Source organism: Silene latifolia, chromosome 2, assembly GCF_048544455.1.
Source record: "Silene latifolia isolate original U9 population chromosome 2, ASM4854445v1, whole genome shotgun sequence".
Taxonomy (NCBI): Eukaryota; Viridiplantae; Streptophyta; class Magnoliopsida; order Caryophyllales; family Caryophyllaceae; genus Silene; species Silene latifolia.
Genome location: NC_133527.1, coordinates 53,923,355 through 53,995,443, shown reverse-complemented (window position 1 = coordinate 53,995,443; position 72,089 = coordinate 53,923,355). Strand labels below are relative to the sequence as shown.

The following is a 72,089-nucleotide window of genomic DNA, read 5'->3' as shown; positions in this document are numbered from 1 at the left end:
ACTCGGCCGCTTTGGGAGGTGCCAAACCCCGTTGCCACGACATGGGTGACTCCCGGTTATGTCAAGTGGTCACGTGCTCCGTCCTTGGAAGAGAGATCCAAATTCCATAAGGACGAGGTTGTCGACTTTAAGTACCGAGAGGTTGGCAAGGCCAACCGTGCCTTGTTTGAGGAGTATGTTGATGGAGCTACCCCCCGATGTGATGAGACCACCGAAGATGAGGAGTTCCGGCCCCAAGAATATGGTGGGCCGCGCATTGGCTCGTCTTGGGTCGTATATGGGGTCTTGTGCTAGACCGGAGGCCGTCGCTGTCTTAGATCCGTTGAGGATCCGTTCCGAAGAGGAAACCCATACTAGGCGGGTCAACAAGAAGAACAAGGGGAAGATGTACCCCGAAGGAAAAGGCAAGGGTAGAATGGAAGAGTGAAGACCTCCATTACCCGCTTTATTATTATGTTGTATTATTGTTGTGAGTTTTTATTATGTTGTACTAGCTAGTTGTTGTGTGTTTTATGCTAGTTTTACTATGTGAGGTGTGTTAGTGGACACCTTAGCTTTGACAAGTTGTAGACTCGTCGTGCTTTATTTGTTGTTGAAATTGTAATCCCTCCCATTATTAATTAAATAAGGGGATTTCTTGTGTCGAAAATTGTGAACGCTTGTTTCTTCCATCCATTTGGTAAAGAAAATTCGATTTGAATCGTCCTAAACAATTGCACTTGGGAAAGTGGTATTTTGTGGGAAGGGAGAAAGGCTCATTTTTTTGTATTTTTATGTGAAAGGGAATGGTTTTCCCTTTCTCTTTTTTGATGGGGATGTTTTGTTTTTGATTGTGGGAATGGTTGTATCCTTCTTGTGTAAGAAAGGATTGCCTACGTATCCACCTGAAGAGGTGAAATCAAACCATGATCGTAGTTCGGAATGTTTTGTGAATTTGAATTGGGTTTTGTGGTTGTATCCTTCAGGCATAAGAGGGACTGCCTACGTATTCACCTGAAGAGGTGGAATCAAACCATGCTCGTAGTTCAGGGGGTTTGTTTTTGTAGTGCAAATGGACGTTGCCTTTGACGGATCAAAGGACATTCGAAACAGGCAAGGTGCCGTAGCTTAGATTCGATAGAACATGCAATTTCAAATCAGAACATATTGAGGAACTTGACTTGAAAAGGGTTGAGGTCGATGCCATTTGCAAAACTAGGCTAGGTTCTTGACTGATAGGGTTCAAGGGTAGTGTTTCTTGAGTTGGTATAGATTGGTCGGGTTTGTAAAGTCCTCCCCATCTAGGTCACTCAGTCTCACTGCGTCCCCCGAAAGTATTTTCTTGACCAGGTATGGCCCGGCCCAGTTGGGTTTGAATTTTCCCCTCGGATCGACGGGTAATGGTGCTCGAACTGACTTGAGGACCAAGTCGCCCTCCTGGATGTTTCAGGGTTTGACCTTCTTGTTGAATGCCCGTTGTATACGTCGTTGGTATAGCTGGACGTTGTGCAAGGCGTTGAGTCGCCGTTCGTCTAGAAGAGTGAGTTGTTCGTACCTTCGACGGGTCCATTCCGCCTCAGGGACTTGACTCTCCAGTAGGATGCGTAGAGAAGGGACCTCTAACTCCACCGGTTGAACCGCCTCCATACCGTATGCTAGGTAGTAGAAGGGTGTGACGCCTGTCGGTGTTCGAATGGAGGTTCGGTACCCCCAGATTGCGAATGGGAGTTTGCTCGGCCAATCGCGGTAGTTGTCTTGCATTTTCTTGATAATGGTAACAAGAGTTTTGTTTGCTGCCTGCACCGCTCCGTTAGTTTGGGGACAATAGGGAGATGATCGATGTCGTTTGATCTTGTACTTGTCCAGCAAAGCTTGAGTTTCCGCCCGGAAGTGAGAGTCTTGATCGCTGATGATTTCATGGGGTACCCCATATCGGCAGATGATGTTGTTTTGAATGAACTTGGCCACTTGTTTGGTGGTCAAGACTGCATATGACTGCACTTCCACCCATTTGGTGAACTAGTCGATGGCGACGAGGACGAAGCAATGCCCCTTGGTGCCTATCGGTTTGACTTTCCCGATGATGTCGATGCCCCAGGTTGAGAAAGGCCAGGGTGACGTCATGGTGTATAAAAGGGATGGTGGTACGTGCTGTATATTGGCGAAGATTTGGCAATTGTGGCAATGTTTGACGTAGTTACGGCAATCGGCTTCCATGGTTGTCCAGTAGTAACCTAGCCGCATGATTTTCCGTGTAAGCATCATTGCACTCATATGAGGGCCACATTCTCCGTCGTGGACCTCTCCCATGACTTTTTTGGCTTTGTGATGGTCAATGCAAAGGAGGATAATTCCTTGGGGTGTTCTTTTGTAGAGTTGATTTTGGTTTATCACGAATTGTGAGGCAAGTAAACGGATGGCTCTTTGTCCTCTTTGATCAGAGTTGGGAGGAAATTCATTTTTGGTTTTGTAATCGAGGATGGCTTGGTACCAAGGTTCATCATGGCTTTCCTCGTCGTCGATAATGGCACAAATGTGAGCTGGCTCGCTCCTTCTCTCGACACATAGAGGCATCGATGTCATGTCATCAGGTATGTTGACGAGGGCGGCAAGTTTTGCCAGGGCATCAGCAAATTGATTTTCCTCTCGCGGCAAGTGGAAGTTGTCGACTTGGTCGAAGAACTCGGCCTCTTGACTGATCTTCGCTTGGTAGGGAGCTAAGCTGTCAGATCAGATTTTCCATGATCCGGATACCTGATTGATGATGAGTGAGGAATCGCCATGGACCCTCAATCTCTTGATGCCAAGTGTGATGGCTGCTTGTAGACCGATGAGGCATGCTTCATATTCAGCGGCATTGTTGGTGACGGCGAAGTCTATCTTGACCGAGATCGGAACATGTTCTCCCTCTGGTGATATTAGAAGGATTCCTACCCCAAAGCCTCTCAAATTAGATGCACCATCAAAGTATAAGTCCCATGCGTCGGAGTCGGCACAAAGGATGTCTTCGTCAGGAAGTGACCATGTGTCGGTCGTTGGATCCTCGTTGACGGGATTTTCTGCCAGGAAATCAGCGACTGCTCTTCCCTTGATAACCTTTAGGGATACAAACTTGAGATCAAATTCGGACAGCATGAGTGTCCATCTAGACAGCCTTCCGTTAGTACGGGTTTTTCGAAGATGTATTTGACTGGGTCCATCTTGGAGTAGATGTGGACCGAGTAGCTGAGCATGTAATGCCGCAGCTTCTTTGTTGACCATACTAGGGCAAGGCATGTCTTTTCCAGTTGGGTATACCTCGTCTCGTACTCAATGAACTTTTTGCTGATGTAGTAGATGGCTCGCTCCTCGTTGCCAACTGTTTGTGCTAGCATCGCTCCCATGGCTCTGTTGGTACATGATCGGATACTGAGGATAGAGGAATCCCGGTTGAGGTGGCATGAGGACGGGAGGTTTGGATTGATTTCCTTTATCCTGTCGAAGGCCTTTCGACGATCGTCGTCCCAATCGGTGTGATCGGAGGCGCGAAGCTTCTTGAATATTGGTTCACAGATCATAGTGAGCTTGGCAATGAACCGGCTTGATGTCCTAGACCGACCGAGAAATCCCCGAATCTCCTTCTCGTTCTTAGGCCGAGGCATTTGTTGAAGGGCTTTGATTTTGGTTGGATCAATCTCAATGCCTCTTTTCCTGACGACATGTCCCAAGAGTTTTCCGAAGGTGACCCCGAATGCACACTTCTGAGGATTTAGTCTCATGTTATATTTCCGCAGACGAGCGAAGAATTTCCGGAGGGCGCTGATGTGGCCGTCCCGTTCTTTTGATTTGACAATCATGTCATCGACATATACCTCTACCTCCATGTGCATCATATCATGTAGAAGAGTGGTAGCGGTTCTCTGATAGGTTGCTCCGGCGTTGATGAGGCCAAAAGGCATGACTGTGTAGCGATATGTACCCCACTGTGTAGTGAACGCAGTTTTGTGCATGTCTTCCTCAGCCATTTTAATCTGGTTGTATCCGGCATACCCGTCCATGAATGATAGGAGAGCATGTTCGGCAGTGCTGTCCACCAGTATGTCAACATGCGGCAAAGGGAAGTCGTCCTTTGGACTTGCCTTGTTCAGATCCCTGAAGTCGATGCAAACCCGAATTCTTCCGTCTTTCTTTGGTACCGACACAATGTTGGCCACTCGATCCGAGTATTCAGATACTTTGACGAACCCGGCTTTGAACTGTTTGTCCACCTCTTCTTTGATTTTTAAGGCCCACTCAGGACGCATCCGGCGTAGCTTCTGTTTCACAGGTTTATCCCCGGGTTTGATGGGTATCCGGTGCTCTACAATTTCTCTGTTAATCCCAGGCATGTCTCTTTAAGACCAGGCGAATACGTCCTTGTATTCGTGGAGGAGGTCAATGAACTGCTGTCTTTCTGAGGGGTCCAGGGTTGTCCCTATCCTAAGTTCTTGAGGTGTATTGTCGGTTCCTACGTTAATAGGCTCGGTTTCCTCAATGATGGGGGTTCTGGTTTCCCGTTTGTCAAGTTCTTTGGCTAAGTGAGGTGGGTAGTCACTCAAGTCAAATTCCTCAAAATCATTCAGAATCGCATTGCAGTTAAATTGAGACGAGTCATAAGCAAACTTAGCGTTCATTAAGTTGACACGAGCGAAAAGCTCGGAGAGGACAGACATCTCGTGGTCAGTCAGAGGCGACACGACAAAAGGAGTGGCCCCTGGAACAGGCTCCAGGTTGTCACCTTTCATGGGGGTGGGGGTGACCTTAGTAGACTCAGCCTTTGAATCAGCCACGACTTTGTGATAAAATAGTGGGAAAGGGACCTTGACTGGGACTTCCGGAGTGTTAGGAGCTATAACAGACTCTGACTCCGACTCAGACTCAGATCCTTCTTCACTTTCCTCCTTGAACATAGGGCCTTCTCCAGTTGTTATCTTGAGAATGCGGCCTTGGCGATCGGTCCATTTGATGGTTTTCCTCCAGCCCTGGGTGGCTTTCTCTGGGTCAGTATCGGAGATCAAGGCGGTTGGGTCAAACTGATTGTCTTTCAGGGCGATGTTGATGATGTCCTCATAGTCGAGGCGTTTGACGTTATCTTCCCCAAAGAGTAGTGTGACAGCTTGTCCGTCGAGGCATGGTGACGATTTGGACTCAGTTGATGCAGCTTCGATGTTGTCGGGGATAAAGTAGCAGTCCTGGAAGACTTCCACTCCCGGGTATCTAGCCCTGGCCACGGAGTCATAGACTGGCTCCGGAAAGCCGTGGTAGAGTTCAGACTCTCCCTCAGGGACGAAGTATCCGTTGAGGGTTAGGTGGTATGGACGGAGGATGACTCCGTGCTTCTTGCGTTTTCGGACTAAGAGGTTCATCTCCTGGATATCTTCATCAGTAGGTTCGTATCCCCGCCCAAAGAGAATGTTGGGGACCTTAGCATGTTTCAAGGGAGGCAATGGGTCCTTTAGTGGATTGAGCGGCAAACCCGGGAAGTAACCCTGACGCATCATGATACGGTTGATCGTGAGGTTGGTGAACGGGTCACTGTCAAAGGCTGTTGATTCATCAGTTACGGCGTTTACAACCTGGAAACCCCACATCTCATTGTCGTCCTCCTCAATGGCTTGGGAGGCTACCCCTCTTCTCATAATTGCTTTGATTGGGGAAGCAGGGATCGTGATCGTTTTCCCGTTGAAGGGGACCCTGATCTTTTGGTGGAGCGTTGATGTGACCGCCTTGACGGCGTGAATCCAGGGACGTCCCAGGAGCATGTTGAAGGACGCGTCGATGTCGACCACTTGAAAACTGGTTTGTCTTTCCAGTGGCCCAGTTGCGACGGTCAAAGTGACTATCCCAGCGACCTTGCGACGAGTGCCGTCGTAGGCGCGTACTCCTTGATTCGTTGGGATTAAATCATATTCCTTAATGCCCAGCCTGTGGGCAGTTTTGAGGGGAAAGACATTCACGGCGGAACCGTCATCCGCGAGGACCATCGGTATATTCTTCTGGAGGCATTGTACGGTGATGTACAGGGCCAGGTTATGATTGGCTCTGAACAGGGGAATATCCTCGTCGGAGAAAACGACCAGATTACTCAGGTCAGGGGCGTCTCTCGTCATGTGTGCCACTATTTCTTCTGGAGAAGAGGTGGAGGGCACGGTTAATTTCCCCAAGGCCTGCAGCAAGGCCTGTCGATGCTCAAAAGACGTTGCGATCAACTACCAAATTGAGATCTCGGCTTTTGCTTTCTGGAGCTGTTTCAGGATTGAGTTCTCGGGAGCCTTTGGTTGAGTGTCCACCTCTGGGACGATTTGGTCATTCGTTGTTGGAACGACCGTTGGGTTGCTCGGATTTTGATAGGGGCGTCCGGACCGGGTGAGATGTCTGATTTCCCTCGTCCGCTTTTCCTTCCCCGGGATGACATAGACATCCTCAACATCATCCCGCCATATGCCGTTAATTTCAGGGTCTCGAGGATACCTTGGAGGGGTATTCCTCGGTAGGTAATTCTTGTGGGGGATATTTTTGTGAGGGCGATTTTTGTGAGGGTAGTTATTTTGAGGGTAATTCTCGTGAAGGTGGTTATTTTGAAGGTGATTTTCGTGGGGCCTATGCCAGAATGGTCGCGGGAGCAATCCATCCTGGGGTGGGTAGTTTTGAATGCTTGGGGAATTCTCCCTCGGACGCGGTGTTAGGGGATTGAAGATGACTCGACGATAGGCGTCGTCGAGTCGGGTGATTCTCTCAGAGAGGCTGGCAATGGCCTCCTCAACTTGCTGAAACATAGTTAGCATAGCGGCAGCACTGAACACGAACACTCCGTCTGAAGAGTCCTTTTCCAGAGCATTCACCTCGTCGTCAATTGGCAAGATGAGATGAGAGCAGTCTAGGGTCGGCTCATCGTCAGAGATGGCGTGAATTCCTAGAGGATTCGTCTTGTTGTTTGGCTTAGTTGGTGGGGGTATAGGCAAATCTCCCTTCTCAATCATGTCTTGAATGAGGTGCTTGAGTTTGAAGCAATTTTCGGTATCATGCCCTTTCCCTCGATGATACTGGCAGTAGGCGTTGGGGTTCCAAAATCGGGATTTCTTGGCGTCGGTCTGATCCGGGGTGGGCCCGATCGGTTGTAGCTTCCCTTGGTCCATGAGCCTTTTTAAGGCACTTGCATAAGTTGACCCTATGTTGGTGAACACTCTCTGGGGGCGTTCAATTTTCTTGGCAGATGGTTCGACGAGGTTGACCTCATCAATATTGTTTGCCTGACCGTAAGGGCGAGATCCGGTTGAGGTGGATCCTTGATAACCCCTGCCGGTGGTCTTTGCTAAGACACCCTTTCGGAGGTCGTCCTCAATACGTGTCCCCAGAATCTGCAGATCTTGAAAAGTTTTGATATTTCGATACCCAACAGGTTGGCATAAACCGGGCGGAGGTTGTTGACAAATTTTTCCACCAGAGTTGACTCACTCGGCTTACTGACCAACTGAGTACTCACCCTCCTCCAACGGGTTAGGAACTCAGTGAATCCTTCCTTGTAGTTTTGGGTCAACACCTCGAGAGTGCGGGTGTTGGCCTGGATCTCGACATTGTCGGCATACTGTTTGGCAAACTCAAATGCGATCTCATCCCAGGTGGTAAGGTTTTTCGGGTCCAAGGAGTAGTACCATTGGCGAGGAATCGGCTCCAAAGAGGATGGGAAGATCCTGGTAAAAAGTTCCTGTTTGACCCCCTTAATGGCCATGTAGTCTTTGAAAGCACGGATGTGGTTGAGTGGGTCCTCCACTCCCTTGAACTTAGGCACATCAGTCAGGGTGAAGTTGTCAGGTAACTGGTCCCCAACAGGTTCGAACCTTCGGTTATTTTCAAGCTGTAACTGAAATGCATGGCCATGCTCGAATACGTATTCGTTTTATCAGTTAAGTTACTCTCTAGTCGGGGAAACCACTCTTGATACAGATCGATTGTAAAATACGACCTTTGCGGATCCGGATCTGCAAATTGTTTTACATTGAGTGGGAGAAATTTTAAAAGAATATGAGAATCGGTTATCGAACATACATTTGTACGGACAAGTGGGAGTTTGTTGGAGGTGGTGTCCTCCAGTTAGTGCGGATAACGTCATTGCACATACACTTGTACGGACAAGTGGGAGCTTGTTGGGGCTGGTGTCCTCTACAGTTAGTGCAAGGACATATAAATCTCTAAAAGGATCAAAGGGTATACTTTTGTATTATTATCAGTTGGTCCACGTTTATCAATAACGGTTGGCTTGCTAGATAAGTTTGACGTTATTGTCATACAGATGGCGGTGATCAACTGGTCCCTAAAAGTCACACCTATAGGATACGTTTGAGAGATGTGACGGTATGAAAATACAGTCATGTTGATGCTTAATATGACTAAGCAGTTAGTCGGAATTATTGACTAATAATTAGTCAAACGCGATGTTGAGATATTTTATTTAATACGGATTAAATAATAATGGCTAAGGCGAATTAAACAGTTAATTCGTAAATTAAATATAAACGATTATATTTGATTAATGTATATTGAATAAATTAATTATACAATATTGTCATTATCGGACATGTATTATTATATCGACTAATTCATGTTACTAGACGATATTTTAATAACCGATGACGATTTATGATAAAATCCCGTCATATACATTTTAGCAATTACGAGTCGGATCAAGAGTTAAATGAGGAGAAAGTGGAAAGCCCACTCCCTCCTCTTGAGACCCGCGGACCGAGGCAAACAAAAGGAGAGGCTCTCTCTCCTTTTGACCTAAGCATTTTCATTTTACAGAAAATTAGGTTTTGGAGGCATTCTCTCTGAAACCTAGATCTCACATCGAAAAACCTCACATAAACTCTCTCAATATTGCAAGGCAATTAGAGAGTACTTTCTAGCACAAGGGGCATAGTCTCAGACGGTCTTGGGTGCGACGATTAGGAGGAAATCTACTTTGATTTATGTTCTTAGGCCGAATTCTCAAGGACCCGAGGTTGATTCTTTATTCCTTATCGTTTCTCTTGTATTTATGTTTTATGACGATAATCACATGTTAAAGATACGTTATAGTCCTAAAATTTAAGGGTATTTTATGGATATTTCCCTACAAGTGGTATCAGAGCGAGGCCACGTATATTTTTCTTGTGATTTTCATAAAAACGTTTTGAAACGATTTTTATTGTCTCGAAAACCGTGCGGCCTCATGTGTTTCACGGCTGTTTCGTGTTTGTTTTCGATCTGTTTTATGCATATTGTTATTTTATACGGAAATTATAGCAATATGTTAAGGTTTTGTCAAATTGTTGTTTTGATTTTATACGAATTAGGTCAAAATCGCCATTGATTTTGCTTTGTCAAATCTTTTCACGAGGGTTTTTTAATTTTCAGAACTGTTTTGGTCTCGATCGAGTGGATTTCTAATCGATCGAGAGCTTTTCTGACTTGTTTTTGCTCGATCGAGTACATGTTATACTCGATCGATTGCTTTAAAACCCCATCATGCTCGATCGAGAAGTCCTCGTGCTCGATCGAACAGGTTTGCTAATATAAGTCCTCGATCGACCCCTAGTTTAGTCGATCGAGCACTTCCTGTTTGGCAATCCTCTCGATCGAATGACAGCCTCAGTCGATCGAGCCCTTTTTTTCCTCGATCGAGGACATTTCATCTTTGGCAGCGTTGAAATTTTATTCCTTTTGTTTTAAATTTTCTTTTGGCCATAATTTGTACTTTATACGGATATAGTACACTCGCTTGATAGTGAAACGGTTCACTCACGTACCATATAGTTATTTTAAAGCGAATTTAAAGTAACGGATTATCACGGATTAAAATTAAGTTGATATAAGCGGTTTTGTCACATAATTTTAATGTTAAAAGGTGGTTTGGATAAATTTAACATAATTACGGAATTATGTCACGAATGAATTTGTTTTTAGTTGATGCATTTTATTTATCGTTTTTTTGAATGTTTTGAATTCTTTTATTACGTATTTATTTATTTTTACAAACGGTTGTAACTTAGTGTGGCCTTAGTAGAACGTGTTACTGTAATGATGGAACACGGTCTTGGTTGTATTTTGAGATCTTGTATCTCCGTTTTGGTTTTTTCCTTGTAATTACAGTTTTTATTTAGAATGTAAATAGGTTTATATTTTGTAAATTTTAATTGTAATTTCGAGAAGACCAAAGATGGAGACCGGATGCTCACTCCCGCTGCATGGAAAAAAAGATGGAACATCAAGACAAGCTTCTCGGGTCCAACGGTGGATTCCAAAGTTGTATTATGTTCTGTTTACTAGGATAGGCCACACTAGGAATTTTTATTTACGTTTTGCATTCTTTTATTTATTTTATCGTAACGACAGATTGCATCATATTCCGCCTAAAACCAAACCACCTAATAATTGCATGAAAACTGACTCATATAGAGGTCACGCGTTAGTTTTCTTTGATATACAGATATCACATGTTTTTTAATTAAGCCATCACCTAAGTCAATTCATTCACGCAATGCTAGTTTTTCGTTCACTTAAAATGAATTAAAACTAAGTTGATGGGATCTTCCTCGTATAACCAAAAATTGAGAATAGTCTTTATAGGTCAAACTCCAATGAATCCCTTCTTCGTCGGTAGGCATAATATGACCCCTTCTACGTCGGGTAAGTTGGAACTGACTGACTTATTTTATCTCAACACTATGGTCACTCGTACGATCCTGTGATTATGGTGGACTATAGATAGGATTTACGGAAATCTATCGACCAAGAGTTCTTACGGAAGAACTAGCTAAACAGTTGGCTTATCAATTTACGGAAATTGAGTCTTGGGATCACTTTTATTATTCTTGAGGGAGATCAATTATGCAAGTGCAATGAGTCTACACGATTAAAATGAATTTTAAATAGACTTAAATCACCTCGATGAGTTGCTTATTTCGTTTTGTTTTTCCTTTCTTTTTCAGTGTAGATCACGAACACTTAAACTGCTAATAACAGATTGGCTGGCCGTGCTGACGACCCAATGCGAAGTGCCACATTGGACCGTGAGTCCTGGCTTCGGATCTTCATGAATCAGATGAATCAGTCTACTCGACTGAAGAATAATGGATCAAACTTCGCGGACTGGGAGGCGGCATTACGGAATGCTGCAGCTGCTGACGGGAAGCTCAAATATCTGACTGAGCCCATCCCGTCAAACCCAGGCCCCACGGCTGGAGCTAACGAGATCGCCAAGTATAACGATTTCGTCATGGAAGCGGGTGCGCTTAAAAACGTACTCATTTTTGCAATGGAATCCAATTTGCAGAAACGCTTCATAGCCCAAAGTGCAAACAAGATTTTCACTACGCTCACCAAGGAATTCTCGAAAGCACCGAGAATCGTGACCTATGAGCATACCACTCGCTTCTTTGATGCGAGACTCCAGAAGGGCCAACCGGTTAGCCCACACATTCTCAGCATGATTGAGAATGTCGAGAGACTGGAGGCGCTTGATTGTAAAATCAGCGAGAACATCGTGATTGACCGCATGCTTCATTCACTCCACGATGGTTTTGCGCTCTTTAAAGCGAATTACTATATGAATGATTTGAAGAAAAGTCCTCATGAACTACACTCCCTTCTCGTACAGACCGAGAAGGACATGAAGTTCAGTGGGAGCTTGAAACAGGATGTTCTCGTTGTGTCAAACAAGGGCAAGGGTAAGGGCAAAGCTCAAGCAGACCTAGCGGTAGGTAAACCGAGGTTTAAGAAGTCGGGATCAGGTAAGAGTGGGCCTGGTGAGGCAAGCAACTCATCAGGCGCGACAAAGAGCAAGACCGTAAACATGGAATGCCATCACTGCCACAAGACTAGGCATTGAGGCGTACATGTCCCTGTCTACCATGAGGACATAAAAGCGGGTCGCGTTAAACCCGTTGGTATGTCTTCTTCCTCTTCTACTTTTATTCATATGATTGAGATTAACCACGCAAGTTACGGAACTTGGGTACTAGATCCTGGTTGTGGTTCTCATCTGTGTAATCATGTGCGGGGGCTCCGAAACATCGAACCCCTCGTAAAGGGTGAGGTGGACTGCGTGTCGGGAATGGAGCACGAGTGGCTGCCGTCTCGAGGGGAACATACGTGATCCGCTTCCTAGCGGATTTGAGTTATTTTTATATAACCGCTATTATGTACCCAGTCTTTCTAAAAACATTATTTCGTTTCGCACTTGACAAACTTGGTTTTCATTTGTAATAGAGAATAATACTTGCATTTTCTCATTACACGATATGATTTATGGCAAGGCAGTCTCCATGAACGGAATTTATGTTTTAGATCGGACCACCGAAATATTACACGTAATGAATAAGAAGTTAAAGGTCGGTGACAAAGATCAAACGTATCTATGGCATCGTCGTATGGGACACATTAATGAGAAACGCGTAAAAAGCTCATCAAAAATGGAGCTATCTCGGCCTTTGATTTTCAATCATTTGGCACGTGTGAATCATGTCTCATTGGTAAGATGACTCGAATTTCCTTCAAAGGTGTTGGAATGCGCGGCTGGCGACCTATTAGGGCTCATACATACGGATGTGTGTGGACCTATGTCAATCACCGCACGAGAAGGCTATAGGTATTTCATCACTTTCACGGACGATTTAAGTAGATATGGCTATGTCTACTTAATGAAGCACAAAAGTGAATCCTTTGAGAAATTCAAAGAATACCAGAATCGGGTACATAAACTCGGGTAGAAAGATTAAAACACTGCGATCGACCGTGGTGGCGAGTATCTTTCTCACGAGTTTGATCAACACCTAAAAGATTGTGGGATTGCCTTACGCTTAACTCCACCGGAACACCTCGGTTTAATGGTGTGTCCGAACGGAGAAATCGAACACTACTTGATATGGTTCGATCCATGATGAGTCACACCGTGTTGCCTCACTCATTATGGGGTTATTCTCTTCGTCATTTGCTCTAATACTTAATCAAGTCCGTCTAAAGTCTGTTGACAAGACTCCATATGAACTATGGAAGGGAACGGTCCCTAACTTGTCCTTTATACGGGTTTGGGGCTGTGAGGCTTATGTCAAGTGGAGACACGAGGATAAGCTCGGCCCGCGATCGGTCAAGACATACTTTATAGGTTATCCTAAAGGAACACTTGGTCATTACTTTTATTCGCCAACCGAACAACGTGTATTTGTTGCGGCTAGTGCGACATTCTTAGAGAAGGAATTTCTCGAGAATGCAAAGAGTGATAGAACCTTCGAGCTGTCGGAGGTTCCAGAACCAAATACCGAGCAACCATTGGAGGAACCAATTCCTTCAATCCCGGCTGCGGTGAGTATTCCTGAGGAACCTAGGAGGTCGGGAAGAGTCTCTATTCCTCCGGACAGATACATTGGTATGGTCGAGGAACATGACATAGATGACATTCTACTCCTAAAGAGTAGTGAACCCGCAACCTATAAAGGTGCCATGACTAGTTCTGACTCAAAGCTATGGCTTGAGGCCATGCAATCCGAGATGGACTCCATGTATGAGAACAACGTATGGGATCTTGTTGACTTACCTGCTAAGGTTCATCCCCTTCAATGCAAATGGCTTTACAAGATAAAGCATTCTGTGGAAGGTCAACAAGATATCTATAAAGCACGACTAGTTGCTAAAGGTTTCACCCAAGTGCCAGGTTTGCACTACAATGAAATTTTTGCACCCGTAGTCATGCTGCGTTCCATTCGGATTATCTTAGCGATTGCTGCTTTTCATGACTATGAAATTTGGCAGATGGATGTGAAAACCGCCTTCTTAAACGGTTATTTGGAGGAAGATTTGTACAAGGTACAACCCGAAGGTTTCATCGATCCTGAACATCCTAAGAAAGTGTGCAAGCTTAAGCGTTCCATTTATGGACTTAAGCAAGCATCTCGGAGTTGGAATCATCGCTTCGACCAAGTGATAAAAGAAAATGGATTTACTCGATCGGTCGAGGAACCATGTCTATATATCAAGTCGAGTGGGAGCAAGATTGTCTTCCTAATATTGTATGTCGATGACATACTCCTGATTGGGAATGACATACCTCTCTTAACTTCGGTAAAAGTATGGTTGAAGAACCATTTCCAGATGAAAGTCTGGGTGAGGCACAAAGAATTTTGGGCATCCGTATCTATCGAGATAGATCACGTCGGATGTTATCTCTCAGTCAGGGGTCTTATATAGACAAGATACTAGAGAGATTCAGCATGACTAACTCCAAAAAGGGGTTTCTTTCTATGGCTCCAGGGGTGCATTTGAGCAAGTCTCAGGCACCAGAGACACCGGAAGAGAAAGAGCGCATGACACGGATTCCTTATGCCTTGGCTATAGGATCAATCATGTATGCCATGATATGCACACGTCCGGACGTGGCATATGCATTGAGTATGACAAGTCGATTCCAACAGCATCCAGGTGAATCACATTGGATGGCTGTCAAGAACATTCTTAAGTACCTACGGAGGACTAAAGATTGGGCATTGACTTATGGAGGCGATCAAAAGCTGCGCAAGAACGGATTCGTGAGATGCTAGCTTCCAAACGGATCGAGATGACTCGAAATCTCGGTCTGGATTCGTTTTTACTCTTAATGGCGCAGCAGATCGGTGGAAGAGTTCCAAGCAAAGTGTTACAGCAGATTCTACGACTGAGTCCGAGTACTATGCCGCGTCTGAAGCTGCAAAGGAAGCGATATGGATGCGTCAATTCTTACAAGGACTATCTGTAGTGCCTAGTTCGAATGACCCGATCACCATCTATTGCGACAATAGAGGTGCCATCTTCCAAGCTATGGAGCCTAAGTCTAGCAACAAGTCTAGACATGTACAATGGAAAGCTCATCTAATCCGAGATTACGTGGAGCAAAAGGAGGTAGTGATAGAAAAGATTGCTACAGATGATAACATAGCAGATCCTCTCACTAAACCATTTCGACAAGATAAGCATGAAGGGCATGTTAATTCCATGGGAATTAAACGTGTTCCTGAGTTGTAGTACTCTTTTATGGATTAGATTCATTCTCTTTTGTACTCTATACGACATCATCGTTTTGATATTTATATATTTTGTTTTTCATGTGGAATTGTACGACAATTTTTGAACACCGCAAAGTGAACTGAACAAACATTATATTTTGGTCCTTAATTGCCCACATGAGCTGATAACTCTGGCAGTTATTTTGTGACGTTGGTTGATGGTGGGTTCAACGAACCATAAGTCAAAAGGTTGACTGACCAATCACAGAGGCGATTTATACGGATATCTCGTAGGACACAATTGTGACATCGACGTGGAGTCCTAAATGTTTTATAACATTCGGTGACAGGTCGTGGATAGGACCTCCATGGTGATCCTAAGAGTCGATTCTTTTGACTATCGACTGTCTCTTGAGACTAAGGCAGATTTTGGGTGACTTTGGTTTCTTTCTCACGGTCATCCATAACAGGGGGCCAAGTAGATTTTTTCTGGGTCATTTCATGTTGTGCTTAAGATCGGAAGGAGTCGAGTTGAAGGAAATATTCAGCCTTTATCAGGTACTCGATATTTCTCAGGGCCACTCGAGGAGCTGTAACTGAAATGCATGGCCATGCTCGAATACGTATTCGTTTTATCAGTTAAGTTACTCTCTAGTCGGGGAAACCACTCTTGATACAGATCGATTGTAAAATACGACCTTTGCGGATCCGGATCTGCAAATTGTTTTACATTGAGTGGGAGAAATTTTAAAAGAATATGAGAATCGGTTATTGCACATACATTTGTACGGACAAGTGGGAGTTTGTTGGAGGTGGTGTCCTCCAGTTAGTGCGGATAACGTCATTGCACATACACTTGTACGGACAAGTGGGAGCTTGTTGGGGCTGGTGTCCTCTACAGTTAGTGCAAGGACATATAAATCTCTAAAAGGATCAAAGGGTATACTTTTGTATTATTATCAGTTGGTCCACGTTTATCAATAACGGTTCGCTTGCTAGATAAGTTTGACGTTATTGTCATACAGATGGCGGTGATCAACTGGTCCCTAAAAGTCACACCTATAGGATACGTTTGAGAGATGTGACGGTATGAAAATACAGTCATGTTGATGCCTAATATGACTAAGCAGTTAGTCGGAGTTATTGACTAATAATTAGTCAAACGCGATGTTGAGATATTTTATTTAATACGGATTAAATAATAATGGCTAAGGCGAATTAAACAGTTAATTCGTAAATTAAATATAAACGATTATATTTGATTAATGTATATTGAATAAATTAATTATACAATATTGTCATTATCGGACATGTATTATTATATCGACTAATTCATGTTACTAGACGATATTTTAATAACCGATAACCGATGACGATTTATGATAAAATCCCGTCATATACATTTTAGCAATTACGAGTCGGATCACGAGTTAAATGAGGAGAAAGTGGAAAGCCCACTCCCTCCTCTTGAGACCCGCGGACCGAGGCAAACAAAAGGAGAGGCTCTCTCTCTTTTTGACCTAAGCATTTTCATTTTACAGAAAATTAGGTTTTGGAGGCATTCTCTCTGAAACCTTGATCTCACATCGAAAAACCTCACATAAACTCTCTCAATATTGCAAGGCAATTAGAGAGTACTTTCTAGCACAAGGGGCATAGTCTCAGACGGTCTTGGGTGCAACGATTAGGAGGAAATCTACTTTGATTTCTGTTCTTAGGCCGAATTCTCAAGGACCCGAGGTTGATTCTTTATTCCTTATCGTTTCTCTTGTATTTATGTTTTATGACGATAATCACATGTTAAAGATACGTTATAGTCCTAAAATTTAAGGGTATTTTACGGATATTTCCCTACAGATAGAGATCTCCGCAAGTCGATCAGTTGAAAGGGTTGTCTTAAGTTTTTTTTCAAAAGACGGTTTGAGTTTGAGTCGGCTCGGAAAACAGTGTATTGTTTCCCAAGACGGTTTTGAAATTCAAAATTGTATGTTTTGAAAATCGAGTTTGAAATGCTTGAAAAGGTCTCGGGGACGGTGCATGGTCCTCGGGATCTCGAAAGTGTCTCGAGAAAAGGGTGTGTGCTTTTCTCGGGTTTTGAAAGAGCCATTGTCGGCGCGAAACGGGTTAAAATCCGTGTCTAGACGCGGCGATTATAACGGCGTAAAAAGGTGATTTGAAATGGTTATACAAAACCGGGTTTGAAAAATCGTCATTATGACGGCCTAGAAAGGCGATTTGAAACGGTTATACAAAACCGAGGTTGAAAATCATCATTACGATGGCCTAGAAAGGCGTGTTGAAATGGTTATACAAAACCGAGTTTGAAAATCGTCATTACGGCGGCCTAGAAAGGCGTGTTGAAATGGTTATACAAAACTGAGTTTGAAAATCGTCATTACGACGGCCTAGAAAGGCGTGCATCGGTTGGCGAAAGACCGAGGTTTGAAATGGTCATTATAACGGCGCAAAAAAAGGTGATTTTGAAAGTTTGCAAATGACACGGAAGGACTTATGATCAAGTAGCACATAAGCACTCACATTTTCATTATATTATGCATCATGCTGACACGGGATTTGGCTTAAAAGGGTGGGTTACACACTAAGCAATCAAACCCCGATTTGCGAGAGGGATACCAATCCAAACAAAATGTGTAAGGAGGGTGCCCTAGCCTCGTGCTCGAAAGTGATGAAAGCTCTTTGACGAAACGGAAATGTGTAACGTCATTGGTATGCTTGAATCAATCGGGATTCAAAACGCGGGGATGAGAAAACTCACGCCGACGGGACGAGCCAATTGGTCGAAAAGGGTTAGGTTGTGGGCCCGGACAAGGAACCCGACCGTGACCGTAATGTCAATTAATACATTCCAACCAAGACCTCGTTCGAGTCTCACCATCTAGGGATCACAAAGACGTAAGCGTCCTAGTTTTTCCCAGTGGAGTCGCCAATCTGTGGACATGGCCCACCTGCAGGTCCGGTTCGATCTGCGGACATACAGCGGTCTTTATGAAAGCCACGCTCGACGGCGTAAAAATGCCTTCGACCGGATCGTTTTAGATCGGCCGGTTTCGTCTCGGTAAGGGTCTCGAAACGATTAGAGATGTTCAGAGTCGCCACCAAGCATTTGTGGGATGCCTGGAACCCGTTCGAATTCCACTTTATACCTCGGTCAAATCGAAGCACAAAGCAGCGTTTGACATAGATACTAAAGATAAGGAAATCGTCCCTCTTTAGCATCCTATCTCTAGAATGACTCTCGTACGCCCTGGATAAGGTCGTCCACTATCCAAAGTTTCTCAGTAAGAGGTGAAGGTACGTATTGGGAAGCCCTTTAATCAGACACCCAATCCCGCCCGCGTTTAGCGGCCTCTACTGATCGATCTTGGTTGGTTGAATGCAAAAGTTGATAAAACGGTTTAAATGCATGAATGCGCATCCAATGATTTAAACCTAACATGTGAGAGCTTTCTAAGTCGGTTGATTTAATCCAAGTATCAAGTATAAGATGTCAAGTTAGATTAAAGATTGATTTGCATGCAAGACGGAAATTAAACATCCATTTACCGTATTAGGTTTAGGGTGCATAACATGATCCATTTGTCTTAGTAAGGCATTTTGCAAATATGGTTTGAATGGTCATCTGATCCGTCCTATATCCGGGTTAACTGGAGTCGGGATCGTCCTAGACTAATGATGGAAGGGAACAGGCCCTGTACCAGACGGCTATAAGAGGCGCGAGCCAGCCGGCGGTGTAAGGGGCCTCCCTCTGGTTTTGAAAATGAGAAAGAAAAGGCCTGCTTGAGGCGCGGGTTAGCCAACGGTTGTATGCCGTGTTCTGACTGTTTAGAAAACGTTATAAAACTTGTTGAAAATGGGTATTTGAACCCGGTTTGATTTGAAAGGGTCGTTTAGACCGCATTTGTCGATTTGAAGAACTAGACTCGAATAGTCATCATTGTTTGATAATATTCGGTGTCGGGTTCGGTTTGACAAGCTTGAAATGAATAGTTTTGAAAATGATTATGGACTAATTGTTTTAAGTCCATTTTGAATGTAATTAGTCGATACTCATCATCGTACCCGGGTTAAAATCCGGCATGGTATGTATAACTGATACGTGCATTTTATATAGTCTTATTAGCCTATTTTATGCACGTATTTCTATACTTTTATCGTGGTTTTATGCTACGAAACGCCCCGAATATGCTACTTTGGTTTGTTTTGTCTTATTTGCAGGAATGAGCTTAGAGATGTGGAATCAAGCCTAAAACATGTCCCTACGCATGCATTTAGGAGATGAGTTGAGTCGGAGCTTGGAAAGTACTATTTTGAGATGCGCATTGGAGTAAGGAAGTTAGGCGAGCCAAGAGAGTGCTTCAATTTGCTAGTTCCTACTTGTAAGAGCCATATCTCGAGTTCTACAAAAGTTATTAAGGTGATTCCAGTTGGAGGTGAAAGCTTATCCTCTTAGCTTTCCAACGCCACCAACCACGCCCTATTTGTCCAAGTAACGAAGAAATGGCAGCCGTTTGAAGTTCAGTGCGCGAAGCAGGAATTACGCGCTGAGAAGTGCTCGATCGAGAACTATTTCTATTCGATCGAGAGCCCATTTGCTCGATCGAGAGCTACTTCTTCTCGATCGAGTGATTAAAGGGAAAGAAGTCTTCGATCGAGAGGAATTGTTCTCGATCGAGAGGAATGCTAAGGAATATCACTCGATCGAGAGCCTTAAGTGCTCGATCGAGCAACAATCTTTGACGGGCTTGGGTTTTTAGCTTTATTTTCCGTCAATTAGGTTTAGCTAATCCTATTTTCTTATAAATAGGAAGTCAGTATGTCATTGTAAACTCTCTCACACACACTTTACTTCGTTCCTTTTCTCTCCGGTTCGGATATCTGCCATCTTTGTTACTTTGGTTCTTCATTTAGGATCTTTTAAATTGGTAATTCTTTCTTCCTTTCTCTCCTTTTAATTTAATGTTTATTATTTGTTCTTCCTTTATTTCTTGTTCTCCCTTAATTATGCATAGCTAATTCCCCTAGTATGTTAGGATTAGGGAAGCCGTGGTAGCGATGTTTTAATTGACTTATATAGATTAGTCTTGCGATAGGAATTGTATTAGGCAATTTAATTGTTATCCGGTCGAATGAATGCATGCAGGAGACCATAAATTTAGTTAACCCCGACCTAGATCGAAAGATTGGAAGGGAAGGCTTGCTTAATTACAATAGGGTATTGCGGTGAGGGGCGAAAGTTAAGTTTGTTTACGCTCTAGGGCGGTTTAAGGACCGAAAGGTGACGACCATAGCTCTTCTTATCAATAGTCTAATCGCCTTAGTATTCCCGATAGTATAAGATCGATAGCTGCCACGGTAGACCGACTCCTAGCATACTCCCTTCTCTTCTCTTTGTTAATTCTCTTATTCATTTCCTTCGCCTTAATCTCTAGTTTAGTTAAATCAATCAAAACCCCCAATTGTGACATTTAGAGGATAATTAGACATATAGATAGTACACCGCCTCCCTGTGGAGATCGACCCTACTTACTTACCGACTTCGTTAGTAGTACTTAGGTATTTTATTTTTGGTACGAAACGACAATATCAAATTTTGGCGCCGTTCTTGGGGAGGCAATCTATTTATTTATTTGTTTAGTTATTCTTTTTTAGCCTCGGGGATTTTTCCCTTGAGGCCGTTTTAATCTTTTTCCTTGAGTGCTGTTTTGATAGGCCTTACAGGTACTACCTAGACAGTTCTATGTGAAAGACAGTCAAAGGGAAGGCTTGAGTACCTTTGACCCATCACCGATGTCCTATTATATGGAACAGCCGGTGATCTGCTGCGGGAGATGTGGTTCTACTGAGCGCAATGCAGCTGTAGTTGTGCCGCCACATCCACCCTATCAATGGCCACCGCAACAAGATCCTCCTGATATACAAGAAGAAGAGATTGCGGAGCTGAAATCCTTATTGCAGACACTTGCATCTCAATTGCAAGATCGTGACCGAGTGAGGCAAGATCATGATAGGCGCACTTCTTCGCGACTTGAAAAGCTCGAATCGACATTGCTCGGTTAGGTGAGATGCAAGAAGAAGAGGTTGCAGAACTGAGGTCTTTAATGGAGATACTTGCATCTCAAATCCAAAGTTATGACCGAGTGAGGCGAGAGAGTGATAGACGTGCGGATGCTCAAATCATTGAGCTAGAGTCTAAAATTGCTCAGTTAGCAGCTGAGTCGGATAATTGGCAACCAGAAGAGGTATACCTTGCTGAGAGCGGTTTTTCCCATGAGGAAACCGTGTTGCCCAATGCTGAGGATGACTTCTATGACTCGGACGACGAGTTTCTATCACATTTCATTGCCCCACACGAGGATTTCAACGCTGTACAGGAGGAATCACTCGATCGAGTGACAATTATTGGTCGATCGAGTGATTTTCCAGGAGAAAGTGCTCGATCGAGTGAACATTCTACTCGATCGAGTGGAAATCGAGGAGGAAAGCGCTCGATCGAATGAAGATTCTACTCGATCGAGTAGTTGGGCCATTGGGAGCTTTGGTTCGTCATTTGGGTTTGATTTTGATGACGATTTCGATGACAATAATGGATACGGTGAATCTTCCCTATTCAAAGCCGAGTTGGATGCACTTGAGGCTGCGATTTACGGGACGAATTCCACTAAGAAGGGTGTCAAAGAGGCAGCTGAGTCGGTAATTGCTCCTAGCACGGAAGAGGTAATATCTTCCTTTGTTGATGATTCCGTCATTGAGAGTGACCGACACGAGGTAGTAAACGATAATTTATTTATTGTTTGTTTTAATAGTAAATTGCCTCGATTGACTTTTTTGCGCATCCCAATGCTTTACCCCTTCCTATTAGGTCGTACAATTTAATGATTTTTCACCATCCTTATCATCACAAAATCGTTAATCTGAAATGGAGCCCTACTTTATTGACAATTGCTCCCGCGCTCCTATATTTTGTGGATAAATTTAGGAGCGTCCATAGGAAATTTGTTAGACTTAAATGTTTACATATCTTTATTTCCTACTTCGCTATTCCACTTTGGTGCTACTTTTACTCTTCGTAGTAGCACATGCGCAGCTATTTGACAAAGTTGTTTGCGCGCTTTGAGCTGTTTTGATTGTAATTAACCATAAAGGCTCTAAGAAAAAGGTCGTTTGAGACTGACTGAAGCTAGCGCTACCCGGGAGGCAACCCGGAGACTTTATTTTGCTTTTTATTTCAATTTCAGTTGTAATAAATGGTTTTTATACCATAGACTATCTCAGTATGCTTGTCTTGTTAGTTTGCGGGCTGTCTTTCATTGCGTTTTGCAGGAACACGCTGAAGATCACTCGATCGAGTAGATTTCTACTCGATCGAGCACCTTAGCTGATGAATTCCCCTCGATCGAGTAATTAATCCACTCGATCGACCCACCCGAAAAGAAAACCACTCGATCGTTCGCTATTCCCTTCGATCGAGCAGCTTTGGATGCCCCTTTCACGCTTTTGACTTGGATTAGCTTCCTGAGACGGTTTTCCGGGCCTTTAGCAACCTCCCATGTTCATGGTCGGTTTGGGGAGGTCCCCTTATTCGCGCATTTTGTGAGTTTTTCCGTATTTACTCTTCTCCTCCTTTAGTTTGCATTTCCTTTCCATGTTTTGGTACAATGGGGGCATTGTACGGTTTGGTTTGGGGAGGTTATGCATCCATATCTGTGTCTGCATATTGTTTTTATTGCATTTCAGTTATCACATTTAATTTATGTTTGCATTGTTGTTTATTTTCGTTAAAATTAAAAAAAAATAAAAATTGAAAAATTGTTAAAATTAAAAAATTTCACGTTTAATTTAGCATATAGGTTGAGTCGGAACGGTAGATTTCCATGATGATAATGCACTATAACTTGTCAATTTACTTGAGCCTTGCACTTTATTGACAGTTATTAGCTGAGTCTTGCGCATATCTACGAGTTTATGTTTAAATTTAGCTGAACGAATAGACTTGACTTGAAATTTTGGCAACCTACTTATAAATTCTAAGATTTAGAGCCGTATAAACTGGTGTCATTTGTGACCGATTTCATGTAGGATTGTGAGTAGTTACTCCTTGCATAACATGTATCATCAATTTGCACATATATGAAATTCAAATTGCTTTTTACCGTCATACATTCGGGTTAGTGGTTGGTGTCACATGCAGGGAGGTGCTTACATTTCCCTTTTCTTTCATTTTTACCCATAAACTCCACATTAGCCAAATTTGCATGTTGACCTTTAGCTACATTCCAAATTTAGCTTGCCTTGTCAAGCTAGTTTAGATTGTTCTGCGGTATATTGTCTATTGTATCAAATGTTGGCCGTATTCGTTGATTCGGAGTGTGTAATTTATGAAGAAAAGGAGGATGATGAAAAAAAAAACGTGAAAAAGAAAAAAAAAGATGGATGATGAAAAAAAAAACGTGAAGTTGAAGAAAGAAGAAAAAAAAAATGTTGTTTGGTTGACGGTTTCTGCTCCTATGTTCTATCTTATATCATTTGAGGAGTGTTTCTAGTTCGGTTTGGTGAGTTTTGTGCCAAATGAAGGGCATTGTGCTTATTTCATAATTGAGTTGGAAATGGATATGTTTCATATGGTTTTGTTTAGGTACTAGCTTGATCACCTATACCTCCACATTCCCATAATTGTTTTGCCTTTTCTTACCCATTGCCTCACTTTACCATATTTTTGTAAGCCCTCGGCTGTGACAGGACCTCGTTTGGTTGGAATGTATGTACGGTAGCTAGAATTGTCTATCATATTAGTTGCATGCATGTTTATGTGGGTCGTAGTCTAGGTGAGCGACTATTTTTCTTTCTCTCTTACATATATATGTTCACCCTTTGCTTCATGAGAGAAGAGTGACCCGTGAGAGTCCGATTTTAAAGGTCTTGCAAGGTCGACGGTTCAGCTTTATTATAGACATCTTACAACTCGTTTGCATTTGACTATTTGCTATAGGTGTTAGTTTCCTTGCATTAAATTGGCTTAAGTGGGCATTTGTAGCTAGCTCTGAGTTATCTTTTCCGTTCCTTTAGTTGCATTTTAGTTTAATCGGGGACGAGTAAAGGTTTGGTTTGGGGAGATTTGATACGTGCATTTTATATAGTCTTATTAGCCTATTTTATGCACGTATTTCTATGCTTTTATTGTGGTTTTATGCTACGAAACGCCCCGAATATGCTACTTTGGTTTGTTTTGTCTTATTTGCAGGAATGAGCTTAGAGATGCGGAATCAAGCCTAAAACATGTCCCTACGCATGCATTTAGGAGATGAGTTGAGTCGGAGCTTGGAAAGTACTATTTTGAGATGCGCATTGGAGTAAGGAAGTTAGGCGAGCCAAGAGAGTGCTTCAATTTGCTAGTTCCTACTTGTAAGAGCCATATCTCGAGTTCTACAAAATTTATTAAGGTGATTCCAGTTGGAGGTGAAAGCTTATCCTCTTAGCTTTCCAACGCCACCAACCACGCCCTATTTGTCCAAGTAACGAAGAAATGGCAGCCGTTTGAAGTTCAGTGCGCGAAGCAGGAATTACCCGCTGAGAAGTGCTCGATCGAGAACTATTTCTATTCGATCGAGAGACCATTTGCTCGATCGAGAGCTACTTCTTCTCGATCGAGTGATTAAAGGGAAAGAAGTCTTCGATCGAGAGGAATTGTTCTCGATCGAGAGGAATGCTAAGGAATATCACTCGATCGAGAGCCTTAAGTGCTCGATCGAGCAACAATCTTTGACGGGCTTGGGTTTTTAGCTTTATTTTCCGTCAATTAGGTTTAGCTAATCCTATTTTCTTATAAATAGGAAGTCAGTATGTCATTGTAAACTCTCTCACACACACTTTACTTCGTTCCTTTTCTCTCCGGTTCGGATATCTCATCTCTTTGTTACTTTGGTTCTTCATTTCCGGATCTTTTAAATTCAGTAATTCTTTCTTCCTTTCTCTCCTTTTAATTTAATGTTTATTATTTGTTCTTCCTTTATTTCTTGTTCTCCCTTAATTATGCATAGCTAATTCCCCTAGTATGTTAGGATTAGGGAAGCCGTGGTAGCGATGTTTTAATTGACTTATATAGATTAGTCTTGCGATAGGAATTGTATTAGGCAATTTAATTGTTATCCGGTCGAATGAATGCATGCAGGAGACCATAAATTTAGTTAACCCCGACCTAGATCGAAAGATTGGAAGGGAAGGCTTGCTTAATTACAATAGGGTATTGCAGTGAGGGCGAAAGTTAAGCTGTTTACGCTCTAGGGCGGTTTAAGGACCGAAAGGTGACGACCATAGCTCTTCTTATCAATAGTCTAATCGCCTTAGTATTCCCGATAGTATAAGATCTGATAGCTGCCACGGTAGACCGACTCCTAGCATACTCCCTTCTCTTACTGTTAATTCTCTTATTCATTTCCTTCGCCTTAATCTCTAGTTTAGTTAAATCAATCAAAACCCCCAATTGTGACATTTAGACAGATAATTAGACAAATAGATAGTACACCGCCTCCCTGTGGAGATCGACCCTACTTACCGCTGACTTCTGTTAGTAGTACTTAGGTATTTTATTTTTGGTACGAAACGACAGTATCAAATTTTGGCGCCGTTGCCGGGGAGGCAATCTATTTATTTATTTGTTTAGTTATCTGTTTTTAGCCTCAGGGGATTTTTCCCTTGAGGCCGTTTTAATCTTTTTCCTTGAGTGCTGTTTTGATAGGCCTTACAGGTACTACCTAGACAGTTCTATGTGAAAGACAGTCAAAGGGAAGGCTTGAGTACCTTTGACCCATCACCGATGTCCTATTATATGGGAAGTAGGTGATCTGCTGCGGAGAGTGTGGTTCTGCTAAGCGCAATGCAGCTGTAGTTGTGCCGCCACATCCACCCTATCAATGGCCACCGCAACAAGATCCTCCTGATATACAAGAAGAAGAGATTGCGGAGCTGAAATCCTTATTGCAGACACTTGCATCTCAATTGCAAGATCGTGACCGAGTGAGGCAAGATCATGATAGGCGCACTTCTTCGCGACTTGAAAAGCTCGAAATCGACATTGCTCGGTTAGCGGTGAGATGCAAGAAGAAGAGGTTGCAGAACTGAGGTCTTTAATGGAGATACTTGCATCTCAAATCCAAAGTTATGACCGAGTGAGGCGAGAGAGTGATAGACGTGCGGATGCTCAAATCATTGAGCTAGAGTCTAAAATTGCTCAGTTAGCAGCTGAGTCGGATAATTGGCAACTAGAAGAGGTATACCTTGCTGAGAGCGGTTTTTCCCATGAGGAAACCGTGTTGCCCAATGCTGAGGATGACTTCTATGACTCGGACGACGAGTTTCTATCACATTTCATTGCCCCACACGAGGATTTCAGCGCTGTACAGGAGGAATCACTCGATCGAGTGACAATTATTGGTCGATCGAGTGATTTTTCAGGAGAAAGTGCTCGATCGAGTGAACATTCTACTCGATCGAGTGGAAATCAGGAGGAAACTGCTCGATCGAATGAAGATTCTACTCGATCGAGTAGTTGGGCCATTGGGAGCTTTGGTTCGTCATTTGGGTTTGATTTTGATGACGATTTCGATGACAATAATGGATACGGTGAATCTTCCCTATTCAAAGCCGAGTTGGATGCACTTGAGGCTGCGATTTACGGGACGAATTCCACTAAGAAGGGTGTCAAAGAGGCAATTTGAGTCGGTAATTGCTCCTAGCACGGAAGAGGTAATATCTTCCTTTGTCGATGATTCCGTCATTGAGAGTGACCGACACGAGGTAGTAAACGATAATTTATTTATTGTTTGTTTTAATAGTAAATTGCCTCAGTTGACTTTTGCTGCGCATCCCAATGCTTTACCCCTTCCTATTAGGTCGTACAATTTAATGATTTTTCACCATCCTTATCATCACAAAATCGTTAATCTGAAATGGAGCCCTACTTTATTGACAATTGCTCCCGCGCTCCTATATTTTGTGGATAAATTTAGGAGCGTCCATAGGAAATTTGTTAGACTTAAATGTTTACATATCTTTATTTCCTACTTCGCTATTCCACTTTGGTGCTACTTACTCTTCTGTGTAGCACATGCGCAGCTATTTGACAGGTTGCTGCGCGCTTTGAGCTGTTTTGATTGTAATTAACCATAAAGGCTCTAAGAAAAAGAAGGTCGAGCTGAGACCTGACTGAAGCTAGCGCTACCCGGGAGGCAACCCGGAGACTTTATTTTGCTTTTTATTTCAATTTCAGTTGTAATAAATGGTTTTTATACCATAGACTATCTCAGTATGCTTGTCTTGTTAGTTTGCGAAATTTGTCTTTCATTGCGTTTTGCAGGAACACGCTGAAGATCACTCGATCGAGTAGATTTCTACTCGATCGAGCACCTTAGCTGATGAATTCCCCTCGATCGAGTAATTAATCCACTCGATCGACCACCTGCAGAAAGAAAACCACTCGATCGACTGCTATTCCCTTCGATCGAGCAGCTTTGGATGCCCCTTTCACGCTTTTGACTTGGATTAGCTTCCTGAGACGGTTTTCCGGGCCTTTAGCAACCTCCCATGTTCATGGTCGGTTTGGGGAGGTCCCCTTATTCGCGCATTTTGTGAGTTTTTCCGTATTTACTCTTCTCCTCCTTTAGTTTGCATTTCCTTTCCATGTTTTGGTACAATGGGGGCATTGTACGGTTTGGTTTGGGGAGGTTATGCATCCATATCTGTGTCTGCATATTGTTTTTATTGCATTTCAGTTATCACATTTAATTTATGTTTGCATTGTTGTTTATTTTCGTTAAAATTAAAAAAAAATAAAAATTGAAAAATTGTTAAAATTAAAAAATTTCACGTTTAATTTAGCATATAGGTTGAGTCGGAACGGTAGATTTCCATGATGATAATGCACTATAACTTGTCAATTTACTTGAGCCTTGCACTTTATTGACAGTTATTAGCTGAGTCTTGCGCATATCTACGAGTTTATGTTTAAATTTAGCTGAACGAATAGACTTGACCTGAAATTTTGGCAACCTACTTATAAATTCTAAGATTTAGAGCCGTATAAACTGGTGTCATTTGTGACCAGTTTCATGTAGGATTGTGAGTAGTTACTCCTTGCATAACATGTATCATCAATTTGCACATATATGAAATTCAAATTGCTTTTTACCGTCATACATTCGGGTTAGTGGTTGGTGTCACATGCAGGGAGGTGCTTACATTTCCCTTTTCTTTCATTTTTACCCATAAACTCCACATTAGCCAAATTTGCCTGTTGACCTTTAGCTACATTCCAAATTTAGCCTGCCTTGTCAAGCTAGTTTAGATTGTTCTGCGGTATATTGTCTATTGTATCAAATGTTGGCGCGTATTCTGTTGATTCGGAGTGTGTAATTTATGAAGAAAAGGAGGATGATGAAAAAAAAACGTGAAAAAGAAAAAAAAAGATGGATGATGAAAAAAAAAACGTGAAGTTGAAGAAAGAAGAAAAAAAAAATGTTGTTTGGTTGACGGTTTCTGCTCCTATGTTCTATCTTATATCATTTGAGGAGTGTTTCTAGTTCGGTTTGGTGAGTTTTGTGCCAAATGAAGGGCATTGTGCTTATTTCATAATTGAGTTGGAAATGGATATGTTTCATATGGTTTTGTTTAGGTACTAGCTTGATCACCTATACCTCCACATTCCCATAATTGTTTTGCCTTTTCTTACCCATTGCCTCACTTTACCATATTTTTGTAAGCCCTCCGTGATGTGGGACCTCGTTTGGTTGGAATGTATGTACGGTAGCTAGAATTGTCTATCATATTAGTTGCATGCATGTTTATGTGGGTCGTAGTCTAGGTGAGCGACTATTTTTCTTTCTCTCTTACATATATATGTTCACCCTTTGCTTCATGAGAGAAGAGTGACCCGTGAGAGTCCGATTTTAAAGGTCTTGCAAGGTCGACGGTTCAGCTTTATTATAGACATCTTACAACTCGTTTGCATTTGACTATTTGCTATAGGTGTTAGTTTCCTTGCATTAAATTGGCTTAAGTGGGCATTTGTAGCTAGCTCTGAGTTATCTTTTCCGTTCCTTTAGTTGCATTTTAGTTTAATCGGGGACGAGTAAAGGTTTGGTTTGGGGAGATTTGATACGTGCATTTTATATAGTCTTATTAGCCTATTTTATGCACGTATTTCTATGCTTTTATTGTGGTTTTATGCTACGAAACGCCCCGAATATGCTACTTTGGTTTGTTTTGTCTTATTTGCAGGAATGAGCTTAGAGATGCGGAATCAAGCCTAAAACATGTCCCTACGCATGCATTTAGGAGATGAGTTGAGTCGGAGCTTGGAAAGTACTATTTTGAGATGCGCATTGGAGTAAGGAAGTTAGGCGAGCCAAGAGAGTGCTTCAATTTGCTAGTTCCTACTTGTAAGAGCCATATCTCGAGTTCTACAAAATTTATTAAGGTGATTCCAGTTGGAGGTGAAAGCTTATCCTCTTAGCTTTCCAACGCCACCAACCACGCCCTATTTGTCCAAGTAACGAAGAAATGGCAGCCGTTTGAAGTTCAGTGCGCGAAGCAGGAATTACCCGCTGAGAAGTGCTCGATCGAGAACTATTTCTATTCGATCGAGAGCCCATTTGCTCGATCGAGAGCTACTTCTTCTCGATCGAGTGATTAAAGGGAAAGAAGTCTTCGATCGAGAGGAATTGTTCTCGATCGAGAGGAATGCTAAGGAATATCACTCGATCGAGAGCCTTAAGTGCTCGATCGAGCAACAATCTTTGACGGGCTTGGGTTTTTAGCTTTATTTTCCGTCAATTAGGTTTAGCTAATCCTATTTTCTTATAAATAGGAAGTCAGTATGTCATTGTAAACTCTCTCACACACACTTTACTTCGTTCCTTTTCTCTCTGGTTCGGATATACTGCTACTGTTACTTTGGTTCTTCATTTCCGGATCTTTTAAATTCAGTAATTCTTTCTTCCTTTCTCTCCTTTTAATTTAATGTTTATTATTTGTTCTTCCTTTATTTCTTGTTCTCCCTTAATTATGCATAGCTAATTCCCCTAGTATGTTAGGATTAGGGAAGCCGTGGTAGCGATGTTTTAATTGACTTATATAGATTAGTCTTGCGATAGGAATTGTATTAGGCAATTTAATTGTTATCCGGTCGAATGAATGCATGCAGGAGACCATAAATTTAGTTAACCCCGACCTAGATCGAAAGATTGGAAGGGAAGGCTTGCTTAATTACAATAGGGTATTGCAGTGAGGGCGAAAGTTAAGCTGTTTACGCTCTAGGGCGGTTTAAGGACCGAAAGGTGACGACCATAGCTCTTCTTAACAATAGTCTAATCGCCTTAGTATTCCCGATAGTATAAGATCTGATAGCTGCCACGGTAGACCGACTCCTAGCATACTCCCTTCTCTTACTGTTAATTCTCTTATTCATTTCCTTCGCCTTAATCTCTAGTTTAGTTAAATCAATCAAAACCCCCAATTGTGACATTTAGACAGATAATTAGACAAATAGATAGTACACCGCCTCCCTGTGGAGATCGACCCTACTTACCGCTGACTTATGTTAGTAGTACTTAGGTATTTTATTTTTGGTACGAAACGACAGTATCAATAACCAAGGATGACTTTGTGTTGGTGACTAATATGCTTGTTTGAAAAATGTAAAGAAAATGAAATAAAAGGCTTTAAAATACCTCTTAAATGTCATTAACCAAATATTATCACCGAAACACGGATTTAACCGTCATGGTATGAAGAACCAAGGGTGAAAAATGCTTTATGGTTAAAACATGTGAAATGAAACAAAAGGTTTCTAAAATACTTGAAATGGTAAAAACCGATTACAAATATGAAAATGGATTAAGGGAAATGACGAGAACAAACATGGTTGATTTCTGGTCTGAATACCCCATTTAGGCGCGAGCCAGTTGGCGACCTAAGGGGCTTCTGCCTCAGACCAAAAATTGGTTTTGGCTCGTTTATTCCATGTTTTGGTTCATGTTATGCATGTTTTAGCATGTTAGAGTCATGAAACGAATGAAAACATAATAAAAGAGGATTTTTACACCCTCATACTTACATGTTTGGTTATGGCGAGTGACCGACGTAAGTGTAACAACTTGTTTGATCGGAAAAAACTCGGTTTAAAACCGTTTTGGTAAGTAAAAGAGTGTTTTAAAAGTTTAGTGATGGTGTAGTGGTCGAAGTGGTAGGTCAAGTGGTTTAATGCACGATGACGGTACCAAACAATGTGTAAGGCTCGTGTTTACGATCGGTAGGTCGTAAAACACGCGTCGGATTATGACTTTAGAAGTCGAGTCGAGAATTTTAATGGAGAAAAGAGGGGGCGCACACTCGCGTAAGTCTCAAATGGGTGGCATTTGAGGGGTATTTATAGGAGAATGAGTGGTTATGTGAGTTTTGAGCGACGTGGCCACCTGGGCTGCTCAAAGAGGCGCGAGCCACGTCGCGGGTCTTCGAGCTGTGTTGTCGCTTTCACAACAAACGCAATAATGATTTGTTCTATCCTAGGTTTTTTTAGTCACATGTTTCGTACTTGACCATTCATGAATCCGGGAAAACTTAGGGTAGAAGGCTTTGAGATATTTTGTTTTTGTGGTTGACTCGGTTTGACTCATTGTTGGAGTCGGGATTTGAATTTTCGAGTCGGTTTTTGGTCCGGTGTCGGTTTTGAATCTAGTTAGTGTCATCGCGACCCCGTCGCCGTGCATTAAACACTCCAGGTATTTTTGAAATGTTTTGAAATGTTTTGTTTTCGAAATCGTTTTAAGTTTTCCGACGTAAAGTTGTACACAAACTGTCGATCAAACGTTGCGATCCTAAAACATGTTGTAGTCCGATAATCATCGGGTGTTTGTTGGAGTCTCCGCAGATACTGGGTATCTACAGCGCCCCCATGGGCCCATTGTCCACTATCTCATACTTGTCATATTACCAAATGTTCTACTTTACAATTTAACATGCCGGTTAAATAAAATATAATAAGCGATAATGAATAACTTACGTTATAAAATGTGACCAAATTAAGTGACTCGTTTATGAGCCCGACAAATAAGCTATAAGAAGCCCAATAAATTAGTCCGTTTAGATCCAACATGTAAAACACAATTAGTCCATCATACAAAGCATATTAAATCCAACAAATAGAACATAACAAGCCCATAATTGAATTATAAGGAATCCAACAAAAGAATATGTGAAGGAGCCATATTAGTGATTTATGTTATACGAAATACGAGACGGATATATATTTAATTATATTTTAAATAAACCGAGTTAGCGCCAAAACGATTTATAAACATGACTAGCCCCGATTACAAAATATAGCTAGCCCATTTGCTAAAGTCAAATGAGCCCAACAAACTAAATCGAATAAGCCCAGTAACTAAATAATGTCAAGCCCAACAAATATACTATGTCAAGCCTAACAATGAATTATGTCAAGTCCAATTAAATTAACATGTCCAAGAACGATATTTAACGAGTCACGTAATATAAAACATGAGTCGAAAATTTGAATGATTGAAACAAACACATGTGAAGCCAAACAAACTACCAGACACGACTCGAGAGTGGACGTTGGGCAGCCATACTCACGTCCCTACCAACCACCGTGACCAAGCTAGGCTGCTGGCCAGGCGGGGCAGGTCACTGCTCAGGCTAGCCGTGATGAAAAAAGCCACACGGCCCCTGTTCATTCCTCACACAGCCACCCTTTCGCTCCCAACATCAGCCAAGAACAGCCACAGACACCCGCCAAAGCCCACTCGTACACACCCATCCCAAAACAGTCTCACGAACTCCCCCTATCACGGTTTCAATATGAAGTCGACAGCCCATACCAGCTTACTTTTCATACGGAATGCAAAGTAGGATTGAGGCGGAAGTAAAACGCAGCTAAACAAGAATAACACTCACTAACCTTAACTTAACCCAGCTCGAAATTTAAGTAAAACAGTCCGATTCAAACGTTATTTTAAGACAGAACCTCGACACAATATCTTCATGAACTCAACCAGAGAACCCGAGCATAAAGACAAAAGTGGCGAGACAGAAATTGAGCATACAAAGAACGAAACTTTATCAAACAAAGACACATAACACGACACTTAAGATGGAATTTCGACGTTTTTGTCGAGTAACCTATCACCGTTACCTTATAACTTCCTCAACGAGCACGATTTCCGACTCAAACTGCTCCGGGTCTTCAAATCCTTCATCAGAGAGCAAGAAAAAGAAAGGATTGAGGCAAAAATCGAAACTTTTATAAGACGGCTAAAAATGAAACCGTCACAAAAATGAGACTTTATTACCTTGAAAGATGAAGGAGGAAGTAAGGAGGAGAATGGTACAAAAATTAAGAGGAATGGTTGAGAAATGGCGATGAGATCTCGGTTTTTGAGTTGACGAAAATGGAGTTTACGGTTGTATGTTGTTGTTTACTGGTTCTTTTGTTGTTTTGCAGGTGAACGCGAAAAGAAAGGAGAGTTGTGGGTTGGTCCAAATTTTGTGAAAGAGGGGGGTAGGTCACAGTTTTATGAGAGCCACACAACAAATTAGTATTAATAATAATGATATATACTCCCTCCTATTCACTGTATTCTTCCCCTTTCTTTTTTGCACAAGAAATAAGAAAGTGATTTTGGACCATACAAAACACACTACCCCACATGTAATTTAATTTGGACCACACAAATTAACCCAAAAAAGGAAATATGGAAGAAAACCCGAATAATCCGAATATGGAAATAGGGAAGAAAATGGTGAATAGGAGGGAGTATATAATAATACAATAATAAAAGGAATTATATATAAAATATATAAATATATATAAAAGAGATATTTAGAGGTAGGGTGTGAGAGGGTAGGTAGATGTGTTGTCGCTATAAGATAGGTCGAGAAAAGATTAGTCTCACAAGTGGAAATGTGACGGTCTATAGCTAGACGGGAGTTGAGACGGGAACTATTATTATTATTATCTGACTTAAATACGTATTTTTATATAAATTAAGTTTCAGAATATTCTTTTTATAAAATTCGTGCTCAAAATGAATTAATTAAATTAAATAATTTAAAAATGTAAAATAAATTAATTAAACGGTTAAATAAATTTTAATTATCAAAATGAGAAATTTGCGGGTGTTACAGGTAGAGGAATCTACTCTCATTCCCTACGTTGACCATTTTATCACAATTCACTTAGATTCCTTTTGTAGAATTTGCAATGCATGAAACTAAAACACTTTTCTAGTTTTTTACTCCTTTTGTCAATAAAATCAGCCTAGGATTTCGACAAATCCTTCTTGGTTTGGAAACTAAAGTTCGTGCAACCCTTCAACACATAACTTAGTATATCATCCAAACATAAGAACGAATCCTCAATTCTTCTCAAGAATCTCAAAGGATGTTCTTTAAGGCTTTCACAAGACCATCTTATGAATTAACTTATTATTGACTTATTATGCTCATAGCATATGGTTCATCACAGCTTGTGCGTCTGTTGGCGTACATGATCATTCTAATGGCAGAATCATTAGCAATCGATTTCATTTGATCAACAACTTAATAGGTTTAGTGAACGACCATGACTCCATCATAGTAATTCCACTTTCATCACCATGAATAACCTATTAACCTTGTTGATTTTTAAACAGATATGAAAGATCTTATCATCATAAGCCTCTTAAGTCTATGCCAATATTCTCTCACATAGATTCAAAAATCTTAGAATACATCGCACCTTTTCCTAGTCTCCCAATCAATCTTTCACAGAAGAGAGCATTGGTACATTATTCTCAATAAGTAATATGTTTTCAACATATAAGACATGGAAAAATAATTCTTGCTCCCACTTAACTTCATGTATAATCATGATTCTTCAATCATGTGAATGATACCATTTTCAATTATCACATGAACGAAAAGTATAATCCTTTAATGCTTGCTTAAGACCATTCTGGGATCACTTAAGAAAGCTATGCATAATATGTTAGGATTATTAGATCTTTATCTAAGGTTTTGTGTTCCAAACACATTCCTTTTCTAAATTTCCATTTTAGAAAAGCGAATTTTAATTATCATTTGCCATTCATCATCAAATGAAATGTGGCAATTCCTAACATAATTTATTTTGATCAACATCTTCATGTCGATCTATGCTCATATTTACTTTAAAGCTCTATTCACTTTAAGGAGACCCTCGCCTTTAAGTAAATCTACTCTTTGAGTAACAATCTTTGGATTGTAATGTTATGGCTCGTATGTAACAAAGTCGATTTAAGACAATACCATTACTTTCGCAAAGCAATATTTTAACAACAAGACATGTGTGAAAAACTCCCACTGAACTATACTCCCACTCTATCTTTATAGATTATAGTTCCATTACTTTCACAAAGTAACACATTAACTATAAGACATGTTTGTAACGATCCAATATACTCTCACTCTATCTCTTAGAAATACCTCTATCTTCTTAAGAGATAGCTTTGTGAGTTACAAACATGCACGTGGTGGAGTATAAGAAGTTTTTCTAGACTAACGCATTAGCTCATAAAAGACCAGCTCTTTTACAGCAGACATTATATACGAGTCTTATCCATGTCATCTGTTAAATAGACTCTCTATTTAAGGTATTTCCTGGTTGACCCTCCAGATTAAAATAAAAATCCCCAAAAGTGAGTTCAACAACTCAACTTGACTCATGTTAGTTTGATCTTATGGGTAGTGACTCAAGGTCATAATCCATATATAATAAATCAAATTCATTACTTAGATCTTTGCCACCACGATCAGATCGTAATGCTTTAATTCCTTTTATACAGTTGGTTCTCTACTTCATTTTGGAAATTATTTAAATTTCTCAAAAGCTTCACTTAATATTTGATCAAGTAAATATACCCATATCTACTTAAATCATCGGTAAAAGTGACGAAGTAGTCATAATTTTCCCTTGCGGTGATGTTCATTGGACCACAAACATCGGCATGTATTTGTCCTAACAAATCACTTGCTCGTGTTCCTTTACCACTAAAGGGAATACGAATCATTTTGCAAAGGAGACAAGATTCGCATATTCCATATGATTGAAAAATTAAATGGTTCAATAAATCTAGTCAACACTAGCCTTTAAATGTGTTTCTTATTTATGTAACCTAATCGTAAAAAGGCCAAATGTACAAATCATTTGAATCACTTGATATGAGTCTTTGTATGTTATAGATATCTTTAGTTGAGTTGGAAGTGTCTAAAACATGAATACCATTGAAAGAAGTGGTTTGGCTTACAGCTAAGTCATATTCAACAAAATTACAACAATTGTTTTTTGATTGCAATAGAACAATTCTTTTATGTCTAACATAGAAATGGTAATAATGTTTTTAGACAAAATGGGTACATAATAACAATTATGTAGATTATAACTCAAAGCTATTAGCTAAAACAAGTACATAAGTCCCTCTTGAAGTGGCGGCTACCCTAGCTCCATTTCCTTGTCGGCGATCTACATCACCCTTGTTTAGCTTTTCCATATTTCCAAGTCCCACTTGGAGTGATAAGTCCAACATTTATATCTTCCAAATACTTGGGGCAATTACGCTTCCAATGGCCCATGACATTACAATAATGACATTCATGGTAGGATTGGGCACCCTTCTTGGTTTTGGTTGTGGTAGTCTCACTATCAACTTCCAATTCACAATTGGATTTGGGTTTCTTACCCTTCTTTGCCTTTCCTTTATTAATACTATTACCCCTTTCGGTTGCAAGTACACTCTTGCTGGAACTCACACTCAATTTGATATTTCTCCTTGCTTCATCAAACAAGGATACCTTGGAATTTGCAAGATTCTCCTCATATGATCCTCTTGCCAAGGTGGTGGGCATGCGTATGGGAGTGGGATGTGTAGAAGTGGTAAAATAGCAAAGATTTCCATCCTCACCAATGCCAATGCGTAGTTCTATAATCGGGTCATCATCATACAAGGAGCATTTTTCATTGAATGATTGGAGCCATGAATTAATGGTAATCGGTGTAGGATTATTAGATGGATCCATTGCAAATAAATAACTATAAAAACGGAGATGAAGGAAATAATTAACATTAGTCGTTTTAATAATACTTGTAAACGTTTTAAACAAGTTTTAAGCATTTATATAGTGACCTCTACGCAACTATTATAAATGATTCCGAGATCCAAATTCATATTAACTCGGGCACGGTGAGCCGATTCATCCCTTATCAATATAATTCGGTGGATTAACCTCTTAATCGATTCTAATTCTAGAACTCTCGGTCGATAAAAATTACTTTAATATTTATCTTTAGCCCGGAACACATACGACTACGGTCACGAATACTTCCGTTGAGCTCAATCCAAATTTCGATGTAATAACATTTTATTACCCACTTACCCAACGTAACAAGCCTACTTCCTCATGAAATTGGGACTCATGGTTTCTACTATTTGGTAAGGCTAATTCTCAATTATTATAATTGAGGGGTCTTGTCAATTTATTATCTATCACGTTTTAAGTGAACTAAAACGGTGAACTACGATAATTTTAATTGACACGGTCGATGACTCGATATGATATGCATGTGTTGTTATGGCGATTTGGCAATGCATGCAACATATTAAAAGAAATTAAGCAATAGTAATAAATTCCTAGTATGGCCTTCCTTAAATTGAAAATCAAATAATCTATTACATATTCGGAAACCAACTCCTTTGTTCCCTTGAATCTTCAAGTGGCACGCCTTCCAAGAACACCGTCTTCATCGGAACGCCTTTTCGAATGGCACCGTCTTGAAGAAGCTCCATGATTACAAATAATAAAAATACAAAGCTATTCCTATTATACATTTGTAAAATGGAAAAACTAGTAAAAAAAAGTGATACGAGATCACATTAAATTACAACCGAATCAATATTCCCTTTCATTACGGGTAATATCGATTAAAATTAAGGTCATACTAAGATAAAATTACATAATTCAAAATTATATAAATAAAAGACATTCAACAATTGAAATATGCAGCATTATAATATGTGTCTATCATGCCAAATTATGTGCCAAATCGCCCTATTTAACTTGTATCTTGTATATAACCCGGTTTTATAGAAATGCATGATCATAACTTCTTAAAATCATAAATTAACACTTAAATCACATTTAAGCTCAAGTTAATTATCCTAACACTCTTAGGACTCAAAAATTAGTCATCACTCAATTTTTGACAATAATTCAACTTGATTTAATTTTATGCTCATTTTTTACCTTAAAATCATAACATTTATGAAATAAATTCAAATTAAATTACAATAATTTCAAAATTTGAATTTTAAATTTTTGAACATTCTGGAATAATTCCATGACACTCATAATGTCAAAAATCATGGTTAAAATTTTTGAATTAATTTTGAGAAAATATAGTTGTAATTTATCGGTTTTATCTCATAAAACATCTAAAGTATCCAAAAATTAATCCAAACAATTTTACAACTTTAGATATAACATGCATTATGATTTCGTGACTTACTCTTATAAATCACAAATTTTTAGTTTTATATGTTAACATTTTAACTCGGAAAAACAATAACCGATTATGCATGCAACATCCTATGCTCTGATACCACTTGTTAGGTTTAATTACCTATTATTAGACTCCTCTAATAGTAAACTAATTAACTTCTTAATTATTTGTTCTTTAGATCTAGTGCATGCATAACAAAATAAGAGATTTATAAGAAAAACAATGTCCCTTACATTGTAGGTTGGTTCGAAATAATGGGCACAAATAAGGTCACCTTCCTTATTTGTTCTTGAGCTTAAAATATTGGATGATCCTCCAAAAATCCCAAAGTAGAGATTCTCCTTTGATTGCACCCAAGATTAATCCCTTAAACTAGTATACTAATTAACTAGATTAATACACTAGTACCCTTAAAATGTATTCTGATATTATTATTATTACTACACTAGTAACCTTAAAATGATATTAGAATGGATGAATAATTTCTTGTATTCTAAAACTTGTTTAGAGAGAAGTAGGAGAGAATAATGAACAATTTTGCATGTGTTGTTTTAGAATGAATGAGTAGTGTAAAAATGAGAACAAAATTCTCATAAAGAGGAGGAAGTGGCCGGGTAGGAAGAGGCCAAAAGAGAGCATCTTCTCTTTTCTTTTTGTCTTCTCAATATTATAGATGTGTAAGACAATTAGAGTAGGTGCAAGGCTAGTATGTATAGGAATGATTACATATTACTTTATCTCATAAAATAATTAACTACATACCACTATGATTCCCTCCATTTTGGTCCAACCCATATAAAATGGACTACCATTTTATTTTGTCAATTGTCACACAATATGTCACATGTAGTATGTTACATGTTATTAATTAATTTAATGCATATTTATCAAATAAATATCATTCTATGAATTAATCAAATTACATACAACAAATTGACTAGTGATACTTGACCAAAAGGGGTCATATAATTATAATTCAGAACAATTTGTAATTATAATTAACCATTCATTCTTATCTCTATTGTTTCACAAACAATAAACAATTTTAGTAACAAAGCATTTCAATTACTAAAATAAATCTTATTTAATCTCATTACAATAAGATATAAATATTCTCTCTCACAATTGAATTGTTCAATTTTAAGGAATTGGTTAACTTGGATCGTCATACAATTAATCAATTTATCTATTAAGGGAATTGTCCTTTAGGTGTGACCTTAAGGGATCAACTGACAACCACCGTCAAATGACAGTAATGTCGAACTCTAGTCAGCCAATCATTACCGATTAATGATGATCAGTTGATTATATAATGAATCGTCCCTTACGTATTCTTAATATGAGATTTAAACATGTGATAGCACTATTGTTGAGGAAAACTTGAAATGAACCTCTAAGCTTTTGCATGATCTTTTGACTTATGGACTCTCACGGGGCACTCAAACTCTTTTATATGTGAAAGGACAATTTTGTGCATGAACACTCAACTTTCCTCGACTTATAATAATGTGCCCGCAATCTAATATGGTAAACATGTCAAAACTAGTGAGCTCAAACAATCAAATGTAAGCATGATAAAGAAGCCAAATGAGTGGGAAGAAGGCAATATGTAATGGGTAAGAAGAGGGAACAAATGAATTATGGATTGTGGAGCTAATGTCAAGCTAGCAGCAATCAAATGCAAGGATGTTCAATCCCAATTCTAACCCAAATTTGCAATTTAATCATAATAAAACTCTCCAAAAGAATATGAATAATGTATGAGAGTTTCTCACATCTTCTTCTTCTTCTCTTTTTTTTCTTTTCAATGCTTTTTCATTTCTTTTTTCTCATTCTTTTTTCATCTTTCAATTTTCGTCATTTTTTCTGTTTAATTTTTTAATTTTTCTTTCTTTCTTGAGCATAAAGACCAAGCTCACATGATTTCCACAATGTTTAAACAAATCTCAATTAAGCACCCAAGCAAAAACAAACAAAGCTACTAGCTCAACAAGATAGGCAAGTTATAATGTAGCTAGGGAAAATGTTTTATGAAAGGGGTGAAGAAGGCAATTATATGATGTGAATGACTCCAAAATGCTATAACAATTGAATGCATGCTTACAAAAAAATGACATGAGAACCATACTTGTGCGTTTTGATGAAACACACATCATAAGGAGACACCTACACTCACCTAAGAGAGACCGAATATGGATGCATCGGTCAAAAGAGGTTCTACCTTACCATTTTATAGCTTGCCAAAAGTCAAGATCAAGCTTGTTTAGTTTATTTTCCATCTCCCACCTACTATGTCAAGACATCCCCATGTAGCTAATATCCCATCATGAAAGAATAAATCATTAGCAAAAAGCTACTATTAGGATAAGCAAAGAGGAAAGTAGGCTACAAGCAAGCACAAAGCAAAAATTTCTCTCAAAAATTTTCAAAAATTCTACACTACATGCAAACTACACTATATGCAAATGCAATCTCCCCCCAAGCTAAACATAACATCGTCCTCAATGTGCCAACAATTAAATCTACCCAGCGAAACCACAAGAATGGTATAAAGCACCAAACAAGAAGGACGAGAGGTCATGTTTAATGGGTTGCAACATATAAACTAAGATGCAAAGCAAATAAAAAACTTACTCGACTTGTGAGCCTCCCCCCCACGCTAGCATGAATTTTGGGGGACATAGATGTTTCCTTGTGATTTTGAGTGAAGAAATGAAGAAATATGATAGAGAGAAAGAGGAGAAGTACCGTCGAAGTGTATGAGAATGATAGAACAAAATTAGCCTTTTACCCGTAGAAGAAAAGGGCCAAGAAAATACAAAACCACGACCCCGATCGGGGTTGACCTCTTCTTCGGCTTTTTGACTTGCTTCATTATTTCTTTTAACTTCATCCCGTTTTTCGAAAACTACGTCCCTGAACGGGGTTCTTGCATGGGGAAGTGTGCTAGATTCTCTCCTAATTCTTCTTTCTTCATTTTCACCTAAAAATAACAAAAAGAAACATCGTCAAGTCGAGTATTTTATTACTAATCTACGAAAAAACAATAAAATGTAGAAAATTAAAAACAAAAATAAATAAAAATAACTAAAAAGCTTGGGTTGCCTCCCAAGAAGCACTGGTTTAACGTACCGCACGACGTAAGAAGCTATTTGGTCAAGTTTCGTTCTTGAGCTTGCCACCAACCAAGCTCCATTTCATAGCTTCTTTTGTATTCTGCAACCATTTGAAATTATTCAAATAAAATTTCCCTTTCTTTTTGGCACTCTTAGCAATAGTGCCTTTAGCATCGTTACCTATAAAACAAACAACACCAATATCTTCCTCCAACGGATCCATCAGTAAGGATCCAAGCATAGTAGAGGCATGAGAAGAGTCCATAGTGCTAAATAAATAACAAGACTCTTGTAATATTGGGCTTCTAATGGTGTTGTTTTTGCTAAAGGAAACCCGGTCATCACCCACTTCTAACGTTAACCTCCCATTTTTCACATCAATTAGCGCACCCGCGGTGCATAAAAATGGCTTACCAATATAATTGGGGTTTGTGAGTCCTCGGCCATATCAAGTATGAGGAAGTCAACGGGTATGAAAAACTTGCCAACTTTGACGGGTACATCTTCTAAGACACCTAAAGGTCGCTTTAAAGAACGGTCCGCCATTTGCAATGTTGTACTTGTGCATTTTAGAGCACCCATGTTGAGTTTTTCAAAAAGGGAATAAGGCATGACATTTACACTAGCACCTAGGTTGCAAAGAGCCTTATCAATGGTATATGTGCTTATAGTGCAAGGAATAGAATAACTACCGGGGTCCTTAAGTTTGGGGGGAGACTTATTTTGTAAGAGTGAACTACACTCTTCGGTGAAAGCAATAGTCTCAATCTCATTGAAGGATCGCTTCTTTGAGAGAATCTCCTTCATAAACTTTGCGTAAGAAGGGACTTGGGTAAGCAATTCTATAAATGGGATGGTGACTTGTAAATTTTTACAAACTTCCAAAAATTTACCAAACTTACCTTCCTCCTTGTGTTTTGCTAGACGATGAGGAAATGGCACTTGAACAACTTCTTTTGGAGGAGCATCCTCCACATCTCTCACTTTCTCTTTCTCATTCTCATTGGGAACATTCTTTGAAATGGCATCACTCTCCGTAGCATTAGGAGAAACTTCCTCAACAATTACCTTGTCATTTTCTTTGGGCATAAGAGGCTCAAAATCTTTGGCATCAAGCTTGCTCTTTCTCTTAAGCATCAACAGTCGATGGGGAAATGGTACACAGTCTTTAACAACAGGCTCTTCACTAGCCTTCCTTTTGTCATTTCCCCCAAGCTTAGGCTTTTTAACAACCACTTCGCCATCCAAAGTCATGGATGGCCCATCATAGCTTGTACCATTCCTCAAGGAGATAGAATTAACGGTCTCGTGTGGTGGCGTACCTTGGGGTGGTAATTGACTGTTCTTCCTTTGAGAGTTAGAAGCGGCTAGTTGAGCCACTTGTTCCAACATCTTGACCGCGGCACTATGAGCTTGATCATTCTTTTTAATTTGAGCCAATAATTCCCTTTGCATTTGCACTATCAAGCCCTCAAGCTTACCTCCTCCTTGATTGTTTTGTTGGGGATTTTGTGGCGGATTTTGTTGGTAATTGTGTTGTGGGGGCCTTTGTTGATTTTGATAACCCGGTGGAGGATTATACTTTTGTTATTGAGGGACATAGGCATTTTGTTGTGGTGGGGGTTGAGGGTTAAGCACATTGTTGCTAGTGTAAGACAAGTTCGGATGTAATTTTGTATTCGGGTTATAAGTGTTGGAAAATGTACCCGGTGGATATGAACTTTGTCTAAAAGTTTGAAAAGCATTTACCTCTTCAATAGGAGCTCGACAATGAGCGGCGTAATGACCCGCACCTCCGCAACCATCACAAACTATGATTGACTTGTTGAAGACACGGCATTGAGTTGTTGAAGGGAATCTCTAGCATCTCTTTCCGCCAATTGTTGTTAAAGGGAAGCAATTTGAGCTAGCAAGACGGAGTTGTTGGAGGATTCTTCTTTACCTTTGAGTGTCACAATTCGGGAATTGACATATTGAGCATCATAGACCGCCATAGATTCGATCGTGGCATGAGCAAGGTCGGTGTCAATTTGATCAAACCGTCCATTGTTGGCGAAATCAAGAATCCTTCGGGACTCGGCATAACATCCATTGCAGAATGCGATTGCTAGAAACCAATCATATAGCCCATGATGTGGGCATTGCCTTTGCAACTCCTTGTACCTCTCCCAATCTTCATATAAGCTCTCAAGAACTTGTTGACGGAATCCGGTGATTTGTCTCCTCAAAGTTTGAGTTTTCTCCGGTGGGAAAAACTTTTGATAGAAAGCAAGAGCCAAAGTCTCCTAATTGGTAATTCCCATGGCGGTGCGGTCAAGGCTATTGATCCAAAGCTTAACCTTGTATTTCAAAGAGAAAGGGAAAAATATTTCCCTTATTTGGGCTTGAGTGACGCCCGTTTGTCAAATCATGGAGCAATAGTCGTAGAAATTTTGCACATGCAAATTGGGATCCTCCAAAGGACTTCCCCCAAATTGCTTCCTCTCTACAAGGCTAATGAAATCCGGTTTGATCTCGAATTTCGGCGCGGTAATTTGAGTAGTTGTGATACCGACCGGAAGCATTGCTGCGGTGGGTTTTGAGTGATCAAAAAGTTTCACCATCTTTTTGGTAGTAGATGATGGCGGTGGTGGAGATGATGAACTAGAAACCTCCTCCTCTTCAAGAACTTCTAGATCGTCTAAGTAAGACTTTCTAGCACTTTTAACTTGGACGGGAGAAGTGGCTTCTTTCGCTTCCTTCCAAAAACGTCATCTTCTCCTAAAGGTTTTCTCGGGATCGGAATCCGGTAAAAGCAATTCTCCACTACGAGAGGACCTGGGCATAAGACAACAATTGCTAGGAAAATGATAAGTAACAGTCTCAAGGAACAAGTGTTCCTCAACACAAAGGAAAACAAAATAAAAATCGACAATTCAAAACGTAATAAAACCGTTTCCCCGACAACGGTGCCAAAAATTGATAGGTTTATCGTGTACCTATGCAAAGATAATTACCCTAAAAAACAAGTGAATGTTGCAATAGGGGTCGAACACAAGGAAACGGGAATTACGTTGTGAAATGCTATGGGAAGATTTCTATCAAGATCGAATTCGTTTTGGGTTTGTTTGGTTGTTTGATGATTAACAAAAATTATAATGTAAATTATATAATAAAAAGGAGTCTAAGGGGGTCGGGTCACACATGCAAAGGTAAGTATATAATTATGTTAAACTCGGTATTAAAAACATTGTCAATTGCTTAGGCTTAGAGACACCCACCTTACGGCATTAGTGTCAACCATAGACCAGGTCCTAGAGAAACTCTCGTCCATGACTAGGTCGTCCTACTATACATGCTTAGTCTAATTCAATTTCATGCCTCTCGACTTTAGAACGAATGAACAAACATAATCTACGATTACGGCCGATAACCAAAGATTAAACGTGACAATGCAAACATGTGATAGAAACAATTGAACAATATTATTATCAACCTATTTTAACACGTTATATATTTGATTTTTGCATGGCTCCCCTAGCCCTTAGACTAGAAAATTTAGCTACTCATATTAAGGTGTAAATTATAAACTATATTATAAGAAATGCTAAACATGATTGTATAATTTATATAAACTAAATAATATAACATGCAAAAGAAATAAAGTTAAGGTAATATAAATAAAGTACTTAATTATAGACTATGTGTAAACTAAATAGAGGTGTAAAATAGAAATACCTTAAGGAAATGAACTTGCAAGGAAGGACTGATCGAGGCCATTTCGTGTTCACAATTAAGCATATGTGGTCGTTGGTCAATGGTCGATACAAAACACAATTTCTACTTCACAAACAACTCTACAATTAGTAAAGAGGCAAGTAAAGGTCGGATCCCAAGGGACGGGTATTGAAATGAGAATTCTATTGTAACTAGTAATGTCTAAGGGGTGTCACAAATTGGGTTGATGTAGAAGGTTACTAAACTAAAATAGCAATGAAAATAAACTAGCAAGATGAATAAAATAAGGGGTGTAAACAATTGATTAAAGGCACTAGGGTGTCATGGGTTCATAGGGGAATCATGGGATATGATCATACAAACATGTTCTCAAATTATAAGCAAGCAATTATTGTTGTGATGGATTGAGTTGGGTTATATCTTACAATCCTAGGAAAGTTTGGGTCCCGGAGCCGAATCGATTAGATTGTACAACACCTACAAGTCGACTTAATCTTTCCTACTCAATACATGCATGGTCTAACAAGACTCGAGTTGGGTTATGTCTTACAAGTCAAGTTGAAAGGATAGAAGATGATAGTAAATGCAAGGATTCATAGGCTTAGCATTTCATCAAATATAACATGTGCATGTATTAAGATCAAAACAAGCAAGCAAATAAGATATGAAAGCATATTAATTTAAGCATGAATCATTCCCCATGTTGGTTTCCCTAATCACCCATTAAACCCTAGCTAAGAGACTACTCACTCATTATCATATTGATCATGCTAGAAAGGTTGTCAATCATACTAACATAATGAAACATGATGAATAAATGAAAGTAATTAGCAATAATTAAAAAGGGATTAAGAGATTATACCTACTAATGATTCCAATAATAAAGCAAGAATAATAGAAGTACTTGAATCCTAGATTGAGAGGTTGTCAATCTCCCAATAATAACCCAAATAATCTTCAATTACCCAAAATAAAGTAAGAACAAGAGAGAGATTAAAGAACTAAAACTTGGATTAAAACTTGATTAATACTTGATTACAATATTGAAGAGAGATTTGATTGATATTAACTACACTAATTATTGATAAGAAGAACATGCTCCTCTAATTAGACTAATGGGGTATTTATAGTGAAAATTAGGGAGGATGCATTAGGGTTAACTAAGGGCTAAACTAGTAATTACACTTTTTAAGTTGAGCAAGGAGACTCGGTATTTTTCGAGAGAAGGGCTTCTCTAATCGTAGCTTTGAAGAATGAAAACGTCTTTGTCATCTTGAAATCCGTGCGGATGGGAGTCGGGGACGGCCGGATCTGGGCTGAGGAATCCGAGCGGATCCTTGGGCAAGACGCTCGGATTGGCGAGGGGGAATCCGAGCGGATTCCTTTGAGGGACGCTCGGATTGGGCTGGACGGACGGGCGGATTGTATACAATCCGTTCGGATTGTCTGGCAGCGTCAATTCTTCTTCTTTTCTTCCCTTTTCTTCATGAATTCCTTGGGGATTTCCTTGGGGACTCAAGGATCCTTTCTCAACAATGCTCTTCTACTATGCTATGTACAAAGGCCTTCTAGTCTTGTCTCTCCTTGATGCTTGGTCATTGAATACAATCAATTTAGCCTCGTTTTGCCACGAAAATGCAAGATTCTTACTCCTTTCCTACCAAGGGATCAAAATCTCAAAGAATATGCAAAACAAAGAACTAAAGATAATAAATGACCCAAATAGGCACTAAAAAGCATGGAAACAATGGTAATTCGGGGGCTAAATATGCGCCAATTATGGTTACATCAAATATCCCCAAACCGAACCTTTGCTCGTCCCGAGTAAAGAGGTGACAAAGACTAGGACCAAATACTAACCTAACCTAATAATAATAGCCGATATGAGACAATTAGCGGGTCTCACTCCGCCCCTTCAACTCACAATAAGACAACCATGAGGTAGGATGCCTTCTTGCAAGGCAAGGTGGGTCTTGCCAAAATGGCGACACATCCAAACATTAAGCACACAAAAATCACATAATGGATGCATCTACAAAAGAATAGCCACTTTCCTCATCTAAGTGGCGGAAATTATCTACAAGGGAAGCAATTCAAGGGTACACAATCCTTCATAGATGCAATTTGTTCAAACTACTAGGCCTAGAAGGATACCAATAAATCACCTCCAAAAGGTGTCAAGCTAGGGTACCTTTGTCCTCAATCGTTAAATGCTTTTGTCAAGAGTAGACTCCCTATGGTGTTAGAAACACTGGAGGATCGCGGAATTCCCCCTCTTGCCTAGACAAGAAGAAGGGTCGTCCCCTCTCTACCATGCACAAAAATGGATATGATGGATAAAGGGATCAATAGATATTTGAGTTTCATTTTGGGAGTTTGCTTTCATTTTTGTTTTTCCCCCCAATTTCATTTGGCATTTGACATTTGAGAACACTTTCTTGCCATTTCTTTTGATTTTTGGCTTTTCAATACTTGACAACTTTTTTGCATTTCTTTTTGAACATTTTCAAAGTCACCCCAATTAGTAACGAGGGTGCCTTGTTTTTGAAGCTTTAGGAGTTCTATTTTTGCTCCTCTTTTCATTTGATGCATTTTGCAAACGTTCTTTCACTTTTCATTTCATTGAACTCAAATTGATTTCTTTTTGTGCCCATTCCCTTTGATGACAAAAAATGTGGTAGAACATGGATGAATGATAGAAGTATGCATGGTTTCAAGGGTCACCTTGGAATAAACGGTAGCCAAGGAGTTATCACACCACAAGGTACTCTTGACTAGGCCTTAAACCATGGGTCAAAGGATACTAGCATGACACATCCTAGGGTGTTTTACAAGTATTCTAACAAGCAAAGTCTTAAGAATAAAAAGCATCTACTAGGGCCTATATACACTTGTCAAGCTTCCCAAGTAGACGGTTTCGCAAAATTTTCTAACATGCAACTACATGCCATGATGCAACTAACATATACACATCCTAATGCAAATGATTCTACCAACTAGTATGACATATAACCTAAATGCAAGTCCTAAGTTCACATTGTTTTTACCGCATCAATCAAAATAAAGCCACATAGTCATTAACATAAAGAGGAAAAAGGAGATTGGAAAGATCATACCATGCGGTCTTCAATATCCTCATGTCTCGGATGTGGCGTAGTCAATCAAAGTGAACAAGGATAAACAAACACAATATATACAAGACAATATATACAAAGGAAATGAACTTGTTTTTGGTTTTTCAAATTTTTCAATTTTTTATGATTTTTGAAATTTTTCAATTTTTATGGTTTTTGAATAAAAGTTAAGTGTTAGAATTCCCATCCCCACACTAATATGGGCATTGTCCTCAATGGCCAAAATGATGGAAATTATGCAAAAATGATGCATGATTTCTATACTAAATGCAATTCTACACTAAGTTATACTACATGATGCATGGTTTTTTTGTTATGACGGAGAGGATAATTTAGATTACCTCCCGTTGTGTATGCATTAACTTCCCCAAACCAAATAAGACACTATTGCTAATGTCAAAGCATGGGTATAGTTCATGCACACACTATGCTATGCATGAAACTAGATTGTCATTTTGGATTTTCAAAAATGGGAACAATAAAGAACACCTCAATGGAACCGAGGTGTGAGTCCTTTGATGTTGCTAGGACTAAACCAACAATGATCAAAATGAAATAAAATACAAAGAGATATAGACAAACCGTGGGAGAGTAGGAGTCTCCAAGGCTAGTCTTCCATCATGTTATCATCATCACCACTTCCCTCATGAGAAGCGGTCACACTGCCACTTTCCTTGGCACTTTCTTCATTATCTTCTCCATCATCTTGCTCATCATTATCTTCACCATCATCTTGCTCATCATTATCTTCACCATCTCTTTCTTCATCTCCACTTGCTTCTTCCTCAATATTATCATCAATTTCTTCACCATTTCCAACAACCTCATTGTCTTCCACCACGTCCCTTGATGCACCCGGAAATAAGGCTTCTCTATCCGCCCAACTAGGTAAAGGACAAGATGGATCAAGGAGTCCTTGCCTAGCTAGATGTAAGAGGGGAGGATATTGAGCCAAATAAGCATTCTTCCGATCTTCATAAGCTTGCTTGTGCATGGCTTGCATAAGAAGAGTGACATAGTCTTTCCCAATTTCAATTCCTTGCGGTTTGAACTCTTCATACACAAAGGGGTAAGGCGGTATAACAATGGAAGAGGGGGGAGTTTCATGATCACCCTTTTGTTGTTGAATGATGTACTCGGCTTCTTCGGATAGGGGAAGTAAATAGTTGGTCCGGTGGACACTAAGACGGCAAATCTTTGCGGGTAAAGTGAATAATCGAGCCTCACTAGTAAGCCACCCATACTTGGTGTCAAGGGGATTGTGAGCAACCCACTTAAACTTGTTAATCATGATGGACATATCAATAAGATGGCCACCTTCCTTTGCCTTGTACTTGTTATCCTTATTGAAATTAGGATCAAAGTGCTTGGCTAGGACCGTGACTAGGCCGCCATTAACAATAACGGTTGTACCCTTCTTCCCACTATCTACATGGAGCCATCTATCAACCAATAGCCTCAAAGAATTGTAAGGCTTGGTGTGAATTCTTCCAATATTCAAAGTTGATTCAAGGAGAATAAAATCGAGTCCTGTGAAATGATTGGTGTCTTTCCTAGCAATTATGGTATTTCCCACAACTTTGTGTCATACTCTTATGCCCGGATGATGGACCAAAAGAGCACGACAAGCATGAAAATCTTCAAATTTCTTCCCGGAGATTGCCTCCCAAAGAGGCTCGGGGTCATACTTCTCATATTGCTTATAAAATTTATGTTCATCGCTAAGACCCAAAATTTCACCCAATTCCGGAAAGGTAATGCGTCTACTAGTGTTAGCTAGACGAAACTCAATATTTTCCCTATTCTCAACTTTTGTCACTTTTAAAGAACTTAAGAATTCCAAGACAAGGGAGGGGTATGTTACTTCCTTCATTTCAAACAATTTCTTCAAACCCATGGCATTGAAAAAGGCTTTTGTTTGTTCAAGAACACCCAATTTCTCCAAAGCATCTTTACATATGAATTTCGTGGATTGAATTTGTTTCATAGCAAACTTGACAAATGTATTTCTATGGGTATCGGAAATGAAAGTTACCTCCGGAAAATGCAAGAGTTGATCGATTACCGGAGTAGAAGGTGATGCTTCCATAGAAATTTGTTGTTGTTGCTGCACTTCCAAGTTTGGTGTTGATACCACCATTGCCAAAGCTTTCTTTGTTTGGAGAGCTTTTTGCCTTTGAGAGAGAGCTTTTGCTTTTGGTGCCTTTGTTGCCTTTGTTGCTCCCTTTGTTCTTGCCATTTGATGAACTAACCAAGAAAAGAGTCAAAAATCTTCAATTTGTAGAATGCCCAAATCGATTTGAAGGTGAAAGGCTTTGCCTTTATGAGAACAAAAATCGACTCAAAGGTGAAGATTTTGTGCTTGGTTTTGATTATTATTGAAGATGGAGTGATTGATTTGTTGTTTGAAAGATGGTTTGATTTGATTTTGGTGGATTTTGTTGAGGGTTTTTGTTTTTGAGATGGAGAGGATGAGGGTTTTGATGTTGTGGGTAGTGTTTATGAATGAATGAATGAATGAATGAAGGTGGGATGGGTTATAAAGAAGTCGAGATTTTTCAAGACGCAGGGACAATCCGTGCGGATTGGGCGCAATCCGTGCGGATTCTACAGCTTCAAAATTTTCAAAATCCCGCCTAGAGACTGGCGGATTCTTCTGTGATGGGACGGGCGGATTTCGTGCAGGACGGACGAATTCTAGTCCAGAGATTTTTCTTTGTTTTTCTTCAGCTGCAAGACGGGCGGATTGTTCACAAGACGGACGGATTCTGTGAGACGGGCGTCTTTCCAGAAATCCGCTCGGATTCTTTGACAGTCAAGAATTTTGCAATTTCAGCACAGCCCAAGACGGGCGTCTTCTCAGCAGGACGCTCGGATCTTCTTCAGACGGGCGGATTCTCAGGAATACGCTCGGATTGGTCCTTGTGTACACGGATTCAGTTCCATCCGTGCACAAACGCATTCCCTTATCATTCTTTCTTTCTTTCAAATCTTGTGTTCTTCATTGTGGGGGCACTACTAAGGCATGAATAGCCTAGGCAATTGCCATCCCCACACTAAGGTAAAGCACTACACATCAATTAAAATTGTTAATCCCTCCCTCACTTCTCTCTTTTCATGACAATTATTTTGATCAAAGTAAATAAAATCCAAAAATGACAAAAATGCAATACAAAAATTAAATGTAAGTTAGGGAGTTCGAAATATTTACAAGTGGTGGTTTAGGGAGGACTCCACCAAACTCTCATTCTTGATGAGATGTCAAGGGGGCATGTTCAAGGTGTTGTTGATGTTGCTCAACACCTTGAAGAAGTAATCAAAAGCTTGTTCATTGTTATGGTAGAGGTCCTCAATAGACCGTGGCCCTTGTTGTTGATCATGATCGATGGCATGCCCAATGTAGGGATTAAAGATCCCTTCAAATTCGTCGTCCCAAAGACCACAAACTTCATTGAGTTGATCATTGAAAATTTCTTGCTTAGATGGAGACAACTCTCCCAATTTCTTCTCTTGGCCAATGAGGCCATCTTCTTCTTCCTTGGTTGATTTTGATGAGCTTTGCAAGCTCTCCTTGTCACAATTCACTTGCTCTTTGAATGGAGCATCTTCAACTTTCTTCCTCCATTGGAGTTCCGATTTCTTCCTTTCATCCTTCCGGCTATAATGATCAATCATAAAACATGGCTCATGCAAACGAGGAGCTCTCATGGTCTTGTCAAGATTAAAAGTTATGCTTTCATCTCCCACTTCTAGAGTGAGCTCTCCATGTTTCACATCAATCACCGCACCCGCGGTGTGTAGGAAAGGTCTTCCTAAGATGATTGGAATGTTGGAATCTTCCTCCATATCAACAATGACAAAGTCCACCGGGATGAAAAACTTCCCAATTCGCACGGGGACATCTTCCCATATCCCTAATGGTGTCTTCGTCGATCTATCGGCCATTTGAAGAGTGATATTGGTGCATTTAAGCTCTCCCATTCCCAACCTTTTACTAACCGAGTACGGCATGACACTCACACTAGCCCCTAGATCACATAAGGCTTTGTTGATCGTTGTGTCGCCAATGGTACACGGTATTGAGAAGCTTCCCGGATCCTTTAACTTTGGAGGTGAACTCCCTTGAAGTATTGCACTACTCACCTTAGTGAAGGCGATAGTCTCAAGTTTCCGGATCGACTTCTTCTTTGTGAGGATATCTTTCATGTACTTTGCATAGGCCGGAACGTGATTGATTAATTCCGTGAAAGGAATTGAGACTTCTAAGTTCTTCACAATTTCCATGAACTTTCCAAGTTGATCATCAAATTTGGGCTTGGCTTGACGACTTGGAAAAGGAAGTCTAATCACAATGGGCTCCTTCTCTTTGGCTTTGTCTTCATTTTTCTTTGAACTTTCTTCCTTTGATGATTCCCCTTCTTTGGGGCTTTGCACCACAACTTCATTCTCACTAGCTTTCACAACTTCATCCTCAACTTGCTCCTTCGGTGCCTCATATCTTGTACCACTTCTCAAGTGAATGGCACTAACCGTTTCATGTCTAGGGGGATTACTTTGAGGTGGTAATTGCCCCTTTTGTCTTTGTGAGCTTGAAGATGCTAGTTGGGTCAATTGTGTTTCCAACATCTTGGTGTGAGCTAGAATGTTGTTGATGGTGGTGTCTTTTGCTTGGCTATCTTTTTGCATTTGAGTGAAAAATTCTTGTTGATTCTTTTGCATTTGGAGGACCGCTTTTTGGACATCAAAACCTTGGTCATTGTGGTGATTGTATGGATTTTGATTTTGGTAGCCTTGGTTTTGATTGAAAAAGGGTCTTTGATTTTGATTTCTCATGGGTGGTGGAGTGTATGTTGTTTGAGGGTTTTGAACATTTTGGCTTTTGTATGAGAGATTTGGATGGAACTTGGTGTTTTCATTGTAAAAATTTGAATAAGGGGTACCACTTTTGTAAGCTTGGAAAGCATTAACTTGTTCGGTTGTTCCCCTACACTCACTTGAGTCATGACCCAAGGTTCCACAATTCTCACATATCCCACTTGGGATTGATGAGGATGCCGTCATGGCATTGACATGATGCTTTGATGTTTTTGAGTTTTCCTCAAGTCTAGCCATAGCTTGTTCAAACTTCAAGTTGATTGTGTCAATGTGAGCACTAAGTTGAGCACCCAATTGAGTAACGGAGTCCACTTCATACTTTCCTCCTCTAGTAGCCTTGCGAGGTCTACTATATTGTGAATTATGGACCGCCATTTCCTCAATCTTGTTCCATGTTTGATTGTCATCAACTTCGGTGAACATTCCATTTGATCCCATATTGAGAATGTTCCTTGAATCTTCATATAAACCATTCCAAAATTGTTGCACTAAAAACCATTCGCTAAGTCCATGGTGAGGACATGAGCGACAAATACCTTTGAACCGCTCCCAAGCTTCATACAAAGATTCTTCATCCCTTTGCTTAAAACTCGTAATTTGAGCTCTTAGCATGTTAGTCTTTTCCGGTGGGTAGAATTTTTTGTAGAAAGCTAGAGCTAACTTCTTCCAAGAATCTATTCCAAGGGTGGCCTTATCAAGGCCCTTCAACCATTGCTTTGCGGTGCCGATTAACGAAAAAGGAAATAAGACCCATCTTATTTGGTCTTGAGTCACGCCCGTTTGAGAGATAGCTTCACAATAATCGCAAAAGGTTTCCATATGAGAATGAGGGTCCTCACTAGGCATTCCCCCGAATTGGCTCCTCTCAACTAGTTGGATGAAGGCGGACTTGGCAATAAAATTAACGGTGAGATGTTGCGGGGTAGGAGTACCATTTGGTAAATCCTCCCCGGTGGGTATAGAGTGTGACGAGAATTTAGGCATTGTAGGTGGATTTTGTGTGGTATTGTTTAATGGGTTCTCTTCTCCTTCTATTGCGAAAGGATTGACAAACTCACTAGTGGGTTGAACAACTTCACCAACACCTCCCAAATTCCTCCTAACAATTCTCCTATTATTCGTCAAGGTTCTTTCGATTTCACGGTCAAAAGGTAACAAATCTCTTTGTAACCTTCTAGACATGCAAAATATCAAACAACTCGAAAACAATTAGAACAATCCTTGAGGAGTTTTACTTCCCCAAGGTGAAAAAGACACAACTAAAAACAATAAAAGAAATCCTAAATCAATTAAACACCGTCCCCGGCAACGGCGCCATTTTTGATCGAGGCCATTTCGTGTTCACAATTAAGCATATGTGGTCGTTGGTCAATGGTCGATACAAAACACAATTTATACTTCACAAACAACTCTACAATTAGTAAAGAGGCAAGTAAAGGTCGGATCCCAAGGGACGGGTATTGAAATGAGAATTCTATTGTAACTAGTAGTGTCTAAGGGGTGTCACAAATTGGGTTGATGTAGAAGGTTACTAAACTAAAATAGCAATGAAAATAAACTAGCAAGATGAATAAAATAAGGGGTGTAAACAATTGATTAAAGGCACTAGGGTGTCATGGGTTCATAGGGGAATCATGGGATATGATCATACAAACATGTTCTCAAATTATAAGCAAGCAATTATTGTTGTGATGGATTGAGTTGGGTTATATCTTACAATCCTAGGAAAGTTTGGGTCCCGGAGCCGAATCGATTAGATTGTACAACACCTACAAGTCGACTTAATCTTTCCTACTCAATACATGCATGGTCTAACAAGACTCGAGTTGGGTTATGTCTTACAAGTCAAGTTGAAAGGATAGAAGATGATAGTAAATGCAAGGATTCATAGGCTTAGCATTTCATCAAATATAACATGTGCATGTATTAAGATCAAAACAAGCAAGCAAATAAGATATGAAAGCATATTAATTTAAGCATGAATCATTCCCCATGTTGGTTTCCCCCTAATCACCCATTAAACCCTAGCTAAGAGACTACTCACTCATTATCATATTGATCATGCTAGAAAGGTTGTCAATCATACTAACATAATGAAACATGATGAATAAATGAAAGTAATTAGCAATAATTAAAAAGGGATTAAGAGATTATACCTACTAATGATTCCAATAATAAAGCAAGAATAATAGAAGTACTTGAATCCTAGATTGAGAGGTTGTCAATCTCCCAATAATAACCCAAATAATCTTCAATTACCCAAAATAAAGTAAGAACAAGAGAGAGATTAAAGAACTAAAACTTGGATTAAAACTTGATTAATACTTGATTACAATATTGAAGAGAGATTTGATTGATATTAACTACACTAATTATTGATAAGAAGAACATGCTCCTCTAATTAGACTAATGGGGTATTTATAGTAAAAATTAGGGAGGATGCATTAGGGTTAACTAAGGGCTAAACTAGTAATTACACTTTTTAAGTTGAGCAAGGAGACTCCGGTATTTTCTGAGAGAAGGGCTTCTCTAATCGTAGCTTTGAAGAATGAAAACGTGCTGTACTGAAATCCGTGCGGATGGGAGTCGGGACGGTCGGATCTGGGCTGAGGAATCCGAGCGGATCCTTGGGCAAGACGCTCGGATTGGCGAGGGGGAATCCGAGCGGATTCCTTTGAGGGACGCTCGGATTGGGCTGGACGGACGGGCGGATTGTATACAATCCGTTCGGATTGTCTGGCAGCGTCAATTCTTCTTCTTTTCTTCCCTTTTCTTCATGAATTCCTTGGGGATTTCCTTGGGGACTCAAGGATCCTTTCTCAACAATGCTCTTCTACTATGCTATGTACAAAGGCCTTCTACTCTTGTCTCTCCTTGATGCTTGGTCATTGAATACAATCAATTTAGCCTCGTTTTGCCACGAAAATGCAAGATTCTTACTCCTTTCCTACCAAGGGATCAAAATCTCAAAGAATATGCAAAACAAAGAACTAAAGATAAGAAATGACCCAAATAGGCACTAAAAAGCATGGAAACAATGGTAATTCGGGGGCTAAATATGCGCCAATTATGGTTACATCAAGGACAAATAACCAAATTAACTTGAATAAGAAATGCTTGAATAATAACTTGAATGTAGAACAAAATATTGAAAGATTAAACTAAGGAAAGCTTAACAATTTGTAAACTATTATGAAAACTATTGAAAGAATTATAGTGCTTAAGGCTATGTAAAGTATATGAGACATAAAAATATAAGATATCTAAGCTATGAAGTGATACCCCTTTATATAGGGTAGGGAGATGAAACGTAAACGAGCTAGGGACATGCGGCCCCAATCGGGGTCGTGTGTTTCCAGCCCGTTTCCATTAAATCCCTTCTTAATTCCTAGGAGTATCCTATGTGGGTGATTAATTGAGCGATTAATCACCGGTTAAGACCTAATCCTTTGGCATCCTAGGTAGCTTGGAATCCTATTTTTTTCCACTTTGACTTGGACCTTGGGTTGGGCTTGACTTTCATTTGCATTTGATTTCCATTTTCTCACATTAGTCCATCACTTTTGGTTAAACAAGTCCATGCATTCTCTTCTTGTTAGTCCATACTTCTTCTTTAACTTGGCCTTGTATCCTAATGCTTACAAATATGTGGAATTAAGCTCCTTAAACCTTAAGTACCTACAAAAAATGATAGAGCATGGAAAAGCAACTAGAAATACAATATTAGCTCAAAATCACTAAGGTTAGTGCATAATGTCATACAAAATGGAGCTAAAATAAGGAGATAAAGTCTATATAAAATGGACTTATCAATGTTACAAATACTTTTTATGCATGGCTCCCTTCATTCCCTAGACAAGGTAGACTACTCTAGCATAATATAAATGTAAACTAAACAAATGACAATTGAAATGATAAACATAATGAAAATAGGAATATAATTAACTTTAATGGAAACAGAAATGGAATTGAAGAACAATGCAATTATAAATTACTTGAATATAACTTGAAATGGAAATTGTAATATAAATTGAAATGCGTAAAGGAAATTGTTTATAGTAAATCTAATCTAAACTAAACTAAGAACATGAAAGTAGTGTAGAAAATACTAAGAAAAATGGTGTGTAAAAGTGTGTAAAGGTGTGTTGATCAACACCCTTTATTTAAGAATAAGGGAGTAAAATTTGCAAAGGAATCCAAAATGGCATCCTAAGCACACTCATAATTTTCCTTCAATTTTTGAGTAATTGCCAAGTGGATCCAATGTGAGCCATTAATCTCATCTTTAAGTACCCGGTTAATTGCACAATTAGCATCCAAAGAGCATCCTAAGATGAGCATACAAGGCATTCTCCCATCTTATCTACTTGGGCTTTAACACTTGATTTTATACTTGGGCTCATTTCTTCATTTTTCTACTAACATAAGTTAGTGTCATTTTTCCTTGGATCAACACTCCTTATAAATTGCCATGCATCATCAAGCTTGCCTCTACTTAGCCTTGTAAATTCCGATGTTTGCTAAAATGATGGGAAAAAGCTTCCGATCACTTAGATTCCTACAAAATGTAACAAATACGAGCAATACACCTAGAATGCAATATTAGCTCACAAAAACACTAAATAAAGCGCAATAGTCAAATAAATAGAGCTAAAATAGGGAGTTAAACTATATATAAAATGGACACATCAAACTCCCTCAAGCTAAACTCTTGCTTGTCCCCAAGCAAGAAACCATATCCCATCAATCGCAATATCCTAAAACAAGCTAAACATAATGATTCAAAACCTGAGACAAGATGGGCATAAGGAATAATGCAAAAACATGGATGAGATTTACATGACGGCGTAGCACGAAAGACTTTGAATGAACCTTTAAGCTCTTGGATGATCTTTTGACTTATGGACTATCACGATGCACTCAAACTCATTTGTATGTGAAATGACATTTTTGTGTGAAAACACTCACTTATCCTCGACTCATGAGAATGGGACCGCAATCTAATATGGTAATCATTTCAAAACTACAAGTCAAAAACAATCATATGCAAGCATGATAAAGAAGCCAAATGGGTAAGAAGAAGGATAAAAGACATGGGTAGAAAGTGGAACAAATGAATTATGAAAATGTGGAGCTTAAGTTAAGCTAGCAACTATCCAAAATATAAGGATGCTCAATCCCGAAACTAACCTAATATTGTAATTCAAACCATAATAAAATTCTCCAAAAGATGATAATAAAATATGAGAATTTCCTACAACAACTTCTTCTTCTTTTTTTCAATTCAAATCATACTTCTTCTTTTTTCCTTTCATGCTTTTTTTTTCTCTTTTTTTTCTTCATCTTTTCTTTTCTCATCATTTTTCATCAATTTTTCAATGTTTTCCTTTTCCTTTTTTTTCCTTTTGTTCTCATTTCTTCTTCAAGAGTATTAAGACCAAGCTCACAATGATATTTCAAGATAAAATAAATCCCAAATAAGCACCCAAACACAATAATCAAAGCTACTAGATCAACAAGGTCGGCAATATGTCTATGTAACTAGGGATCAATTTTGTGAAGGGGTTCAAAGACGCAAATTTAATCATGTGAATAGCTCCAAAATGCTAACAACATATGAATGCATGCTTATAACGAGATGAAATGAAGACCATACTTATGCGTTTTGATGAAACACACACCATAAGGAGACCTACATTCACCTAAGAGAGACCGGATATGGTTGCATCGCCCCAAAGAGGTTCTACCTTACCAATTTTATAGCTTGCCAATAGTCAAGATCAAGCCTATTCGGTTCATTTTCCATCTCCCACCTACTATGTCAAGACATCCCCATGTCGCAATTATCCCAACATATAAGAATAAGGGTTATTTCATGGGATTAATCCAAACTAAGGCCTATCTTCTCATATTAATACAACTTATTGTTTAACCGAGAAAAAACCAAACTTTTACATCATTTAACTTTTGTTAGACCCATGGAAGGGAAACCTGTACAACTGGTTACCCTGACTATTTACCTTGAAGTTCTTCATTTTCACAAACGCAATTACAGTACACCCAACATGTTTACTTACCCTTAAAACCCTAAATCAATCAAATCCCTAAATTAATTTCTCCCTAAATCATTCAAAACCGCTAACAATTACAGTAGAATGCTTCAATGCCATGGCAAAACCTAATTAAAACCCAGAACCTCCCTCCTCAAATCAAACATTCAACAAAACATCAACAATCTCCCTCCTCGAATCCGAAATTATCACACCCCACAATCTTCATAACCAAACCCTTTAAAATCAAACTATCTTTAAAAATCATTCATTCACCTCAATCGAAACCACGGACAAAACCCCAACAATTTTAACCACTGTTTCAATGATTTCGCAGCGAAGCATCATAAACGGAATCAATGCAATAATGATGGTATTGAGGTAGTTCGTAGAAATGATGATATTGATGATGAACATTGTTATACCATGTCAATGAGTTTGGTCAAGCATGATCTTAGTATGGGTATTCCTGATGGGTTTTTGAGGGCGGAAACAAGTGTAGCAACCAAATATTTGGCGTTTTTAGTGACCTTCAATTGTGATTTTTGAGGTTTTTGATTAGAGAGTTTTTTTCTGGTAAAATAGAAATTAACAGACCTACATAGTACTTATACGTTAAAAGGCCTACTTAAGGCCAATAATACTTGCTTCTTGTGGAGCTTATCTACATGAATGCTTCTACGTCCTACTAATAAAATAGCATGATGTGGATTCATATTAGTTAGAATATTATAGAGAGGGTGAAGAATGAAGAATGAAAAGGGAAGAAGGGAGATGGAGAAGGAACCAGAAAACATACTTTAGTTATTGACCTGTTTGACTTCTGTCTTTTGTGATTTATGTCGTGTAATTAGTACTGACCCCGTTTATTGTTTTAAAAACTGTGGTGATCCATTCGGGGATGGTGAGCAGTTAATGAGCAGGTTTAATTTGAGGCATTTGGGCTAGCTGGGATGAGTCACGACGAGCATTTTAGAGTCTTCCGCTGTCATACTTTAGTTGTTCAAGACATTTGGTTTTTGAGAACATGTATCGTACTTTTAACAGTTTTGGTTTTGGATATGTAACCGCTTTAAACCGTATTGCTATTTAAATTATGTTTCTTTATTGTCATTTGATTATCATTGCCTCGGGTAACCGAGATGGTGACGTTTCTATACCTGAGTGGTCCTGGTAAGGCACTTGGAGCATGGGGGTGTCACAAAGTGGTATCAGAGCGACGATCCTGAAACCTGTAACCAATGAATCTAATGAACATAGGGGTCAAATTAAAATGAACCCGGGGTAGAAGCTGTAGGAGCTAATGGAAAGGCTTGGGAGATGTCCTAAAGTCGTGAACTCGCCCTACAATTTTGAACCGGTCACATAGGGTACGTGTCAGGGTCGTATGTGTTGTATTTTAGTTTGTATGTGTGCATAAAAGCAGGCGGTGTGAATTGTTGGAGGTGTGGAGTAGAAGTTGGAAAATATGTGATTTGTATATTGAATTGGATGAAAATCATTTTGGTTATTTATAATGTGGCATGTTAGTGGTGTGAATAAATAGTTTTATTGATTTTATAATGAGTTGCGTGCATGCGTAGTTGTTGTTATTTTATTGAAATTATAGAAATTGTATATTATGTTGGAATGGTGAGATGAACATGCGGGTAGTGTATACGACTCTGCATGACTCGATCGAGTGGGGGGCACTCGATCGAGTAGGTGAGGTGCTCGATCGAGTGGGTGTAACTCGGTCGAGTAGGTAGTTTAGTGTTTTCTGGGCAGAATCATGTTTTTGGGTACTCGATCGAGTACATAGGGGCATTGGATCGAGTAGGGTCCGCTCGATCGAGTGGCTTGTCAGCTGGGTCGAGTATGTTTTTGAGCAGAGGTCTGATCAGGTTCTGGAGTCGGGGCACTCGATCGAGTAGGTTGGGCACTCGATCGAGTGGCCTCAACTCGATCGAGTGGGTTCTGGTACTCAATCGAGTGGGTTCTGTACAGGTTATATACGTGTTTTGGGTTATAGTATGCATGTTTATGTCTACCTTTTCTTATATAGTTGCAAGATGCCGCCAAAGAAAAACGCCTTGTATGCTAGAGCTGAGACATGAACATTGGTGATATAGTGAAGATGTTGGAGCACTAAGATGGTCTTACGGAGGCTTTGAAGAGAGTGGGAAAGTATAAGGAAGTTGATCACTCCAAGATCACCATCCACATATCTAGGTTCAGTCTGAAAGAGTATAAGGGAACTCGGGAGCCAATTCTTCTGGATAATTGGCATAGGGAGATGGAGAATATCCTGGAGTTAGTTCATTGTCCGGATGAGTTGAAAGTGGAACAAGTTGCGTTCTACTTGAGGGAAGCGGCAGGTGAGTGGTGGGATAAGGTCAAGGTGAGTGCTAGGGAGATGTATATGAAGCAGGGATTACCTACAATACCTTGGGATGGGTTCAGGAAAGCTATGAGACGTGAGTTTGTGTCGGAGCATATGAGGAGTAAGCTAAGGGAAGAGTTTGATGAGTTTAAGATTACATCTGATATGACGGTGGCTGAGTACTACCGTAAGTTTAATGAGAAGTCTAGGTACGCTGAGGATATGGGGCTGAGTAAGGAGAGCCTAGCTTTAAGGTTTGAGAAGGGGTTGACCCCCAAGATAATGGAGAAGCTACCAGTGGGAGTCCTTACAGATGTTAAGGAAGTTTATGAGAGAACTGGGAGGGCTGAGAGGTTGGTGGAGATGACCAGGGAGAGGGGAGCTGAGAAGAGAAAGGCTAAGAGCGAGGGTGGTGGTCAATCCAACTATAAGAAGGGTAACCACACTTAGACGAGAGCATATTCATCGGGCTCAGGGTTTAGTGCTGGGGCTTCATACGGGCGAGGCCGTGGTAGTAGTGGTGGTAGTTGGGGTATGACCTGTTACAACTGTGGCGGTGTAGGCTACAAGAGACATGAGTGCACCAGTGCGGTGAGTGGGGGTTTCCAAAGGTCGGGACAGGGGAACTTTTCACAGGGTCCTGCACAGAGTTATGCGAGTAACAGACCGGCTGGGTCATGGAACAACAGGGGAGGTCAGAACAACAACGGTGGGGGCAACCGCAATGGCGGTAATTATTATCAAAAACCAGCTACGAACACCAACAACAACCAGGGGTCGGGTGCTAAACCGGCTACTTCAGCTAGTACTGTCCAGGGAGGTGGGCAGAAGACCAGTGGCAAGCTGTTTATGATGGATAAGAAAGTAGCTGAGGATGATGCTCACGTTATCACCGGTACATTTCTTGTTAATGGTGTTTATACCTTTGTTTTGTTTGATTTGGGGGCATCACAGTCATTTGTATCTTCGAGTCATGTTAAAATGTTGGGTTTGAGAGAGTATGAGTCTGTAAGAGAGGAAAATTTTATATCTTCGGGTGAGTATGTATCGTGTGGGAGGTTGTATAGAGATGTATCCATGATAGTTGGGTAAGTTGATCTACCTGTAGACTTGCTAAAGTTTCCTTTAGACGGTTTTGAGATAATAGTCGGGATAGATTGGTTGGGAAAGTACAAAGCTAAGATAGATTATCATCAAAAGAAAGTTTCTCTGAGAGGTCCTAAGGGGATTAGTGTGTCTTATCGTGGGTTTGTTGTCAAACCCAAAGTTAAGTTGATTGCAGTTGTGACCTTAAAGTCTTATCTGAGGAACGGGAGCCCGTTGATTTTGTGCCATGTGAGGGATCACAGAGAGGAGAGTCCGACAGTTGAGCAGATACCAGTTGTGGGAGAGTTTCCAGATGTCTTTCCAGAGGAGATTCCGGGGTTGCCACCGAAGAGGGAGATAGATTTCAGTGTTGAGCTGAAACCGGGGACGGGGCCAATCTCTAAGACACTGTACCGGATGGGTCCTAAGGAGTTGGAGGAGCTAAGGAAGCAGTTAGATGATCTGATTGAGAGAGGATACATTAGACCTAGTGTATCACTGTGGAGAGCACCAGTTCTGTTTGTGAAAAAGAAAGATGGGAGCCTGAGGTTGTGCATAGATTACAGGGAGCTGAACAGAGTGACAGTGAAGAACAAGTATCCTTTGCCAAGGATAGATGACCTATTTGATCCGTTGAGTGGTGCAACAGTCTTTTCTAAGATTGATTTGAGGTCGGGGTACCATCAGGTGAAGATTAAAGAGGAGAACATACCAAAGACATCTTTCACGTCGAGGTATGGCCATTATGAGTATGTGGTGATGCCGTTTGGATTATCTAATACACCAGCTGTGTTTATGGATTTGATGAACAGAGTCTTCAGTCAGTTTTTGGACAAGTTTGTGGTGGTTTTCATAGATGACATCTTAGTCGTTTCTAAGACTAAGGAGGACCATCTGAGGATTGTGTTGCAGACCTTGAAGGAGCATGAGTTGTATGCAAAGTTGTCCAAGTGTGAGTTCTGGTTGGAGAAAGTTACTTTTCTGGGGCATGTGATTTCTAAAGAAGGGGTAGATGTGGATCCTGCAAAGATTGAGGCAGTTACCAAGTGGGAAGCACCGAAGAATGTAGCTGAGATCTGGAGTTTCTTGGGCTTAGCTGGGTATTATCGACGGTTCATGAAAGATTTCTCCAAGATTGCTAGACCTATGAGAACTTTAATGAGGAAAGAGAACAGGTTTCGTTGGGATGAGAGTTGTGAGACGGCGTTCCAAACATTAAAAGAGCGTTTGACCACAGCTCCAATCTTAACATTGCCTGAAGGGAGTGAGAACTTTGAGGTATATACGGATGCTTCAAAGAATGGGTTGGGTTGTGTGTTGATGCAGAATGGTAAAGTGATTGCCTATGCTTCTAGGCAATTGAAGCCTTATGAGGAGAATTATCCTACACATGATCTGGAGTTGGGTGCAGTTGTGTTTGCTCTAAAGATTTGGAGACATTACCTATATGGGGCGACCTTTAAGGTATTTTCAGATCACAAGAGTCTCAAGTACATCTTCACTCAAAAGGAGTTGAACATGAGACAGAGGAGGTGGATGGAGTTGATTGGCGATTATGACATGGATATTATCTACCATAAAGGGACAGCCAATGTGGTTGCAGATGCTTTGAGTAGGAAGAGTGTGCATTCTTTGTGCACAGCCATATCTTTGATGAGATTGAGAGATGAGGTTGGGAAGTTCGGGATACATATGATACAGAAAGGGGATGCCATGGGAGGTTTGACAGTGCAGCCTGATCTTTATGATGATATTCGCGGTAAACAGGTGTTGGATCCCAAGATAGTAGAGTGGAGAGCTGGAGTAGAGAAAGGGACAATGTCTAGATTCTCTATTCATACAGATGGTAGTCTGAGGTTTGATGGGAGGTGGTGTGTCCCTAATGATGAGGAGCTGAAAAAGATGATCATGACAGAGGCTCATTACACACCATATTCGGTACATCCAGGTGGTGACAAGCTATACAAGGATTTTAAGAAGACTTTCTGATGGCCTGGGATGAAGAAAGAAACAGCTGGGTTTGTGGCCCGTTGTTTGACATGTCAGAGAGTAAAACGAGAACAACGACGAGCACAAGGTAATATTCAGTCTCTTGAGGTACCTAAGTGGAAGTGGGAGTCCATTTCTATGGATTTCATCGTGGTTTTACCGAAGAGTCAACAGGGAAACAACATGATATGGGTTATAGTGGATCGACTGACCAAGTCAGCTCATTTTGTGCCAATGAAAATACATGGACTAAGGCACAATTAGCCATGGCTTATCGGAAGAATGTGCTGAGATTGCATGGGGTGCCTAAAGATATAGTATCTGAAAGAGATTCGAGATTTATCTCGTGGTTTTGGAAAGAGTTGCAGGAGTCTTTGGGAACTACGTTGAAGATGAGTACAACATTTCATCCTGCGACAGATGGTCAGACAGAGAGGAAAATCAAGACTCTAGAGGATATGTTACGAGCTTGTGTGATGGATTTTGGTGGTAGCTGGGACAGAGGTTAGATTTGATTGAGTTTTCTTACAACAACAGCTATTACACCAGCATTGGTATGGCGTCATTTGAGGCTTTATATGGGAGGAGATGTAGGAGTCCGATTTATTGAGACGATAGTGCTGAGGCAGTGGTTTTAGGACCAGAGATGGTACATGAGATGGTAGAGCAGATTAAGCTGATCAGAGAGAGGATGAGAGCGGCCCAGGACCGACAAAAGAGTTATGCAGATATATATCGGCGGGATATAGAGTTTCAGGTTAGGGACGAGGTTCTTTTGAAAGTGTCTCTTATGCGTGAGGTCATCAGCTTTGGTAAGAAAGGCAAGCTGAGCCAGAAGTTCATAGGACCATACGAGATTTTTGACCGTGTTGGAGAGGTTGCTTATCGGTTGGCTTTACCGTATGCTTTAGATAGGGTACATAATGTGTTTCATGTGTCTCAGCTGCGGAAGTATGTTAGCGACCCGTCAAATGTGTTAGAGGTGGAGAACATAGAGCTGGATAAGTCCTTGTCCTATCTTGAGGTGCCTAAACAGATCCTTGACCGGAAGGTTAAGAAGACTAGACATGGTGAGACAGTCTTGCTTAAGATTCTTTGTTCTAATCATGAGGTTGAGGAAGCTACATGGGAGGCGGAGGAGGCCATGAGAGAGCGCTACCCGTTTCTTTTTTATCAGGTATGTATGGTTACGGGGACGTAACCTTGTTTCTTTTGGGGGGGGGGGGGGGGGGGTAGGAGATGGTCGCGAAGAGTTTTTGCATCTTTTTGTGTTGATTTTGAGATAGTTACTAGTTGTTTGAGTCGGGTTGAGTTTGGTTTGGTAAGTATGTGTTGGAGTTTTATGTTGAGTTTTTTTTTTGGTTGTTGTGTTAGGAGTGTGTTAGTGTGTTTTTATTTTGTGGTGGTTTGAACTTCGGGGACGAAGTTCTTTTTAAGGAGGGAAGACTGTAATACTACGGTTTTATGAGTCTCTGGGTACTCTATCGAGTGGGGCTTACTTTGTCGAGTAAATATGTTTTAATTTACGAAACAGTAGTCTGCCTGTAGGGTACTCGATCGAGTAGCCTTGGCACTCGATCGAGTAAGTGTCACTCGATTGAGTATGTTACTTACTTGATCGAGTAAGTCGGTTATCGGGTAATGTTTGACGGGTTTTGTTAATAATGCGGGATTAATATATAAAATACTCCGTTATCTTTTCTAAACACTTTTTACAAACCTAATTCACAAAAATAGAGATTGCAACTACGTTGTTTGATTCATCCGCATTCTTGGCAAATCCCAGAATTATAGGAGTCGGTTTCAATTGTTCTTGATATAATTGTGACCCTTGTGTCAAGGGTAAGTCCTACATACCGTTTTTGTAGCGTTTGGTTGAGGTTGGTTAAACCCTAATTTTGGGATTGGGGGTTTTTATGAATATGTTGTATTAGTAGTGATTGTATGATTATGTGTATAGGAGGAGGGTTCGTAGAAGAGAGATTTTGAGATAGCTGCTAGATCGTCTGCTTTTGTGTTTGCATTCCAGGTAGGGTTTCCCTACTCGGTATTAATTACATGTTGTGGTTGGTGATTTTGTGATGATTGTAGTTAAAGTATAATGTTGGTATTGTGACGGTTGTTGAATATTATCATTGTTGTTGTGTATCTGTCTGTGATCTTCGGGGCGCGTCCCTGGCTGAGTGGAGTCACTTGCGGGAGTGCCTTCACGCCCTTGATTCGCCTTCTGTGGAACTCGCCACAGAAGGGATGTGCACATTAATGAACATGGATTTATCGCTCGATGAAGATGAGCGGGGATTTGGTGGGTACGGCTGCGGTCCCCCACTGGCGGTGTGGAGTACCTGTTACGATTGGTACTCTGGTAGGGCTACACACTTTAGTGTGTAGTCAGTTATGAGGAGATTGATTATGTAGTTTGGGGTTTGATGTAACGATTGAGCTGTTTGACTTCTGTCTTTTGTGATTTATGTCTGTAATTAGTACTGACCCCGTTTATTGTTTTAAAAACTGTGGTGATCCATTCGGGGATGGTGAGCAGTTATTGAGCAGGTTTAATTTGAGGCATTTGGGCTAGCTGGGATGAGTCACGACGAGCAGTTTAGAGTCTTCCGCTTTCATACTTTAGTTGTTTGAGACATTTGGTTTTTGAGAACATGTATCGTACTTTTAACAGTTTTGGTTTTGGATATGTAACCTCTTTAAACCGTATTGCTATTTAAATTATGTTTCTTTATCGTCATTTGATTATCATTGCCTCGGGTAACCGAGATGGTGACGTTTCTATACCTGAGTGGTCCTGGTAAGGCACTTGGAGTATGGGGGTGTCACAAAAATGGCGCAAAGCACATAAATAAGAAGGACAAGAGGTTATATCTAATGGGTTGCGAGAAAATAAACTAAAGTGCAAAGCAAAGAAAACTTACTAGACGAGCTACCCTCCCCCCAAGCTATAAGTATGTATACGGGGGACTTTCATTCATCAATAATTCAAGAAAAGGGCCAAAAATTGAAAGTTTGATGAAGGAATGATGTTTGCAAGTGATTTGGCAATTTTTTTTTTCCGGAAAAAGTTGCGTCCCCGATCGGAGTTGGCCAAGTTTAGGCGGATTTTGACTTTTCTCCGTTATTCTTAATTCCGTCCCGTTTTTAAAAGTTACGATCCGGAACGGGGTTTCTGGCATGGGGAAGCGTGCATAACCTCATCGATACTCATTTTCTTCATTTTTCACCTACAGACCACAAAAATAAACACCGTCAAGTCTAGTAATTTTATTTATATTTCTACGAAAACATTAAATTGCAGAAAATGAAAAACAAAAATAAATAAAAGCTTGGGTTGCCTCCCAAGAAGCGCAAATTTAAAGTCTTGCTAGACTTCTATTTTTCGAGCGTTGCGATCTTCGTCATCCTAAAAAAATAAGTCAAAGCCCTTAGAAGTCGATCATATTCCTGTGCATGGTCAATACAAAAGCATATATACGTAATTGATAAGATTAACGCATAAAAGATCAAAGGATAAAGATGAAAAATCTTATCAAAATGCGTAGGAGAGGCTTCAAAAACAACCACCGTATTACTCCACTCGTCAGCAAGAGATGGAGCGTCATGCTTAAGACCATGAAATAAATCGTTAGTGCATAAATTATCATCATATATGTTTAGATACCCAATATCTGCTGAGACTCCAACGGACTACAACATGTTTTGGAATCGCAGCGTTTGATCGACAGTTTGTGTACAACTTTACGTCGGAAAACTTAAAACGATTTCGAAAATAAAACATTTCAAAATTTTTCAAAAGTGCCTGGAGTGTTTATGCACGACGACGGGGTCTCAATGACACTAACTAGAGTCAAAACCGATACCGGACCAAAAACCGATTCAAAAATTCAAATCCCGACTCCAACAACGAGTCAAACCGAGTCAACCACAAAAAACAAACCATTTCAAACCTTCTATACTAATATTTCCCGGATTTATGAATGGTCAAGTATCAAACATGTGACTACAAATCCTAGGATAGAACAAATCATGATTGCACTTGTGTGAAAGTGACAGGACAACTCGAAGACCCGCGACGTGGCTCGCGCCTCTTTGAGCAGCCCAGGTGGCCACGTCGCTCAAAACTCACACAACCACTCATTTTCCTATAAATACCCCTTAAATGCCCCCATTTGAGAACTTACGCGAGTGTCCGCCCCCACTTTTCTCGCTTAAAATTCTCGACTCGACTTCTTAAGTCACAATCCGACGCGTATTTACGACCTACCGATCGTAAATACAAGCCTTACACATTGTTTGGTACCGTCATCGTGCATTAAATCACTTGACCGACCATTTCGACCACTACACCGTCACTAATCTTAATTAAACACTCTTTTTACTTACCAAAACGGTTTTAAACCGAGTCTTTTACGACCAAACGAGTTGTTACACTTACGTCGGTTTCTCGCCATAACCAAACATGTAAGTATGAGGGTGTACAAATCCTTCTTTTATCATGTCTTTGCTTGTTTTATGACCATAACATGCTAAAACATGCATAACACGATCCAAAACATAGGATAGACGAGCCAAAACTGAGTTTTGGCCTGAGGCAGAAGCCCCTTATTCTGCACAGAGGCCCGCGCCTCATTGGGGTGCCCAGGTCAGAACTCAACCGTGTTTGTTCTCGTCCTTCCTCATTAATCTATTTTCATATTTGTAATCGATTTTTACCATTTCGAATGTTTTCAAACCCTTTTATTTATTTTTACAAATTTTAACCATAAAACATTTTTCACCCTTGGTTCTTAATACCATGACGGTTTAATCCGTGTTCCGGTGATAATATTTGGTTAATAACATTTAAAAGGTATTTTAAAGCCTTTTATTTCATTTCTTTACATTTTAAGAGGTATTTTAAAGCCTTTCATCATTTCTTTACATTTTCAAAATAAACATATTAGTCACCAACACAAAGTCATTCTTGGTTCCACACACCATGCCGAATTTTAACTCGGGTACGATGATGAGTATCGACTAATTATATTCAAATGAACTTAAAACAATTAGTTCATGATCATTCTCAAAACTATCCATGTCAAGTCGAACCCGACACCGAATATCATCAAAATAATGATGATTATTCGAGTCTCGTTCCTCAAATCAACCAATACGATCTAAACGACCCTTTCAAAAAAAAACGGGTTTAAATACCCATTTTTCAACACATTTCATAAATGGTTTTCAAATGGTCTGAGCACCGCATATAACCGTTGACTGACCCGCGCCTAAACAGGCCTTTTCTTTCTTATTTTCAAAACCAGGGGAGACCCCTTGCACCGCCAACAGGCTCGCGCCTCATGTGGCCGCTTGGTGCAGGGTCTGTTCCCTTTCCAGCATTAGTCTAGGACGATCCCGACTCCGGCCAACCCGGATATAGGACGGATCAGATGACTATTTGCTCATTCAAAAATCACATTTGCAAAATGCCTTACTAAGACAAATGGATCGCGTTATGCACCATAAACCTAATACGGTAAATGGATGTTTAACTTCCGTCTTGCATGCAAATCAACCATAAATCCAACTCGACATCTTATACTTGATACTTGGATTAATCAACTGACTTCGAAAGCTCTCATATGTTAGGTTTAAATTATTGGATGCGCATTCATGCATTTAAACCGTTTTATCAACTTTTGCATTCAACCAACCAAGATCGATCAGTAGAGGCCGCTACCGCGGGCGGGATTTGGTGTCTGATTAAAGGGCTTCCCAATACGTACCTTCACCTCTTACTCAGAAACTTTGGATAGTGGGCGCCCTTATCCAGGGCGTACGAGAGTCATTCTAGAGATAGGATGCTAAAGAGGGACGATTCCTTATCTTTAGTACCTATGTCAAACCCAGCTTTGTGCTTCGTTTGATCGAGGTATAAAGTGGATTCGAACGGGTTCCAAGCATCCCACAAATTATTGGTGGCAACTCCGAACAACTCTAATCGTTTCGAGACCCTTACCGAGACGAAACCGACCGATCTAAAACGATACGGTCGAAAGCATTTTTACGCCGCCGAGCGTGGCTTTCAAAAGACCGTTGCACGTCCGCAGATCGACCGGGCTTGCAGGTGGGTCGATGTCCACAATATGGTCTCAAATTGTTGGCACGAAGAATCAAGAAGGTGGGTCTCCTTGAAAATGGTCGGTTCTTCACACTTATCCTCGATGGGCTCATCGCGAAGTCCTATATCAAACACAATTGGGTCAACTACGTCCTCCGTGAAAGGATTCTCAAAGGTTTATAAAGGTTCAGGTGTGACCTCATCCGTGTCATTAAAATCGGGCCCAACAATATCCATGTCATGGGTGTCATCTACTACAAGGTCAATGTCATTAACATGAGTCTCTAAGTGGTCAATTGGAGTGATGTTAAGGGGAATTTAAAGTGAAAAATTATGACCATCACCATCATCTTCCAATAATTCTAAATTAATAGGGGCAAAAGACTCACATTGGGAAGGTGGATGAGCATAAGTATTGGCCAATTTCTCACTTTCTTCATGCATTTATTCAAGTATTTGTTAGCTATGAGCCAGAATTGCATAAACTTTCTCTTCAAAACCCGGCGACAAAGTTTGTTGGCGTGCTACTTTCTGACATTGGTCGGCCATGAACCTTAGGAAAACCTAAAGCTCCTCTGCACTCTTGTAGTAAAGACTCCCACAACTCATGTAAAGAACCAAATCACGGGACTCGGAATCCATTCCTTCAAGTACAACCTGACCTAATTCATATTCATTGTAAATGAATCCAAAGTAAGTAATACGATTAACGTATTTGTCAAATTGGGATAAATAATCATGAAAGGGTTGGTGTTGTTTTTGTAGGAAAGGAAATACACCCATTGGATGAATATGAGGATCCCCTTGAGAGAGTTTTACCACCTGAAAAAGACACTAAAACTACAAGAAAACCGTGAGAAAGATCCCAAGGAACAAGTGCTCCCCGGGATAAAATAAAACAAGATAAAAATCAACAACTCATAACAAACAAAACCGTCTCCCCGACAACGGCGCCAAAATTTGATAGGCTATCTCACAACTATGCAAAAATAAACACCCTAGACACAAATTAATGTAGTACATAGGGGTCGAATCCACAGA

General features: G+C 40.2%; 2 non-coding genes across 2 annotated transcripts; both read left to right on the top strand.

The window, feature by feature from the left end:
• Window positions 1-43,850: 43,850 nt before the first annotated feature.
• On the top strand, window positions 43,851-43,957 carry LOC141644708 (small nucleolar RNA R71). The gene has a single exon (XR_012544318.1). It is a non-coding gene; the product is annotated as a small nucleolar RNA R71 (small nucleolar RNA).
• A 10,000-nt stretch (window positions 43,958-53,957) lies between these two features.
• LOC141645650 (small nucleolar RNA R71) lies at window positions 53,958-54,064 on the top strand. Its single transcript, XR_012545128.1, has one exon. It is a non-coding gene; the product is annotated as a small nucleolar RNA R71 (small nucleolar RNA).
• The last annotated feature ends 18,025 nt before the right edge of the window (window positions 54,065-72,089 follow it).